Raw genomic sequence first — 72,089 nt, forward strand, 5'->3', positions numbered from 1 at the left:
GGACACGCTGAAACCACCTCCCGGACAGACTGGAAGCACCTGGCGCCCACGCCTGAACCACCTGCCGAGCATGCCAGAACCACCTGCTGGATATGCCAAAATCACCTGTGGGCTACTCCAGAACCACTTAGAGGACTCTCCGGTATCCCCTGCAGGGCATGCCGGTACCACCTCTTAGATGTGGCTGAACCACGTAGCGGACAGTCCAGAATCACCTGCCGGGCATGCAGGAACCACCTCTCAGACGTAACAGAACCACATGCCGGACACGCTGGAACCACGTCCTGGACAGACAGGAACCACATTCCGGACAAGCCTGGACCACCTGCCCAGCACGCCGGAACCACCTGCTCGAGTCGCTGCAACCACATGACGGACATGGCAAAATCACCTGCCGGCTATGCCAGAGCCACTTGGCGGAAACTCCGGAGTCACCTGCCGGGCATGCCAGCACAACCTCTCAGAAGTGCCAGAAGCACATGCCGGACAGGCCGGAACCATCTCCCGGACAGAGCAGAACCACAGGAAACACTCGCCGGAACAACCAGCTTGACTCACCGGTCCCACCTGCCGGACACGCCAATATCACCTGCCCGCTACGCCAGAACCACTTGGGGGACAAGCCGGAATCACGTGAGGGGCATGCCGGCACAGCCTCTTAGACATGCCAGAACCTCGTGCCGGAAACCCCAGAACCACCTGCCGGACAGACCGGAAAAACCTGCCGGACACGCCAGAACCACCGGCTCGACCCGCCGGAACCACCGCCGGACATGTAAAATCACCTGCCGGCTATGCCAGAACCACTTGGCAAACACTCCGGAATCACCTGCCGGGCATGCCGTAACCACCTCTCAGACATGCCAGAACCACGTGGCAATGACCCCGGAGGCACCTGCCGAGCACGCTGGAACCACCTGCTCGACTCGCCAGAACCACCTGCCGGACACGCAAAAATCATCTGCCGGCTATGCCACAACCAGTTGGTGAACACTTTGGAATCACCTGCCGGGCTTGCTAGAACCACCTGCCGGTCATGCCAAAATCACCTGCCTACTATGCCAGAACCGCTTGGCGGACACTGCGGAAACACCTGTCAGGCTGGCTGCAACCATATCTCAGACGTGCCAGAACCATGTGCATGAGATGCCGGAACCACACCCCGAACAGACGGAAACCACCTGCCAGACACGCCTGAACAACCTGCAGAGCACGCCGGAACCACCTGCTCGGCTCGCCGGAAACACCTACCTGACACGCCAAAATCACCTGCCGGGTATGCCAGAACCACTTGGTGGACACTGCGGAATCATCTACCGGACATGCCGGAGCCAGCTCTCAGACACACCAGAACCACGTTCCGGAGACGCCGAGCACCTGCCGAGCATGCCGGAGCCACTAGCTTGACTTGCCAGAAACACCTGCCGGATATGCCAGAACCCCCTGGCGGACACTCCGGAATCACCTGCCGCGCATGCCGGAACCACCTCTCAGACGTGTCAGAAGCACGTGCCGGACACCCCAGAAACACCTACTGGACAGAGCGGAACCACCTGCCGAGCATGCCGGAGCCTCCTGCTCGACTCGCCGGAACCACCTGCCGGACAGTCCAAAATCAACAGCTGGCTATGCGGGAACCACCTGGCGGACGGTCCGGAATCACCTGCCGGGCATGCAGGAACCACCTCTCAGATGTAACAGAACCACGTGCCAGACACGCTGGAACCACGTCCTGGAAAGACTGGAACCACCTGCCGGAAACGCCTGGACCACCTGCCGAGCACGCCGGAACCACCTGCTCGACTCGCAGGACCCACGTACCGGACACGCCAAAATGAACTGCCGGCTACACCAGAGACACTTACCCGACACTCCGGAATAAGATGCCTGGCATGCCAGAGCCACCTCTCAGACGTGCCAGAAGCACATGCCGGAAATGCCGGAAAGACCTATCGGACAGACCAGAACCACATGCCTGACATGCCGGAACCACCTGCCAAGCACGCCGGAGCCACCTGCTCGACTCGCCGGAACCACCTGCCGGACAGGCCAAAATCAACAGCTGGCTGTGCGGGAACCACCTGGCGGACAGTCCGGAATCACCTGCCTGGCATGCCAGAACCACTTCTCAAACGTGCCAGAAGCCCGTGCCGGACATGCCGGAATGACCTATCGGACAGAACAGAGCCACCTGCCAGACTCGCCGGAACCACCTGCCGGACAGGCAAATATCAACTGCTGGCTATGCCAGAACCACCTGGGGGAAAGTCCAGAATCACCTGCCAGCCATGGCGGAACCACCTCTCAGACGTACCAGAACCACGTGCCGGACAAGCTGGAAACACGTACTGGACAGACTGGAACCACCTGCTGGCCACGCCTGAACCACCTGCCGAGCACGACGGAACCACCTGCCGGACACGCCAAAATCGCCTGTGGGCTACGCCAGAACCACTTGGAGGACTCTCCGGGATGACCTGCCGGGCATGCTGGAACCACCTCTGAGACGTGCCAGAACCACGTGCCGTGCACGCCGGAACCACCTACCGGACAGACCGGAATCAGCTTTTGGGCATGCCGGAACCACCTGTCAGATGTGCCAGAAACACGTGACAGAGACGCTGGAAGCACTTGCTGAGCTCGCCGGAACCACCTGCCGGACAAGCTAGAATCACCTGTCGGCTATGCCAGAAACACTTGGTGGACAATCTGGAATCAGCTGTTGGGCATGCCGGAGCCACCTCTCAGACGTGCCAGAAGCATAGGTCGGACACAAAAGATCCACGTCCTTAACACACTGGAACCACCTGCCAAGCACGCCGTAAACACCTGCTCAACTCCCAGGACCCACCTGCTGGACACGCCAAAATCACCTGCCGGCTAGGCCGAACAACTTGCCGGACATTCTGGAATCACAGGCTGGGCATGCTGGAACCACCTCTCAGATGTGTCAGAACCATGTGCTGGACACGCCGGAACCACCTGCCGAGTGTGCCGGAACCACCTGATCCACTCCCCAGAACCACCCACCGGAGACGCCAAAATCCCCTGCGGGCTAAGCCAGAACCACTTGGCAGACACTCCAGAATCACCTGCTGGGCATGCCGGAACCACCTCTCAGACGTGCCATAACCAGGTGCTGGACACGCCGGAACGACCTGCCGAGTATGCCGGAACCACCTGATCCACTCCCCAGAACCACCTGCTGGACACGCCAAAATCACCTGCTGGCTATGCCAGAACCACTTGCTGGACACTCTGGAATCACCTGCTGGGCATGCCAGAACCACCTCTCAAACCAGACAGAACCACTTGCTGGAGATGACGGAAACACCTGCCGAGCAAGCCGGAACGACCAGCTCGACATGCCGGAACCACCTCCGGACATGCCAAAATCACCTGCCGGCTATGCCAGAATCACTTGGAGGACTCTCCGGAATCACCTGCCGGTAATGCCAGAACCCCCCTCAGAAGTGCTGGAACCATGTGGGGGACAGTCCGGAATCACCTGCCAGGCATCCCGGAACAACCTCTGAGACGTACCAGAACCACTTGCTGGACATGGCAGAACCACGTCCTGGACAGTCTGGAACCACCTGCCGGACACGCCTGAACCAACCACCGAGCATGCAGGAACCACCTGCTCGACACGCAGGAACCTCTTATCGGACATGCCAAAATCACATGCTGGCTGCGCCAGAACCAGTTGTCGGAAACTCCAGAATCACCTGCCAGGCATGCCGGAACCACCTCTCAGACCTGCCAGAACCACGTGGCTGACAGTCCAGAATCCCCTGCCGTGCATGCGGGATCCACCTCTCAGAAGTACCAAACCACGTGCCGGACATGCCGGAACCCCCTACCGGAAAGTCCGGAACCACCTGCCAGACACACCAGAACCACCTGCCGAGCACGCCGGACCCACCTGCTCGACTCACAGGAACTACCTTCCAGACACGCCAAAATCACCTGCCAGACACGCCAAAATCACATGCCGCCTATGCCAGAACAACTTGCTGGACACTGCAGAATCACCTGTCAGGCATGCCAGAACCAGCTGTCAGACGTGCCAGTAGCACATGCCGGAGACGTCGGAGGCACCTGCCGAGCACACCGGAACCACCTGCTCAACTCGCTGGAACCAGCAGCCGGACATGCCAAAATCACCTGCTGGCTACGCCACAACCACTTGGCGTACTCTCTGGAATCACCTGCCAGGCATGATAGAACCACCTCTCAGACGTGCCGGAACCACGTGCCAAAGACACCGGAAGCACCTGCCGAGCACGCGGACCCACCTGCTCAACTCGCCTGAACCACCTGTTGGACACGAAAAAATCATCTGCCGGCTACGCCACAACCAGTTGGTAAACACTTCGGAATCACCTGCCGGGCTTGCTGACCACCTGCCCGTCATGCCAAAATCACCTGCCAACTACACCAGAACCGCTTGGCGGACACTGCGGAAACACCTGTCGGGCCTGCCGCAACCACATCTCAGATATGCCAGAACCATGTGCATGAGATGCCGGAACCACACCCCGAACAGACGGAAACCACCTGCCAGACCCGCCTGAACCACCTGCGAGCACGCCGGAACCACCTGCTCGACTCGCCGGAACCACCTACCTCACACGCCAAAATCACCTGCTGGGTACGCCAGAACCACCTGGCGGACACTCCAGAATCACCTGCCGCGAATGCCGGAACCACCTCTCAGACGTGCCGGAAGCATGTGCCAGACACGCCGGAAACACCTACCAGACAGACCGGAACCAGCTGCCGCGCACGACGCAGAAACCTGCTCGACTCGCCGGAACCACCTGCTGGACAGGCCAAAATCAACAGCTGGCTATGCGGGAACCACCTGGCGGACAGTCCGGAATCACCTGCCGGGCATGCAGGAACCACCTCTCAGACGTAACAGAACCAGGTGCCGGACACGCTGGAACCACGTCCTGGACAGACTGGAACCACCTGCCGGACACACCTGGACCACCTGCCAACCACGCCGGAACCACCTGCTCGACTCGCCAGAAACACCTGTCGGACAAGCCAAAATCACCTACCGGGTACGCCAGAACCACCTGGCGGACACTCCAGAATCACCTGCCGTGCATGCCGGAACCACCTCTCAGACGTGCCGGAAGCACGTTCCGGACACGCCGGAAACACCTACCAGACAGACCGGAACCAGCTGCCGCGCAGGCCGCAGCCACCTGCTTGACTCACCGGAAACACCTGCCGGACAGGCCAATATCAACTGCTGGCTATGCCACAACCAGTTGGTGAACACTTCGGATCACCTGCCGGGCTTCCTGGAAGCACCTGCCGGTCATGCCAAAATCACCTACCAACTACGCCAGAACCACTTGGTGGACACTGGGGAAACACCTGTCGGGCCAGTCGCAACCACATCTCAGACGTGCCAGAACCATGTGCATGCGATGCCGGAACCACACCCCGAACAGACGGAAACCACCTGCCAGACCCGCCTGAACCACCTGCCGAGCACGCCGGAACCACCTGCTCGGCTCGCCGGAAACACCTGCCTGACACGCCAAAATCACCTGCCAGGTATGCCAGAACCACTTGGCGGACACTGCGGAATCATCTGCCGGACATGCCGGAACCAGCTCTCAGACACACCAGAACCACGTGCCGGAGACGCCGGGAGCACCTGCCAAGCATGCCGGAGCCACCTGCTCGACTCGCCAGAAACACCTGTCGGACACGCCAAAATCACCTACCGGGTACGCCAGAACCACCTGGCGGACACTCCAGAATCACCTGCCGCGCATGCCGGAACCACCTCTCAGACGTGCCGGAAGCACGTGCCGGACACGCCGGAAACACCTACCAGACAGACCGGAACCAGCTGCCGAGCACGCCGCAGCCACCTGCTCGACTCGCCGGAACCACCTGCCGGACAGGCCAAAATCAACAGCTGGCTATGCGGGAACCACCTGGCGGACAGTCCAGAATCACCTGCCGGGCATGCAGGAACCACCTCTCAGACATAACAGAACCATGTGCCGGACATGCTGGAACCACGTCCTGGACAGTCTGGAACCATCTGCCGGAGACGCCTGGATCACCTGCCGAGCACGCCGGAACCACCTGCTGGACTCGCGGGACCCATGTGCCGGACAAGCCAAAATGAACTGCCGGCTACACCTGAACCACTTACCCGACACTCCGGAATCACCTGCCAGACATGCTGGGAACATCTGCCGAGCACGCCGGAACCACCTTCTCGACTCGTGGGACCCATGTGCCGGACACGCCAAAATGAACTGCCGGCTACACCAGAACCACTTACCCGACACTCAGGAATCACCTGCCTGGCATGCCAGAACCACCTCACAGACGTGCCAGAAGCACGTGCTTTACATGCCGGAACGACCTACAGGACAGACCAGAACCACCTGCCAGAGATGGCGGAACCACCTGCCGAGCATGCCGGAGCCACCTGCTCGACTCGCCAGAACCACCTGCTGGACAGGCCAAAATCAACAGATGGCTATGCGGGAACCAACTGGCAGACAGTCCGGAATCACCTGCCAGGCATGCCAGAACCACTTCTAAGACATGCCAGAAGCTCGTGCTGGACATGCCGGAACGACCTATCGGACAGAACGGAAACACCTGCCAGACACGCCGGAACCACCTGCCGGACAGGCCAATATCAACTGCTGGCTATGCCAGAACCACCTGGGGGACAGTCCGGAATCACCTGCCAGGCATGGCGGAACCACCTCTCAGACGTACCAGAACCACGTGCCGGACACGCTGGAAACACGTTCTGGACAAACTGGAACCACCTGCTGGCCATGCCTGAACCACCTTCCGAGCACGATGGAACCACCTGCCGGACACGCCAAAATCACCTGCGGGCTACGCCAGAACCACTTGGAGGACTCTCCGGGATGACCTGCCGCGCATGCTGGAACCACCTCTCAGAGGTGCCAGGACCACGTGGTGGACAGTCCGGAATCACCTGTTGGGCATGGGCAACCACCTCTGAGACGTTCCAGAACCATGTGCCGTGCACGCCGGAACCACCTACCGGACAGACCGGAATCACCTTTCGGGCATGCCGGAAGCACCTGTCAGATGTGCCAGAATCACGTCCCGGAAGCACCTGCCGAGCACGTCGGAACTACCTGCTCGACTCGCCTGAACCACCTGCCGGACACGACAAAATCACCTGCCGGCTATGCCAAAACCACTTGGTGGACTCTCTGGAATCACCTGCCGGGCATGATAGAACCACCTCTCAGACGTGCCGGAACCACGTGCTGGACACGCCGGAACCAACGCCCGGACAGTCCGGAACCACCTGCCAGACCTGCCTGAACCAACTGTCGAGCACGCCGGAACCACATGCTCGACTCGCTGCTACCACATGCCGGACATGGCAAAATCACCTGCCGCCTATGCCAGAACCACTTGGCGGACACTCCAGAATCACCTGCCGGGCATGCCAGCACAACCTCTCAGAAGTGCCAGAAGCATGTGCTGGACACACCGGACCCACCTCCACGACAGACCGCAACCAAATGCCAAACTCGCCGGAACCACCTGCTCGACTCGCCGGACCCACCTGCCGGATACACCAAAATCACCTGTCGGCTATGCCAGAACCACTTGCCGGACACTCGGAATCACCTGCCGGGCATGCCGGAACCACCTCTTAGACGTACCACAACCACGTGCTGGACACGCTGGAACCACGTCCTGGAGAAACTGGAACCACCTGCTGGCCCCACCTGAACGACATGCTGAGCACGCTGGAAACCCCTGCTCGACTCGCAGTACCAACTGCCGGACATGCCAAAATCACCTGCCCGCTACGCCAGAACCACTTGCCAGACACTCCGGAATCACCTGCCGGGCATGCCAGAACCACCTGGCGGACAGTCCGGAAACACCTGCCGGGCATACCGGAACCACGTCTCAGATGTTCCAGAACCGCATGCCTAGACGCCAGAATCATCTGCCGAGCAGGCCGCAGACGCCTGCTCGACTCGCCAGAACCACCTGCCGGACACGGCAAAATCACCTGCCGTCTACACCAGAACCACTTACTGGAGACTCTGGAATCACCTGCCGGGCATGACAGCACAACCTCTCAGACGTGCCTGAAGCACATGCATGACACGCCGGAACCATCTCCAGGACAGACCGGAACCAACTGCCAAACTCGCCGGAACCACCTGCCTGACTCGCCGGACCCACCTGCCGGACACGCCAAAATCACCTGTTGGCCACGACAGAAGCACTTGCTGGACACTCCGGAATCACCTGCCGGGCATGCCAGAACCACCTCTCAGACGTGCCAGAACCACGTGCCGGAGACTCCAGAATCACCTGCCGAGCATGCCGGAGCCTCCCGCTCGACTCTCCGGAACCACCTGCTGGACACAGCAAAATCACCTGCCGGCTACACCAGAACCAATAGCCGGATACTCCAGAATCACCTGAGGGCATGCCAGAACAACGTCTCAGACGTGCCAGAAGCAAGTGCCGGACATGCCACCACCACCTCCAGGACACACCGGAACCTACCGCCAAACTCGACGTAACCACCTGCTTGAATCTCCGGACCCACCTGTTAGACACGCCAAAATCACCTGCTGACTACACCAGAACCACTTGGTGGACAAGCCGGAATCACGTGCCGGGCATGCCAGCACAACCTATCAGACGTGCAAGAACCACGTGCCGGACACGCAGGAACCACCTCCCAGACACACCAGAACCACCTGGCAGACATGCCGGAACCACCTGTTCGACTCGCCGGAACCACCGCTGGACATGCAAAATCACCTGCCGGCTATGCCAGAACCACTCGGCGGACACTCCGGAATCACCTGCCACGCATGCCGGAACCACCTCTCAGATGTGCTGGAAACATGTGCCGGACACGTCAGAAACACATACCGGACAGACCGGAACCACCTGCCAGAAACGCCGGAACCACCTGCCAAGCACGCCGGAGCCACCTGCTCGACTCGCCGGAACCACCTGCCAGACACACCAAAATCAACGGCTGGCTACGCCAGAACCACCAGGCGGACACTCCGGAATCACCTGCCGGACATGCAGGAACCACCTCTCAGACGTACCAGAGCCACGTACCGGACACGCTGGAACCACATCCTGGACAGACTGGAACCACCTGCCGGACCCGCCTGGACCACCTGCCGAAGACGCCGGAACCACCTGCTTGACTCGCAGGACCCACATGCTGGACACAGCAAAATGAACTGCCGGCTACACCAGAACCACTTACCGGACACTCCGGAATCACCTGCCTGGCATGCCAGTACCACCTCTCAGACGTGCCAGAAGCACGTGCCGGACATGCCGGAACAACCTACCGGACAGAACGGAACCACCTGCCAGACACGCCGGAACCACCTGCCGGACAGGCCAAAATCAACTGCTGGCTATGCCAGAACCACCTGGGGGACAGTCCGGAATCACCTGCAAGCCATGCCGGAACCACCTCTCAGACGTACCACAACCATGTGCCGGACGAGCTGGAAACACGTACTGGACAGACTGGAACCACCTGCCGGCCACGCCTGAACCACCTGCCGAGCACGACGGAACCACCCGCCGGACACGCCAAAATCACCTGCCGGCTACGCCAGAACCACTTGGAGAACTCTCCGGGATGACCTGCTGGGCATGCCGGAACCACCTCTCAGACGTGCCAGAACCACGGAGCGGACAATCTGGAATCACCTGTTGGGCATGCGCAACCACCTTGAGACGTATCAGAACCACGTGCCGTACACGCCAGAACCACCTACCGGAAAGACCGGAACCACCTGCCGGACACACTGGAACCATCTGTCGAGCACACCGGAACCACCTGCTCGACTCACCGTAACCAGATCCCTGACATGCCAAAATCACCTGCTGGGTGTGCCAGAAGCACGTGGCTGACAGTCCAGGTTCAAATACCGGGCATGCCATAACCACCTGATCCACTCGCCAGAACCACCTGCCAGACACGCCCAAATCACCTGCTGGCTGCGCCAGAACCACGTGGCAGACACTCCGGAATCACATGCCGGTCAAGCCGGAACCACCTCTCAAATGTGGAAGAACCACATATAGGAGATGCCGGAAGTACTTGTCGAGCATGCCAGAACCACCTGTGCCACTTCACAGAACCACCTGCCGAAAACACCAAAATCACCTGCCGGCCATGCTAGAACCACTTGGCGGACACTCGGGAATCACCTGCTGGGCATGCCGGAATCACCTCTCAGACGTGCCAGCACCACGTGCCGGACACGCAGGAACCACCTACTGGAGAGAAGGGAACCACCTGCTGGACACGCTGGGACCAACCGGCCGAGCACGCCAGAGCCACCTGCTCGACTAGCCAGAAACACCTGTCGGAAACGCCAAAATCACCTGCCGGCCATGCTAGAACCACTTGGCGGACACTCGGGAATCACCTGCTGGGCATGCCGGAATCACCTCTCAGAGGTGTCAGAACGACGTGCCGTACACGCTGGACCCACCTACCGGACAGACCGGAACCACCTGCCAGACTCGCCGGAAGCACCTGCCAGCTACGTCAGAACAACTTTGTGTACAAGCTGGAATAACGTTTCGGGCATCGCGGCACAACCTTTTAGATGTGTCAGAAGCACATGCTGGACACGTGGGAACCACCTCCAGGACACACTGGAACCACCTGCCGGACACGCCGGGACCACCTGCGTAACTTTCCAGAACCACCTGCCAGACACGCCAAAATCACCAGCCGGCTACACCAGAACCACTTGTCAGACACTCCGGAATCACCTGCCGGGCATGCTGAAACCACCTCTCAGAGGTGCCACAACCACATGCCGGATACCGCGGAAGCACCTGTCGAGAATGCCGGAAGTTCCTGATCCACTCCACAGAACCACCTGGCAGACACGCCAAAATCACCTGCCGGCTACGCCAGAACAACTTGGCGGACACTACAGAATCACCTTCCGGCCATGCCAGAACCACCTCTCACACGTGCAAGAACCACGTGCCGGAGACAGCGGAACCAACTACTGGACAGAAAGGAACCACCTGCTGGACGCGCCAAAATCAAATGCCAGCTATGACAGAGCCACTGGGCGGACTCTCTGGAATCACCTGCCAGCTATGCTGGAACCAGCTTTCAGATGTGCCGGAACGATGTGCCAGACATGCTAGAACCACCTCCCGGACAGACCGGAACCACCTGCCAGAACTGCCTGAAGAAACTGCCGAGCACGCCGGAACCACATGCTCGACTCGCCAGAACCACATGCCGGACACGGCAAAGTCACCTGCTGGCTACACCAGAACCACTTGACGGACACTCCAGAATCACCTGCTGGGCATGCCAGCACAACCTCTCAGAAGTGCCAGAAGCACGTGCCGGACAGGCCGGAACCATCTGCCAGACAGAGTGGAACCACAGGAAATACTCGCCGGAACCACCTGCGTGACTCACCAGTCCCACCTGTCGGACACACCAAAATCACCTGCCCGCTACACCAGAACCACTTGGCGGACACTCGGAATCACCTGCCGGGCATGCAGGAACCACCTCTCAGACGTGCCAGAACCACGTGCCGGAAACGCCAGAAGCACCTGCCGAGCTCGCCGGAACCACCTTCTCAACTCCCAGGACCCACCTGCCAGACACGCCAAAATCATCTGCTGGCTATGCCAGAACCACTGGCCAGACATTCCGGAATCACCAGCTGGGCATGCTGGAACCAACTCTCAGATGTGCAACAACCATGAGCCGGAGACGCCAGAAGCACCTGCTGAGAATCCCGGAAGTACCTGATGCACTCCACATAACCACCTGCCAGACACGTCAAAATCACCTGCCAGCTACGCCAGAACCACTTGTCGGACACTCCGGAATCACCTGCCGGATATGCCTGAACCACTTCTCAGACGTGCCAGAACCACGTGCCGGACACACCGGTACCTCCTCCCAGACAGACCAGAACCACCTTCTGGACCCGCCTGAACCAAGTGCCGAGCATGCTGGAACCAAATGCCAGACATGCCAAAATCAGCTGACGGCTACACCAGAAGCACTAGGAGGACTCTCTGGGATGACCTGCCAGACATGCTGGAACCACCTTTCAGACGTGCCAGAACCACGTGGCGGACAATCTGGAATCACCAGCCGGGCATGCCGGAACCGCCTCTCAGATGTGACAGAACTACATGTCGGACACTCCGGAATCACCTGCCGGGCATGCCGGAACCACCTCTCAGATGTGCCAGAAGCACATGCCAGAGACGCCGGGAGCACCTGCTGAGCACACCGGAACCACCGCCGGACATGCAGTCACCTGCCGGCTACGCCAGAACCACTTGGCGGACACCCCGGAATCACCTGCCAGGCATGCCAGAACCAGCTCTCAGACATGCCAGCACCACATGCCAAAGATACCGGGAGCACCTGCACAGCACGCCAGAGCCACATGCTCGACTTGCTGGAAGCAGCTGCCGGACACGTCCAAATCACATGCCGGCTACGCCAGAACCACTTGGCGGACTCTCTGGAATCACCTGCAGGGCATGCTAGAACCACCTCTCAGACGTGCCAGAACCATGTGCCAGACATGCCGGAACCACCTCCCGGACAGACCAGAACCACCTGCCGGACCCGCCTGAACCACCTGCCGAGCACGGCAGAACCACCTGCTCAACCCGCCAGAACCACCTACCTGACATGCCAAAATCACCTGCCAGACATGCCAACATCACCTGCCGGCTACGCCAGAACCACTTGCCGGACACTCCGGAATCACTTGTCGGGAATGCCGGAACCACCTCTCAGACGTGCCAGAACCATGTGCTGGACATGCCGGAACCACCTCCGGGATAACCAGAACCACCTGCCGGACCCACCTGAACCACCTGCCGAGCAGCCGGAACAACATGCTGGACACGGCAAAATCACGTGCTGGCTACGCCAGAACCACTTGCTGGACATGGCAAAATCACCTGCTGGCTACATCAGAACCACTTACTGGACAATCCGGAATCACCTGCAGGGCATGCCAGCACAACCTCTCTGACGTGCCTGAAGCACATGCCGAACACGCCGGAACCACTTCCAGGACAGACCGGAACCAACTGCCAAACTCGCCGGAACCACCTGCCTGACTCGCCAGACCCACCTGCCGGACACGCCAAAATCACCTGTCGGCTATGACAGAACCACTTGCCGGACACTCAGGAATCACCTGCCGGGCATGCCGGAACCACCTCTCAGACGTGCGAGAACCACGTGCTGGAGACTCCGGAAGCACCTGCCGAGCACACTGGAATCACCTCCCGAGAATGCCAGAACAACCTGAACAGCTCGCCAGAAACACCTGCCGGACACGTCAAAATCACCTGACGGACACACCAAAATCACCTGCTGGCTACGCCAGAACCACATGCCGGACACTCTGGAATCATCTGTTGGGCATGCCAGAACCACCTCTCAGACGTGCCAGAACCACATGCTGGACATGCCGGAACCACCTCCAGGACAGAGCAGAACCACCTGCCACACCCACCTGAACCACCTGCTGAGCACGCTGGAACCACCTGCTCGAGTCTCCGGAACCAAATGGCAGACACGGCAAAATCACCTGCCGGCTATGCCAGAACCACTTTGTGGAGACTCTGGAAGCACCTGCCAGGCATGCTGGAACCAGCTCTCATACGTGCCAGACACATGTGTCAGACACGCCAGAACCACCTGCTGAGTATGCTGGAACCACCTGATCCACTCCCCAGAACCACCTGCTGGACACGCCAAAATCACCTGCCGGCTACATCAGAACCACTCGGCAGACACTCCGGAATCACCTGCCAGGCATGGCGGAACCACCTCTCAGACATGCCAGAACCATGTGCTGGACACGCCGGAATCACCTACAGGACACAACGGAACCACGTGCCGGACACGCCTGAAACACCTGCCAAGCACGCTGGAACCACCTGCTGGACACGCCAAAATCACCTGTTGGCTATGCAAGAACCACTTGGTGGACAATCCGGAATCACGCACCGGGCATGCCGTAACCACCTCTCAGACGTGCCAGAAGCACGTGACGGACACGCCGGAACCACCGGCTGGACACACCAAAATCACCTGCCCGATATGCCAGAACCACGTGGTGGACAGTCCTGAATCACCTGCCGGGCATGCCGGAACCACCTCTCAGACGTGCCAGAAGCACGTGTCGGACACGCCGGAACCACCTGCTGGAGACGCCAAAATCACCTGCCGGCTATGCCAGAACCACGTGGCAGACAGTCCTGAATCACCTGCCGAGCATACCGTAACCACCTGCTCGACTCCCAGGACCCACCTGTCGGAAACGGCAAAATCACATTCCGGCTACATCAGAACGACTTGCCGGACACTCCAGAATCACCTGCTGGGCATGCCGGAACCACTTCTGAGATGTGCCAGAACCACGTGCCGGAGACTCCGGAAGCACCTGCTGAGCACGCTGTAGCCTCCTGCTCGACTCTCCGGAACCACCTGCCGGACACAGCAAAATCACCTGCCGGCTACACCAGAACTACTTGCCGGATACTCCAGAATCACCTGCCGGGCATGCCAGCACAACCTCTCAGACGTGCCTGAAGCACGTGCCGGACACGCCGGAACCACCTTCAGGACACACAGGAACCAACTGCCAAACTCGCTGGAACCACCTGCTTGACTCGCCGGACCCACCTGCCGGACATGCCAAAATCACCTGTCGGCTACGCCAGAACCACTTGGCGGACACTCGGAAGCACCAGCCGGGCATGTCGGAACCACCTCTTAGACGTACCACAACCACGTGCTGGACACGCTGTAACCACGTCCTGGAGAGACTGGAACCACCTGCCCACCCTGCCTGAACCACCTGCTAAGCACGCCGGAACCACCTGCTTGACTCACAGGACCAACTGCCGGACACGCCAAAATCACCTGCAGGCTATGCCAGAAGCACTTGCTGGACACTCCGGAATCACCTGCCGTGCATGCCAGAACCACCTGGCGGACAGTCCGGAAACACCTGCCGGGCATGGGGGAACCACCTCTCAGACGTGCCAGAACCACGTGCTCCAGACTCCGGAAGCACCTGCCGAGCACGCCGGAGCCTCCTGTTCGACTCTCCGGAATCACCTGCCGGACACAGCAAAATCACCTGCCGGCTACACCAGAACCATTTGCCGGACACTCTGGAATCACCTGCCGAGCATACCAGCGCAACCTCTCAGATGTGCCAAAAGCACATGCCGGACATGCCGGAACCTCCTCCAGCACACACCGGAACCAGCTACTAAACTCGCCGGAACCGCCTGCTTGACCCCCTGGACCCACCTGCTGGACACGCCAAAATCATCTGCCGGCTTCACCAGAACCACTTGGTGGACAAGCCGGAATCACGTGCCGGGCATGCCGGCACAACCTATCAGACGTGCAAGAACCACATGCCGGAATCGCCGGACCAACTCCCGGACACACCGGAACCACCTGGAAGACACGCCGGAACTACCAGTTTGACTCGCCGGAACCACCGACGGACAGGCAACATCACATGCTGGCTATGCTAGAACCACTTGCCGGACACTGCGAAATCATCTGCCAGACATGCCGGAACCAGCTGTCAGACACACCAGAAGCACGTGCTGGAGACGCCGGAAGCACCTGCCGAGCACGGCAGAACCACCTGCTCAACTCACCTGAACCACCTGCCGGACACGCCAAAATCACCTGCCGGCTATGCCAAAACCACTTGGTGGACTCTCTGGAATCACCTGCCGGGCATGATAGAACCACCTCTCAGATGTACCGGAACCATGTACCGGACACGCTGGAACCACCTCCAGGACAGACTGGAGCCACCTGCTGGACCTGCCTGAACCAACTGCCGAGCACGTCGGAACCCAATGTCGGACATGCCAAAATCACCTGACGGCTACGCCAGAACCACTTGGAGGACTCTCCGGGATGACCTGCCGGGCATGCCGGAACCACCTCTCAGCCATCCTTGAAGCACGTGCTGCAGACGCCGGAACAACCTAATGGACAAAACGGAACCACCTGCCAGACGTGCCTGAACCACCTGCCGAGCATGGCAGAACCACGTGCTCGACTCACAGGACTCACCTGCCTGACTTGCCAAAATCACCTACTGGCTACATCAGAACCACTTAGTGGACAATCGGGAATGACGTGTCTGGCATGCCACAACCACCTCTCAGACGTGCCAGACACATGTGCCGGACAAGCTGGAACCACCTGCCGAGTATGCCGGAACCACCTGATCCACTCCGCAAAACCACCTGCTGGACACGCCAAAATCACCTGCCGGCTACGCCAGAACCACTTGGTGGACAATCCGGAATCACCTGCTGGACATGCCCGAACCACCTGTCAGACGTGCCGGAACCACGTGCTGGACATGCCGGAACCACCTGCAGGACTGACCAGAACCACCTGCCAGACCCACCTGAACCACCTGCCAAGCACGCTGGAACCACATGCTCGAGTCGCCGGAACTACATGCTGGACATGGCAAAATCACCTGCCAGCTACGCCAGAACCACTTGGCGGACACTCCGGAACCACCTGCCAGGCATGCTGGAACCAACTCTCAGACGTGCCAGAACCACGTGCCAGAGACACCGGATGCACCTGCCGAGCACGCCGGAACCTCCTGCTCGACTTGCCGGAACCACCTGCCAGAGACGCCAAAATCACCTGCCGGCTAGGGCAGAACCACGTTGCGGACTCTATGTAATCACCCGCGGGGCATGCCGGAACCAACTCTGAGACGTGCCAGAACCACGTGCAGCACACGCCGGAACCCACTACTGGACAGACTGGAACCACATGCCGGACATGCCGGAATCACCTGCCGAGAACGCCGGAAGCACCTGAACAACTTGCCAGAAACACCTGCCGGACACGTCAAAATCACCTGCTGGACATGCCAAAATCACCTGCCAGACACCCCAGAACCACTTGCCGAACACTCCAGAATCACCTGTCGGGCATGCCGGAAACACCTCTCAGACGTGCCAGAACCATGTGCTGGACATGCCGGAACCACCTGCAGGACTGACCAGAACCACCTGCCGGACCCACCTGAACCACCTGCCGAGCACGCTGGAACCACATGCTCGAGTCGCCGGAACCACATGCTGGACACGGCAAAATCACCTGCCAGCTATGCCAGAACCACTTGGCGGACACTCCGGAACCACCTGCCAGGCATGCTGGAACCAACTCTCAGATGTGCCAGAACCACGTGCCAGAGACACCGGATGCACCTGCCGAGCACGCCGGAACCTCCTGCTCGACTCGCTGGAACCACCTGCTGGAGACGCCAAAATCACCTGCCGGCTAGGGCAGAACCACATTGCGGACTCTATGTAATCACCCGCGGGGCATGACGGGAGCACCTCTCAGACGTGCCGGAAGCACATGCCGGACACGCCGGAACCACCTACTGGACAGACCGGAAACACCTTCCGGACCCGCCTGCACCACCTGCTGAGCATGCCAGAACAACCTGCTTGACTCGCCGGACCCACCTGCCGGACACACCAAAATCACCTGCCGGCTACGCCAGAACCAATTGGCATACAAGCCGGAATAACGTTCAGGGCATGCCGGCACAAACTCTCAGACGTGCCAGTAGCACGTGCTGGACTTGCCAGAACCACCTCCAGGACAGAGCGGAACCACCTGCTGAGCACACCGAAGCCACCTGCTCGACTGGCCGGAACCAGCTACAGGACATGCCAAAATCAACTGCTGGCTATGCGAGAACCACCTGGCAGACACGCCAGAACCACCTGCCGTACACACCAGAACCACCTGCTCCACTCGCAGGACCCACCTGCCGGACATTCCAAAATGACCTGCCAGCTATGCCAGAACCACTTGCCGGACACTCCAGAATCACCTGCCGAGCATGTCGGAACCACCTCTCAGACGAGCCAGAACGACGTGCCGGACACGCCTGAACCACTTGGTGGACACTCCGGAATCACCTGCCGGACACTCCGAAACCACCTACAGGACAGACCGCAACCAGCTGCTGAGCACACCGAAGCCACCTTCTCGATTCGCCGGAACCACCTGCTGGACACGCCAAAATCACCAGCCGGCTATGCCAGAACCACGTGGAAGACAGTCCGGAATCACCAGCCGGGCATGCCGGAACCACCTCTCAGATGTACCAGAACCATATGCCGGACACGCCGGAACCACGTCCTGGATGGACGGGAACCACCTGCCGGACAGGCATGAACCACCTGCCGAGCATGCCAGAACCACCGGCTCGAATCACAGCACCCCCCTGCCGGACACACCAAAATGACCTGCCAGCGATGCCAGAACCACTTGCCGGACACTCCGGAATCACCTGCCGGGTATGCCAGAACCACCTCTCAGATGTACTGAAACCACGTGCCAGACACGACGGAACCACGTATCAGACCGACAGGAACCACCTGCCGGAAATGCCTGAACCACCTGCTGAGCAAGCCGAAACCACCTGCTCGACTCCCAGGACCAACCTGCAGGACACGCCAAATTTACCTGCCGGCTATGCCAGAACCACTTGCTGGACACTGTTGAATCACTAGCCGGGCATGCAGGAAGCACCTCTCAGACGTGCCAGAAACACATGCCGGAGATGCCGGAAGCAACTGACGAGCTCGCCATAACCACCTGCTTGACTCGCCAGAACCACCTGCTGGACACGCCAAAATCATCAGACGGCAATGCCAGAACCACTTGGCGGACTCTCTGTAATCACCTGCTGGGCATGCAGGAATCACCTCTCAGACGTGCCGGAACCACGTGCCGGACACGCCGGAACCACCTCCCGGACAGACCTGAACCACCAGCCAGACATGCGTGAACCACCTGCCGAACACGCCAAAATCACCTGTGGACTACGCCAGAACCACTTGACAGACAAACCGGAATGACGTGCCAGGCATGCCGGCACAACCTCTCAGATGTGCCAGAACCACGTGCTGGAGAAGCCGGAAGCACCTGCTGAGCTCTCCGGAACCACCATCTCGTCTTGCCAGAATCACCTGCCGGACATGCCAAAATCACCTGCCGGCTACGCCAGAACCACTTGGCAGACACCCCGGAATCACCTGCCAGGCATGCCGGAACCACCTCTCAGACATGCCAGCACCACATGCCAAAGATACCGGGAGCACCTGCACAGCACGCCAGAGCCACATGCTCGACTTGCTGGAAGCAGCTGCCAGACACGTCCAAATCACATGCCGGCTGCGCCAGAACCACTTGGCGGACTCTCTGGAATCACCTGCAGGGCATGCTAGAACCACCTCTCAGACGTGCCGGAACCATGTGCCAGACGTGCCGGAACCAACTCCCGGACAGACCGGAACCACCTGCCGGACCCGCCTGAACAACCTGCCGAGCACGGCAGAACCACCTGCTCGACCCGCCAGAACCACCTACCTTACATGCCAAAATCACCTGCCGGCTACGCCAGAACCACTTGGCGGACTCTCTGGAATCACCCGCAGGGCATGCTAGAACCACCTCTCAGACGTGCTGGAACCATGTGCCGGACACGGAGGAACCACCTCCCAGACAGACTGGAACCAACTGCCAAACTCGCTGGAAACACCTGCCTGACTCGCCGGACCCACCTGCCGGACACGCCAAAATCACCTGCCGGCTACCCCAGAACCACTTGGCGGACAAGCTGGAATCACATGCCGGGCATGCCGGAACCACCTCTCAGACGTACCGGACTCACTTGCCGGACATGCCAGAAACACCTACTGGACAGACCGGAACCACCTGCCAGACATGGCGGAACCACCTGCCGAGCACGCCATAACCACCTGCCGGCAAAGCCAGAACCACTTGCCGGACATTCCAGGATCACAGGCTGGGCATGCTGGAACCACCTCACCGACATGCCAGAAACACGTGCCCGAGACACTGAAAGCACCTGCCGAGCTCGCCAAAACCACCAGCTCGTCTCGCTGGAACCACATGCCACACACGCCAAAATCACCTTCCGTCTACACCAGAACCACTTGCTGGATAATCTGGAATCAACTGCCGGTCACGCTGGAACCACCTCTCAGAGGTGCCAGAACCACGTGCCGTACCCGCCGGAAGCACCTCCCGGACAAACCAGAACCACCTGCCAGACCTGCCTGAACCACCAGCCGAGCACGCTGGAACCACCTGCTCGACTCGCAGGACCCACTTACCGGACATGCCAAAATCACATGCTGGCTGTGCCACAACCACTTGTCGGACACTCCGGAATCACCTGCTGGGCATCCCGGCACCACCTCTCAGACGTGCCAGAAACACATGCTGGAGTCTCTGGAAGCACCTGCCGAGAACGCCAAAATCACCTGCCGGCTATGGAAGAACCACTTCATGGACAACCAGAATCACGTGCTGTGAATGCCAGAACCACCTCTCAGACGTGCCAGAAGCACATGCCAGACACGCCAGAACCACCTCCCGGACAGACCGGAACCACCTGCCAGACTCGTCGTAACCAACTGCTTGACTTGCTGGACCCACCTGCCAGACACACCAAAATCACCTGCCGGCTACGCCAAAACCACTTGGCATACAAGCCGGAATAACGTTCCGGACATGCCGGCACAAACTCTCAGACATGCCAGGAGCACGTGCCGGACACGCCGGAACCACCTCCAGGACAGACTGGAACCACCTGCCGGACATTCCGAAACCACCTGCCGGACACGCCGGAACCACCTGCTCAACTCGCCGGAACCACCGCCGGACATGCAAAATCACATGCCGGCTACGCCAGAACCACTTGGTGGACAATCAGGAATCACCCGCGGGGCATGCCGGAACCACCTCACAGACATGCCAGAAGCACGTGCCGGACACGCCGGAAGCACCTGCTGTACACGCCAAAATCACCAGCCGGCTATGCCAGAACCACGTGGCGGACAGTCCTGAATCACCTGCCGGGCATGCCGGACCCACCTCTCAGACATACCAGAAGCATGTGCCGGACACGCAAGATCCACAACCTTAACACACTGGAGCCACCTGCCGAGCACGCCATAACCACCACCTCAACTCCCAGGACCACCTGCCGGACACGCCAAAATCACCTGCCGGCTAAGCCAGAACCATTTGCAGGACATTCCGGAATCACAGGCTGGGCATGCCAGAACCACCTCTCAGACGTGCCAGAACCACGTGCCCAAGATGCCGGAAGCACCTGCCGAGCTCACCAAAACCACCAGCTCCTCTCGCCGGAACCACCTGCCGGACATACCAAAATCACCTGTCGGCTACGCCACAACCACTTGCCGGAGACTCCGGAATCCCCTGCTGGGCATGCCGGAACCACCTCTCAGAAGTTCCAGAACTGCATGCCTAGACGCCGGAAGCACCTGCCGAGCACGCCGCAGCCGCCTGCTTGACTCGCCGGAACCACCTGCTGGACATGGCAAAATCACCTGCCGGCTACACCAGAACCACTTACTGGAGACTCCGTAAACACCTGCCGGGCATGCCACCACAACCTCTCAGACATGCCTGAAGCACGTGCCGGACACACAGGAACCACCTCCAGGACAGACCAGAACCACCTGCCGGACCCACCTGAACCACCTGCCGAGCACGCTGGAACCACTGGCTCGACTCGCCGGAACCACATGCCGAACACGAAAAATCACCTGCCGGCTACGCCAGAATAACTTGGCGGACACTCCGGAATCACCTGCCAGGCATGCTGGAACCACCTATCAGACATTCCAGAACCACGTGCCAAAGACACCGGATGCACCTGCTGAGCACACCGGAACCACCTGCTCGACTCGCCGGAACCACCTGCCTGACACTCCAAAATCACGCGCCAGCTATGCCAAAACCACTTAGTGGACACTCCGGAATAAGATGCCTGGCATGCCGGCACAACCTCTCAGACGTGCCAAACCACGTGCCGGAGACGCCAGAAGCACCTGCCGAGCATGCCAGAACCACCTGATCGAGTCGCCAGAACCACCTGCCAGGCATGCCAAAATCACATGCCGGCTACACCAGAACGACTTGCCGGACAAGCCTGAATCACATGCCGGGCATGCCGACACAACATCTCGGACGTGCCAGAACCACCTGCTCGACTCGCCGGAACCACCTGCTGGACACGCCAAAATTACCTGCCAACTACGCCAGAACCACGGGGCAGTCTCTATGGAATCACCCACCTGGCATGCCGGAACCACCTCTCAGAAGTGCCAGAACCACATGCCAGAGACTCCGGAAGCACCTGCCGAGCATGCCAGAACCACCTGATCCACTCCCCAGAATCACCTGCCAGACACGCCAAAATCACCTGCCGGCTATGCCAGAACCACTTGCCAGACACTATGGAATCACCTCCGGGCAGAACAGAACGTTCTGCCAGACACGCCAGAACCGCCTGCCGGACAGAGCAAAATCACCTCCTGGCTACACCAGAACCACTTGCAGGACACTCCGGAATCACCTCTGGGGCAGAACAGAACCACCTGCCAGACACGCCAGAACCGCCTGCTTGACTCAGCGGACACACCTGCCAGACCCACCTGAGCCACCTGCCGGCTACGTCAGAACCACTTGGCCGACACTCCGGAATAACCTGCCGTTCATGCCGGAACCGCCCCTCAGATGTGCCAGAACCACATGCTGGACGCCCCGGGCGACTTCCGTGAAAGACCGGATCCACCTGCCGAGCATGCCGGAAACACCTGCTCGACTCCCGGGAACCGCTTCCGGGGAAACTGTCATAGAAATGCAGGTCAAACGGCCTTTTTTGCCAGCCCTTAACTCGCCACTTTAGAGCTTCTGCTTCTGCCACAATTGCACCCTGCCAACCCGGCTCAGCTGAAATGCCTACATCTTACCCTGAAGCAACTGGGCTGAGTCCCAAATGATTGAGCGTCCACGTGCATAGGAGGCGATAGACTGCACGCCTTTTTCCAACCACCATTGTGCACTCTGGAGAGAGTGTCAGAAAGCAGCTATGTCAGAAAGACCCCTTTGCTCTCAGCCGTGCCCTCCATTGCTCTAGACGTGGAATGCACAATGCACTTGCTCCACCCCTCAAGGGGCGACAAGCCACAGACCACCTTGCTTCCATCTCTTTCGGAAGCTGAGAAGGAACTCGCTTTCAACAGTGATCTTACAGCATCCAGGGAACATCTCATACAAAGGCAGCTGAAAGGCCGTTTCTTTTCAGCCTTTAACTTGCTGATTTGGAACTTCTGTTTCTGCCACATTTCCACCTTGCCAACCGGGCTCCGACGAAATGCCTACATCTTCCCCTTCAGCAACGGGGACGAGGCCCATATGACTGTGCTTCCGCATGCTTAAGAGGAGAGAGACAATAGGCTTTTTACACATCACGATTGTGCACTGGTGGAGAGAGTCTCAGAAAGCACCTATGTCAGAAAGGTCCCTTTGATCTCAGCCGTGCCCTGATTTGCTCTAGAGGAGGAAGGCACAATGCACTGGCTCTGGCTCTACCCCTCAATGGCAGACGAACCACAAACCTTCTTGCGTCCAGCTCTTTAGGACGCTGAGAAAGAGCTCGCACTCCATAGTGCTCTTAGAGCATCCAGGGAACGTCTCATACAAAGACAGCTGAACGCCGTTTCTTCCAGCAATTCACTCGCCGATCTGGAACATCTGCATGTGCCACATTTCCACCTTGTCAACCCGGCTCAGACGAAATGCCTACAACTTCCCCTTAAGCAATGGGGACGAGGCCAGAATGATTGTGGTTCCACCTGCTTAGTAGGAGAGAGACAATAGGCTTTTAACCAACCGCCATTGAGCAATGGTTGGGGGAGTGTCAGAAAGCACCAATGGCAGAAAGGGCCCTTTGATCTCAGCCGTGCCCTCCAGTGCTCTACAGGTGGAAGGCACAAAGCACTGCCTCCGTCCTTCAATTGGTGACAAGCCATAAACTGTCCTGCTTCCAGCTCTTTAGCAAGCTGGGAAAGCACTCGCATTCCACAGTGCTCTTACAGCGTCCTGGGAACATCTCATGCAAAGGAGGCTGAACGCCATTTTTTTTCAGCACTTCACTCGTCGGTCTGGGACATCTGCATCCAGCACATTTCCACCTTGCCAACTCGGCTCAGACGAAATGCCTACATGTTCCCCTCAAGCAATGGGGATGAGGCCCGGATGATTGTGCTTCCACATGCTGAGGATGAGAGAGACAATAGGCTTTTAACTAACCACCAAGTGCAATGATTGAGAGAGTGTCAGAAATCACCAATGGCACAAAGACCCCTTTACTCTCAGCCGCGCCCTCCATTGCTTTAGAGGTGGAAGGCACAAAGCACTGCCTCCATCCTTCAATGGGAGACAAGCCATAAACTGTCTTGCCTCCAGCTCTTTAGGAAGCTGAGAAAGAGCTCGCTTTCCACAGTGCTGTTACAGGATACGAGGAAACTCTCATACAGAGGCAGCTCAAATGCCATTTCTTCCCAGTGCTTAACTGGCCGCTTTAGGACTTCTGCTTCTGCCACAGTTCCACCTTGCCAACCCAGCTCATACGAAATGCCTACATCTTCCCCTTAAGCAACGGGAGCGAAGCCCACATGATTGTGCTTCCACATGCTTAGCAGGAGCAGACAATAGGCTTTTTACAAACCGCCATTGTGCACTGGGTCAGAGAGTGTCACAATGCACCTATGTCAGAAAGACCCCTTTGCTCTCAGCCGTGCCCTCCATTGCTCTAGAGGTGGAAGGCACAAAGCACTGCCTCCATCCTTCAATGGGAGACAAGCCATAAACTGTCTTGCCTCCAGCTCTTTAGGAAGTGGGCAAACAACTCGCTTTCCACAGTCCTGTTACAGCATACCAGGATCTTCTCATACAAAGGCAGCTCAAATTGCATTTCTTCCCAGCCCTTAACTCGCCGCTTTAGAACTTCTGCTTCTGCCGCAATTCCACCTTGCTCACCAGTCTCAGACAAAATGCCTACATCTTCCCCTTAAGCAACTGGGCTGAGTCCCAAATGATTGTGCAACCATGTGCTTAGCAGGAGATAGACAATACGCTTTTCACCATCCACAGTTGAGCACTGGTGGAGAGAGTGTCGGAAAGCAGCTATGTCAGAAAGGTCTCTTTCCTCTCAGTCTTGCCCTCCATTGCTCTATACGTGGAATGCACAATGCATTGGCTCCACCCCTCAAGGGGCCACAAGCCACAGACCATCTTTCTTCCATCTCTTTAGGAAGTTGAGAACAAACTCACTTGACGTATAAAAAGTAATCATGCCTCTTAGATGCCAGAAAACCCCGGAAGACATGCCAAAAACACCCTCCGCACACTCTCAAAGAACCACACATTCATGCCAGAACGACCCAACAGGCACACCAGAAGCACCCACATTGCATGCCAGAACCACCTGTAACCACCTGCCGGACACAGTCTACCAACGATTCTCACACTGCAGAACTATCTCTTCAACATGCCAGCCGCACACAACAGACACGACGTAACCAGATTCCAAAGACAGCACAATGACATGCCAGACACATTGGAAACACCTGATTTATATGCCGCAAACAGGTGCCAGAAACACTGAAACCACCTGCGGAGTATGTCAGAACCGGGGGCCAGAAATGCCACCAACACCTGTCTTACAAGCCAGAGCCGCAAGCCCAAAAAGCAGGAAAGACCTGCCGGATATTCCAAAATAACCTGCCAGTGATGCCAGAACCACTTGGTGGACACCCAGGAATCACCTGCCGGGCATGTCCCAAGCACCTCTCAGACGTGCCAGAACCATGTGCCGGACATGCCGGAACCACCTGCTCAACTTGGCGGAACCACCTGCCGGACATGCCAAAATCACCTGCCTTCTATGCCAGAGCCACATGGCGGACACTTTAGAATCACCTGCAGGCATGCAGAAACCAACTCTCAAACGTGTCACAACCACATGCCTGACATGCTGGAACCACCTCCCGAACACACTGGAAGCACATGCTGGGTACGCCGGAATAACCTGCTCTACTCGGTGGAACCATGTGCTGGACACACCACAATCACACACCGGCTATGCCAGAACAACATGGCGGACACTCCGGAATCTCCTGCAGGGAATGCTGGAACAACGTCTTAGACATGCCAGAACCACATGTCGGACATGCTGGCACCACCTCCCAGACAGACCGGAACCACCTGCCAAGCACTCCGGAACCACCTGCTCGACTCGCTGGAACCACCTGCTGGACAAGCCAAAATCACCTGTCGACTATGCCAGAACTACTTGTCGGACACGCCGGAACCACCTGCAGAGCATGCCGGAGCCACCTGCTCGACTAACAGGAACCACCTGCCAGACACGCCAAAATCACCTGCCAGACACGCCAAAATCACCTGCCCCCTTGCCAGAACAACTTGCTGGACACTGCACAATCACCTGTCGGGCATGCCAGAACCAAATGTCAGACGTGCCAGAAACACGTGCCAGAGACGCCGGAAGCACCTGCCAAGCACGCCGGAAACACCTGCTCAACTCGCCAGAACCAGCAGCTGGATTCGCCAAAATCACCTGCCGGCTACGCCACAACCACTTGGCAGACTCTCTGAAATCACCTGCCGGGCATGATAGAACCACCTCTCAGACGTGCCGGAACCACATGCCAGACACGCCGGAGCCACCTCCCGGACAGACCGGAACCACCTGCCAGACCTGCATGAACCACCTGCCAAGCATGCTGGAACCACCTGCTGCACACTCCAAAATCACATGATGGCTACGCCAGAACCACTTGGAGGACTGTCTGAGAAGACCTGCCAGGCATGCCGGAACCACCTCTCAGATGTGCCAGTACCACGTGGCGGACAGTACAGAATCACCTACCAGGAATGCCGGAACCACCTCTCAGATGTGCTAGGAGCACGTGCCGGAGACGCTGGACGCACCTGCTGAGCACGCCACAACCACCTCCCGGAGACACAGGAACCACCTGCCGGACCCGCCGGAAACATCTCCCGGGCAGACAGGAACAACCTGCCAGACACGCCTGAACGACCAGCAGAGCTCGCCGGAACCACCTGCTCAAATCACCGGAACCACCTGCTGGACACGCTAAAGTTACCTGCCAGCTACTCCAGAACCACGTTTGGGACAGTCTGGTATCATCTGTCGGGCACGGCGAAACCCACTCTCAGACATGCCAGAACCATGTGTGGGACATGCCGAAAGCACCTATAGGACGGACTAGAACCACCTGCCGGAAACTCCTGAACCACCTGCTGAGCCCGCTGGAACCACCAGCCCGCCATGCCCAAATCACCAGCCGGCTATGCCAGAACCACTTGTTGGACACACTGGAATCACCTACCGGGCATGCCGGAACCACGTCTCGGACGTGCCAGAAGCACATGCCGGAGACGCCGGAAGCACCTGCCGAGCATGCCTGAACCACCCGATCCACTCCCCAGAACCAAATGACGGACATGCCAAAATCACCTACCAACTATGCCAGAACAACTTGGCAGACACTCCGGAATCACCTGCCGGGCATGCAGAACCCACATCTCAGACTTACCAGAACCGTGTGCCGGACATGCCGGAACCAGGTCCTGGACCGACGGGAGCCACATGCCAGACAGGCATGAACCACCTGCCGAGCATGCCAGAACCACCTGCTCGACTCACAAGACCCACCTGCCAGACATGCCAAAATCACCTGCCGGCGATGCCAGAACCACTTCCCGGACACTCTGGAATCACCTGCCAGGCATGCCAGAACCACCTCTCAGATGTACTGGAACCACATGCCAGACACATCGGAACCATGTCCTGGACGAACTGGAACCACCTGTCGGACATGCCTGAACCACCTGCCGAGCAAGCCGGAACCACCTGCTTGACTCCCAGGACCAACCTGCCGGACATGCCAAAATCACCTGCCAGCTACACCAGAACCACTTACTGGAGACTCCGGAATCACCTGCCAGACATGCCGGCACAACCTCTCAGACGTGCCTGAAGCACATGCCGGACACGCCGGTACCACCTCCAGGACAGACCAGAACAAACTGCCAAGCTTGCCGGAACCACCAGTTCGACTCCCCGGACCCACCTGCCGGACACGCCAAAATCACATGTTGGCTACGCCAGAACCACTTGGCGGACACTCGGACTCAACTGCCGGGCATGCCGGAACCACCTCTTAGATGTACCACAACCACGTGCTGGACACGCTGGAACCACGTCCTGGAGAGACTGGAACCATCTGCCAGCCCTGCCTGAACCACCTGCTGAGCACGCCGGAACCACCTGCTCGACTCACAGGACCAACTGCCGGACACGCCAAAATCACCTGACGGCTACACCAGAACCACTTGCCGAACACTCTGGAATCACCTGCCAGGCATGCCAGAACCACCTGGCGGACAGTCAGGAAACACCAGCTGGGCATGCTGGAACCACCTCTCAGACACTCCAGAACCGCATGCCTAGATGCCGGAAGCACCTGCCGAGCACACCGCAGCTGCCTGCTTGACTCACTGGAACCACCTGCCGGACACGGCAAAATCACCTGCCGGCTACACCAGAGCCACTTGGCAGACAAGCCGGAATCACGGGCCGGGCATGCCAGCACAACCTATTAGACATGCAAGAACCACGTGCCGGACACACCGGAACCACCTGCTGGACAGAATGCAACCACCTGGCAGACATGCCGGAACCACCTGTTCGACTCGCCGGAACCACCACCGGACACGCAAAATCACCAGCCGGCTATGCCAGAACCACTTGACGGACACTCCGTAATCATATGCCAGACATGCCGGAACCAGCTATCAGACACACCAGAACCACGTGCCAGGGACTCCGGAAGCACCTGCCGAGCATGCCGGAGACACAAGCTCGACTTGCCAGAAAAACCAGCTGGACATGCCAAAATCACCTGCCAGGTACGTCATAACCACTTGGCGGACACTCCGGAATTACCTGCTGCGCATGCCGGAACCACCTCTCAGATGTAACGGAAGCACGTGCTGGACACGCTGGAAACACCTACTGTACAGACCAGAACAACCTGCCAGACATTATGGAACCACCTGCCGAGCACGCCGGAGCCATCTGCTCGACTCGCCGGAACCACATGCCGGACACACCAAAATCAACTGCTGGCTATGTGAGAACCACCTGGCAGACAGTCTGGAATCACCTGCTGGGCATGCAGGTACCACCTCTCAGACGTACCAGAACCATGTGCCGGACATGCTGTAACCACGTCCTGGACAGCCTGGAACCACCTGCCGGACACGCGTGGACCACCTGCCGAGGACGCCGTAACCACCTGCTCGACTTGCAGGACCCACCTGCCGGACACGCCAAAATGAACTGCCGGCTACACCAGAACCGCTTGCCGGACACTCCAGAATCACCTGCCTGCCATGCCAGAACCACCTCTCAGACGTGCCAGAAGCACGTGCCGGACACGCCAGAACCACCTACTGGACAGAACGGAACCACCTGGCAGACACGCTGGAACCACCTGCTGAACACGCCAGAGCCACCTGCTTGAGTCGCCGGAACCACCTGCCGGACAGGCCAATATCAATGGCCTGCTATGCCAGAACCACCTGGGGAACAGTCCAGAATCACCTGCCGTGCATGCCGGAACCACCTCTCAGATGTGCCAGAACCACATGCCAGAGACACCGGAAGCACCTGCGGAGCACGCCGGAACCACCTGATCCATTCCCCAGAACCACCTGCAGGACATGTCAAAATCACCTGTCGGCTATGGCAGAACCACTTGGCGGAGAGTCCGGAATCACCTGCCGGGCATGCGGGTACCACCTCTCAGACGTACCAGAACCACGTGCCGGACAAGCTGGAACCACGTACTGGAAAGTTTGGAACCACCTGTCGGCCACGCGTGAACCACCTGCCAAGCACGCCGGAACCACCTTCTCCACTCGCAGGACCCACTTGCCGGACATGCCAAAATCACCTGCCGGCTACACCAGGAGAACTTGCCGGACACTCAGGAATCACCTGCCGGGCATGCTGGAACCACCTATCAGACGTGCCAGAACCACGTGCCGGACATGCCAGAACCACCACCTGGACAGACCGGAACCACTTGCTGGACATGCCTGAACCACTTGGTGGACACTCCTGAATCACCTGCCGGACACTCCGAAACCACCTACAGGACAGACCAGAACCACCTGCCTAGCACGCCGAAGCCACCTTCTCGACTCGCCGTAACCACCTGCTGGACACGCCAAAATCACCAGCCGGCTATGCCAGAACCACGTGGCAGACAGTCCGGAATCACATGCCGGGCATGCCGGAACCACCTCTCAGATGTACCAGAACCATGTGCCGGACACGCCAGAACCACGTCCTGGACGGACGGGAACCACCTGCCGGACAGGCATGAACCACCTGCCGAGCATGCCAGAACCACCTGCTTGACTCACATGACCCACCTGCCGGATACGCAAAAATCACCTGCTAGCGATGCCAGAACCACTTGCCGGACACTCCGGAATCACCTGCCGGGCATGCCAGAACCACCTCTCAGATGTACTGAAACCACGTGCCGGACATGACGGAACCACGTTCTGGACCGACTGGAACCACGTGCCGGACATGCCTGAACCACCTGCCGAGCAACCCGGAACCACCTGCTCCACTCCCAGGACCAACCTGCAGGACATGCCAAATTCACCTTCCGGCCATGCCAGAACCACTTGCCGGACACTGTTGAATCACAAGCCAGGCATGCAGGAACCACCTCTCAGATGTGCCAGAACCACATGCTGGAGACACCAAAAGCAACTGCCGAGCTCGCCGGAACCACCTGCTTGACTTGCCAGAACCACCTGCTGGACATGCCAAAATCATCAGATGGCTATGCCAGAACCACTTGGCGGACTCTCTGGAATCACCTGCCAGGCATGCGGGAACCACCTCTCAGACGTGCCAGAACCACATGCCGGACACGCTGGAACCACCTCCCAGACAGACTGGAACCGCCTGCCAGACATTCCTGAACCAACTGCCGAGCACGCCGGAACCACATGCTCGCCTCGCTGGAACAACATGCCAGACACGGCAAAATCAGCTGCCGGCTATGACAGAACCATTTGGTGGACACTCCGGAATCACTTGCCGGGCATGACAGCAAAACCTCTCAGATGTGCCAGAAGCACATGCCGGAAAGGCCGGAACCATCTCCTGGACAGACCAGAACCACAGGAAAGACTTGTCGGAAACACCTCCTTGATTCACCGGTCCCACCAGCCGGACACGCCAAAATCACCTGCCCGCTACACCAGAACCACTTGGCGGACAAGCCAGCATCCCGTGAAGGGCATGCCGGCACAACCTCTCAGACCTGCCAGAACTTCGTCCTGGACACCGCAGAACCACCTGCCTGACAGACCGGAACCACCTGCCAAGCACTCTGGAGCCACCTGGTCGAATCGCCGGAACCACCTGTCAGACAGACCAACATCACCTGCCAGCTACTCCAGAAGCACTTGGGGGACTCCCTGGAATCATCTGCTGGGCATGCCAGAACCACCTCTCAGATGTTCTGGAACCATGTGCCGTACACACCGCAACAACCTCCCAGCCAAACCGGAACCACCTGCCAAACCTGCCAAAACCTCCTGCTGAGCCTGCCGGAGCCACCTGCTCGAATCACCAGAACCACCAGCTGGACATGCCAAAATCACCTGCCGGCTATGCCAGAACCACTTGCAGGACACTCCGGAATCACCTGTCAGGCATGCCGGCACAACCTCTCACATGTGCCATAAACACGTGCTGGAGACCCCGGAAACACCTGCCGAGCACGCCAGAACCACCTGCTCAACTAGCCGGAACCACCTGCCAGACACGCCAAGATCACGTGCGGGCTACACCAGAACCACTTGGAGGACTCTCCGGGATCACCCGCTGGGCATGCCGGAACCACCTCTCAGGCGTGCCAGAACCACATGCCAGAAACACCGGAACCACCTGCCAAGTATGCCGGAACCACCTGATCCGCTCCCCAGAGCCAACTGAGGAACATGCCAGATCACCAGCCGGCTACGCCAGAACAACTTGACAGATGCTCTGGAATTACCTGCCAGGCATGCCGGAACCACCTCTCAGACGTGCCAGAACCACGTGCCGGACACGTCGGAACCATCTATTGGACACAAAGGAACCACATGCCTGACACGCCTGAACCACCTGCTGAGCATACAGGAACCACCTGCTCGACACGCAAGACCTACCTGTCGGACATGCCAAAATCACCTGCCGGCTATTCCAGAACCACTTGATGGACACTCCGGAATCACCTGCCGGGCATGATAGAACCACCTCTCACACGTGCCAGAAGCAAGTGCCGGACATGCTGGAACCACCTCCCGGACAGACCGGAACCACCTGCCTTACCTGCCTGAACCACCTGCCGAGCATGCCGGGACCACCTGCCGGACATGCCAAATCACCTGCCGGCAACGCCAGAATCACTTGGAGGACTCTCTGGGATGACCTGCTGGGCATGCCGGAACCAACTCTCAGACGTGCTAGAACCACGTGGGGGACAGTCCGGAATCACCTGCCAGGCATGCCAGAACCACCTCTCAGATGTGATAGAATCACGTGGGGGACAGTCCGGAATCACCTGCCGGGCATGCCGGAACCACCTCTCAGACATGCCAGAACCACGTGCCAAAGACACTGGAAGCACCTGCCAAGCACGCCGGAAACAGGTGCTCAACTTGCCAGAACCACCTGTTGGACATGGCAAAATCACCTGCCGGCTACGCCAAAACCACTTGCTGCACTCTGCGGAATCACCTGCCAGGCAAGCCAGAACCACGTCTCATACATGCCGGAACCAGGTGCCTTACATGTCGGAACCACCTCCTGGACAGACCAGAACCACCTGCCCAACCTGCCTGAACCACCTGCCGAGCACGCCGGAACCACCTGCCGGACAAGCCAAGATCACCTGTGGGTGAGGCCAGAACTTGGCAGACACTCCGGAATTACCTGCCAGGCATGCCGGAACCACCTCTCAGACGAGCCATAACCAAGTGCTGGACACGCTGGAACCACCTACTGGACACAACGGAACCACCTGCCTCACATGCCTGAACCACCTGCCGAGCATGCAGGAACCACCTGCTCGACTCGCAAGACCTACCTGCTGGAGACACCAAAATCACCTGCTGGCTACGCCAGAATCACTTGGAGGACTCTCCGCGATCGCCTGCCGGGCATGCCAGAAACACCTCTCAGATCTGCTAGAACCACGGGGGCGCCAGTCCGGAATCACCTGCCAGGCATGCCGGAACCTGCTCTGAGATGTACCAGAACCACGTACCGGACATGCCGAAACCACGTCCTGGACAGACTGGAACCACCTGCAGGACACTCCTGAACCACCTGCCGAGCATGCCGGAATCACCTGCTCGACTCGCAGGAACCACTTACCGGACATGCCAAAATCACACGCTGGCTGCGCCAGAACCACTTGTCAGACACTCTGGAATCACCTGCCAGTCATCCTGGAACCACATCTCAGACATGCCACAACCACGTGCCAGATCCTCTGGAAGCACCAGCTGAGTACACTGGAACCACATTCTCGACTCGCTGGAACCACCTGCCGGACACGCCAAAATCACCAGCCGGCTATGCCAGAACCACTTGGTGGACTGTCTGGAATCACCTGCCGGGCAAGCCAGAACCTCCTGTCAAACGTACCAGAACCATGTGCCGGACACTCCGGAACCATGTCCTGGACAGACTGGAACCACCTGCTGGACACGTCTGAACCACCTGCCGAGCACGCCGGAACCACCTGCCGAGCACGCAGGAACCACCTGCTCGACTCGCAGGACCCTCCTACCAGACAAGCCAAAATCACCTGCCGGCTGCGCCAGAACCACTCATCGGACACTCCCGAATCACCTGCCAGGCATGCCGGAACCACCTCTCAGATGTGCCGGAACCACGTGCCGGACACCCTGGAACCACCTCCGGGACACACCAGAACCACCTGATGGACCCGCCTGAACCACCTGCAGAGCACACTGGAACCACCTGCTAGAATTGCCAGAACCACCTGCCGGACACGCCAAATTCACCTGCCAGCTACACCACAACCACTTGGAGGAATCTCCGGGATCACCTGCCGGGCTTGCCGGAACTACCTCTCAGGCGTGGCAGAGCCATGTGCAGGACACGCTGGAACCATCTCCCAGACAGACTGGAGCCACCTGCCGGACCCGCCTGAATCAGCTGCCGAGCACACCGGAACCACCTGCTCGACTCGCTGGAACCCTCTGTCGGACACGCCAAAATTACCAGCCGGCTACACCAGACCACTTGTCGGACACTCCAGAACCACGTGCCGGGCATGCTGGAACCACCGCTGAGACGTGCCAGAAGCACATGCCGGAGACGCCGGAAGAATCTGCCGAGCATGCCAGAAAGACCTGATCCACTCCCCAGAACCACCGGACGGACACACTAAAATCACTTGCCAGCTACGCCAGAACAACTTGTCGGACACTCCGGAATCACCTGCCGGGCATGCCAGAACCACGTCTCAGATGTGCCAGAACCACATTCCAGAGACGCCGGAAGCACCTGCAGAGCTCCCTGGAACCAACTGCTCGACTCGCCGCAACCAGCTGCTGAACACGCCAAAATCACCTGCTGGCTATGCCAGAACCACTTGGTGGACAATGTGGAATCACCTGCCGGGCATGCCGGAACCACCTCTCATATGAGTCATAGTCACATGCCAGAGACGCCGCAACCACCTCCCGGACAGACCTTCACCATCTGGCGGACACGCCTGAACCAGCTGCCAAGCATGCTAGATCCCCCTGCTTGACTTGCCACAACCACCTGCCAGACACACCAAAATCACCTGCCGGCAACCTCAGAACCACTTGGCGGACACTCCGGAATCAATTTCCGGGAATGCCAGAACCACCTCTCAGACGTGTCAGAACCACCTGCTGGAAACGCCGGAAACACCACCCGGACAGACCGCAACCACCTCCCGGACACGCCTGAACCACCTACCGGCTACACCAGAACCACTTGGCAGACACTCCGAATCACCTGCCGGGCATGCTGGAACCATCTCTCAAACGTGCTGGAACCACGTGCCAGAGACGCCGGAAGCACAGGCCCAGCACCCCAGAACCACCTGCTCGACTCGCTGGAGGCACCTGCCGGACACACCCTAATCACATGCTGGCTACGCCAGAACCACTTGGCGGACACTCCAGAATCACCTGCAGGGATTGCCGGAACCACCTCTCAGACGTGCCAGAACCACATGCCGGATACGCCAGAACCACCTACAGGACAGACCGGAACGACCTGATCCACTGGCTAGAACCACCTGCCGGACATGCCAAAATCACCTGCCAGCTACGCCAGAACCACTTGGAGGACTCTCCGGGATGACCTTCCGGGCATGCAGGTACCACCTCTGAGACGTGCCAGAACCATGTGCTGGACACGCCGGAACCACCTAATGGACACAACGGAACCACCTGCCGGACATGCCTGAACCACCTGCCGAGCATGCAGGAACCACCTGCTCGAATCGCAGGACCCACCATCCTGACACACCAAAATCACATGCCGGCTATGCCAGAACCACTTGCCAGACTCTCCGGAATCACCTGACGGGAATGCCGGAACCACCTCTCAAATGTGCAAAAATCAAGTGCCAAAGACGCCGGAAGCACCTGCCGAGCTCACTGGAAGCACGTGCTCGAATGGTCGGAACCACCTGTGGGACACGCCAAAATCACCTGCCGGCTATGCCAGAACCACATGCTGGACACTCCGGAATCACCTGCCGGGCGCGTCAGAACCACATCTAAGACATGCCAGAACCATGTGCCAGACACGCAGGAAACACCTCCCGGACAGACCGGAGCCACCTGCCGAGCATGCTGGAACCACCTGAACGATTTGCCGGAACCACCTGCCAGACACGCCTGAACCACCTGCTGAGCACGCCAGAACCACCTCCTCGACTCGCTGGAACCACCTGCCGGACACGCCAACATCACCTGCCAGCTAGGACAGAACCACTTGTCGGACACTCCGGAATCACCTGCAGGGAATGCTGGAACTACTTCTCAGAAGTGCCAGAACCACCTGCGGGACACGCCTGAACCACCTGCTGAGCATACCTGAACCACATGCAGGCTATGTCAGAACCACTTGGCGGACACTCTCGAATCACCTGCTGGCCACACCAGAACCACTTGGGAGACACTCTGGAATCACCTGATGGGCATGCCAGAACCACCACTGAGACGTACCAGAACCACATGCCGGACACGCAGGAACCACATCCTGGACAGACTGGAACCACCTGCTGGACACGCCTGAATCACCTGCCGAGAATGCCGGAACCACCTGCTTGACTCACAGGACCCACTTACCGGACATGCCAAAATCACATGCCCCTGTGCCAGAACCACTTGCCGGACATTCCGGAATCAGCAGCCGGTCATGCTGGAACCACCTCTCAGACGTGCCAGAACCATCAGCCGGACACCCCAAAATCACCTGCCGGCTATGTCAGAACCACTTGGCGGACACTCCGGAATCACCTTTCAGGTATGCCGGAACCACCTCTTAGATGTGTCAGAACCATGTGCCGGACACGCCGAAAGCACCTGCCGATCTTGCTCAAACCACATGCTCGACTCGCCGGAGCCACCTGCCAGAGATGCCAAAGTGACCTGTCGGCTACACCAGAACCACTTGGTGGACAATCCGGAATCACCTGGTGGGAATGCCAGAAACACCTCTCAGACATGCCGGAACCAAGTGCCGGACACGCCAGAACCACCTCCCGGACAGACCGGAACCACTGGCCGGACCTGCCTGAACCACCTGCAGATCATGCCATGACCTCCTACCGGACACACCAAAATTACCTGCCGGCTATGCCAGAATCACTTAGAGGAGTCTCCTGGATCACCTGCTGGACATGCCGGCACCACCTGCTCGACTCGCCGGAACCACCGCTGGACACGCAAAATAACCTGCTGGCTACACCAGAACCACTTGCCGGACACACCAGAATAACCTGCCCGGCATGCCGGAACCACCTGTAAGACATGCCAGAACCACATGCCAAAGACACCGGGAGCACCAGCCAAGCACTCCAGAACCGCATGCTCGGTACGCCGGAACCACCTACAGGACAGACCGGAACCATATGCCGAGCATGCCGGAACCACCTGCCAGACACATCAAGATCACCCGTCGGCACGCCAGAACCACTTGGCAGCCATGCCGGAATCACTTTCCTGGCATGCCGGAACCACCTCTCAGACGTGACAGGACCACGTGCTGGACACGCTGGAGCCACCTCCCGGACACTCTGGAACCACTTGCCGGACCCGCCTGGACCACCTACAGAGCACGCCGGAACCACCTTCTCGACTACCAGGACCCAACTGCTGGACACGCCAAAATCACCTGCCGGCTATGCCAGAACCACTTGCTGGACACACCGGAATCACGGGCTGGGCATGCTGGAACCACCTCTCAGACGTGCCAGAAACACGTGCTGGAGTCGCTGGAAGCACCTGCAGAGCATGCCGGAACCACCTTCTCGACTCCCAGGACTCACCTGCCGGACACGCCAAAATCACCTGCCAGCTACGCCAGAACCACTTGCAGGACATTCCAGAATCACCTGCTGGGCATGCCAGAACCACCCCTCAGACGTGCGAGAACCTTGAACAGGAGACGCCAGAAGCACCTGCTGAGAATGCCAGAAGTACCTGATGTACTCCACAGAACCACCTGCCGGACACCCCAAAATCACCTGCCGGCTACACCAGAACCACTTGGCAGACACTCCGGTATCACCTGCCGGGCATGCGGGAACCACCTCTCAGACGTGCCAGAACCACGAGCCGGACACGCCGGAACCACCTACCGGACAGAACGGAACCACCTGATGGATGCGCTTGAACCACCTGCCGAGCATGCCGGAACGACCTGCTCGACACGCAGGACTCACCTGCCTTACACACCAAAATACCTTTCTGCTATGCCAGAACCACTTGCTGGACACTCCGGCATAACCTGCCTGGCATGCTGCAGCCACCTCTAAGACATGCCAGAACCACGTGCCAGAGACACCGGATGCACCTGCCGAACATGCTGGAACCACCTGCTTGACTCGCCAGAACCGCGGGCCAGACAGAACGGAACCACCTGACAGACGCGCCTGAACCACCTGCCGAGCATGCTGGACCCACCTGCTTGAGTAGCAGGACCCACCTGATGGACACGCCAAACACACCTGTCGGCTATGCCAGAACTACTTGTCGGACTCTCCGGGATCACCTGCCATGCATGCCAGAACCACATCTCAGACGTGCCAGAACCATGTGCCGGACACACGGGGTCAACCTGCTGAGTATGCTGGAACCGCCTGATCCACGCCACAACCATCTGCTGGACACGCCCAAATCACCTGCCGGCTATGCCAGAACCACTTGGGGGACACTCCGGATTCACCTGCAGGGCATGCTGGAACCACCTCTCAGATGTGCCAGAACCACGTGCCAGACATGACGGAACCACCTGCTGGCTATGCCAGAACCACTTGTCGGACTCTCCGCTATCACCTGACAGGCATGCTGGAACCACGTCTCAGACGTGCCGGAACCAAGTGCCGGACACGCCAGAACCACCTACCAGAAAGACCAGAACCACCTGCTGGACCAGCCTGAACCACCTGCCGAGCACGCCAGGACCACCTGCTTGTCACGGAAAAATCTCCTGCCGGCTATGCCAGAATCACTTGGAGGACTCTCCGGGATCACCTGCCGGGCATGCTGGAACCACCTCTCAGACATTCTAGAACCACGTGGGGGACATTCCGGAACCACCTGCCGGACCTGCCTGCACAACCTGCAGAGCACACCGGAACCACCTGCCGGACACTCCTAAATCACCTGCCGGATTCACCACAACCAGTTGCTGGACACTCCGGAATCACCTGCAGGGCATGCCAGCACAACCTCTCAGACGTGCCAGAAGCACGTGCCAGTCACGCCGAAACCACCTCCAGGACAGACCGGAACCACCTGCCGGACACACCGTAACCACCTGCTCGACTCGCCGGAGCCACTTTGTGGACAATCAGGAATCACCTGCCGTGCATGCCAGAACCACCTCTCAGACGTGCCGGAAACACATGCCAGAGACACCGGAAGCACCTGGAGAGCAGGCCGGAAGCACCGGCTCAACTAGCCGGAACCACCTGCCAGACATGCCAAAATCACCTGCCGGTTACGCCAGAACCACTTGGTGGACACTCTGGAATCACCTGCCAGTCGTGTCGGAACCACATCTAAGACATGCCAGAACCATGTGCCAGACACACAGGAACCACGTCCCAGAGAGTCCGGAACCACCTGCCGAGCACTCCAGAACCACCTGCTCGACTTGCCGGATCCATCTGCTGGACACGCCTGAATCACCTGCCTAGCACGCCGTAACCACCTCCTCGACTCTCCAGAACCACCTGCCGGACACGCCAAAATCACTGGCCGGCTATGCCAGAACCACTTGGAGGACACTCTGGAATCAACTGCTGCGAATGCCAGAACTACATCTCTGAAATTCCAGAACCACCTGCCGGACATGCCTGAACCACCTGCTAAGCACGGCGGAACCACAGGCAGGCTATGTCAGAACCACTTGACGGACACTGTCGAATCACCTGCCAGCCACGCCAGAACCACTTGGCAGAAATTCCAGAATCACCTGTTGGGCATGCCGGAAACCCCTTTAGATGTGCCAGAACCATGTGCCGGACATGCCGGAACCACCTTCCATACAGACCGGAACCACTTGTTGGACACGTCTGAACCAACTGCTGAGCACTCCAGAACCGCCTGCTCGACTTGCCGGAACAATCTGCCGGACACCCCAAAATCACCAGCCGGCTAAGCCAGAACCACTCGGTGAACACTCCAGAATCACCTCCCAGGCATGCTGGAACCACCTCTCAGACGCAGCAGAAACGTGTGCTGGACACCCTGGAAGCACCTCCCAGACATACTGCAACCACCTACCAGACACATCTGAACCACCTGCCGAGCACACCGGAACCACCTGCTCGGCTCGCTGGAACCACCTGCTGGACACGTCAAAATCACCTGCCGGCTACGCCAGAACCACGTGGTGGACATTCAGGAATCACCTGCCGGGCATGCCAGAACCACTTCTCAGAAGTGCCAGAAACACGTGCCAGACACTCCGGAACCACCTCCCGGACAGACCGGAACCACCTGCCCGACACGACTGAACCACATGCTGAGCACGCCGGAACCACCTGCGGGCTATGTCAGAACCACTTGGTGGACACTCTGGAATCACCTGCCAGGCATGCCAGCACAAGCTCTCAGGCGTGCCAGAAGCACGTGCCGGACATGCCGGAACAACCTCCCGGACAGACCAGAACCACCTGCCAGACTCACCGGAACCACCTGCTTGACTCACCAGACCCACCTGCCAGTCACACAAAAATCACCAGTCGGCTACGCCAGAACCACTTGGCAGACAAGCCGGAATAACATTCTGGGCATCCTGGCACAACCTCTCAGACGTGCGAGCTGCATGTGCCAGACACGCTGGAACCACTTCCTGGACAGACCAGAACCACCTGCTAGACTCACCAGAACCATCTGCTTGACTCGCTGGACCCACCTGCTGGACACGCCAAAATCACCTGCCGGCTACGCAAGAACCACTTGGTGAACAAAAAGGAATAACATTTCGGGCATGCCGGCACAACCTCTTAGATGTGCCAAAAGCACATGCCGGACACGCCATAACCACCTCCAGGACAGACCGGAAACACCTGCCGGACACGCCAAAATCACCTGCCGGCTATGCCAGAGCCACGTGGCGGACAGTCCGGAATCACCTGCCGGGCATGCCGGAACTACGTCATGGACAGACTGCAAACACCTGCCAGACCTGCCTGAACCACCTGCCTAGCACGCAAAAATCACATGCCAGCTATGCCAGAACCACTTGGCGGACGCTACGGAATCACCTGCCTGGCATGCCAGAACCATGTCTCAGACGTGCCAGAACCATGTGCTGGACATGCCGGAACCACCTCCCGTGCAGACAGGAACCACCAACAGGACAAGCCTGAACCATCTGCCGAGAATGCAAGAACCACCTCCTCCACTCGCAGGAACCACCTGCCATACATGCCAAAATAACCAGTCAGAACCACTTGTCAGAAATTCTGGAATCACCTGCCAGGCAAGCGGGAACCACCTCTCAGATGTGCCAGAATGACGTGCCGGAGATGCCGGAAGCACCTTCTGAGTTCTCCGGAACCACCTGCTCGACTCGCCTGAACCAACTGCCTGACACGCCAAAATCACATGCCGGCTATGTCAAAACCACTTGGTGGACACTCTGGAATCAGCTGCCTGGCATGCCGGCACAACCGCTTAGACGTGCCAAACCATGTGCCGGAGATGCCAGAAGCACCTGCCGAGCATGCCGGAACCACCTGATCGACTCGCCAGAGCCACCTGCCAGACACGCCAAAATCACATGCCGGCTACACCAGAACGACTTGCCTGACAAGCCTGAATCACGTGCAGGGCATGCCGACACAACACCACGGACGTGCCAGAACCACGTGCTGCACATGCCGGGACCACCTCCCGGACAGACCGGAACCACCTGCCGGACCCGCCTGAACCACCTACCTGACACGCCAAAATCACCTGCCGGCTATGCCAGAACCACTTGTTGGACTCTCCGGGATCACCTGGCGGGCATGCCCGAACCACCTCTCAGACGTGCTGGAACCATGTGCCTGACACGCCGGAACCACATGCTGGAGAGACCGGAACGACCTGCCGGACCCACCTGAACGACCTGCCGAGCACGCCGAAACCACATGCTTGACTCACCAGAACCACATAATGGACACACAAAAATGAACAGCCGGCTATGCCAGAACCACTTGGACACTCCGGAATCACCAGCAGGGCTTGCTGGAACCACCTCTCAGACGTGCCAGAACCACGTGCCAGACACGCCGGAACCACCTACCAGACAGAACGGAACCACATGACGGACAAGCCAGAACCACATGCCGAGCAAGCCGGAAATACCTGCTTGACTCACAGGACCCGCCTGCCGGACATGCCAAAATCAGCTGCCGGCTATGCCAGAACCACTTGCCGGACACTCCGGAATCACCTGCCTGGCATGCCGGAACCACCTCTCAAATGTACCAGAACCACGTGCAGGAGACGCCGCAAGCACCTGCTGAGCATGCCGGAACCACCTGATCCACTCCCCAGAACCACCTGCTGGACCCACCTGAACCACCTGCCGCCTACGCCAGAACCACTTGGCCGACAATCTGGAATAACCTGCCACTCATGCCGGAACCGCCCCTCAGATGTGCCAGAAACACATGCTGGACGCCCGGGGCCACTTCCGTGAAAGACCGGAACCACCTGCTGAGCATGCCGGAAACACCTGCTCGACTCCCGGGAACTGCCTCCGGGGAACTGTCATAGAAATGCAGGTCAAACGGCCTTTCTTGCCAGCCCTTAACTCGCCACTTTAGAACTTCTGCTTCTGCCACAATTGCACCTTGCCAACCCGGCTCAGATGAAATGCCTACATCTTCCCCTGAAGCAACTGGGCTGAGTCCCAAATGATTGAGCGTCCACGTGCTTCGGAGGCAATAGACTGCAGGCCTTTTTCCAACCACCATTGTGCACTGCTGGAGAGAGTGTTGGAAAGCAGCTATGTCAGAAAGACCCCTGTGTTCTCATCCATGCCCTCCATTGCTCTAGACGTGGAATGCACAATGCACTGCCTCCACCCCTCAAGGGGCAACAAGCCACAGACCATCTTCCTTCCAGCTCTTTAGGAAGTTGAGAAAGAACTCGCTTTCAACAGTGCTCTTTCTGTGTCCTGGCAACATCTCATACAAAGGCAGCTCATATGCCTTTTCTTTTCAGCACTTAACTCGCCGATTTGGAACTTCTGCTTCTGCCAGATTTCCACTGTGCCAACCCGGCTCAGACAAAATGCCTACATCTTCCCCTTCAGCAATGGGGATGAGGCCCAGATGATTGTGCTTACACATGCTTAGCAGGAGCAGACAATAGGTGTTTTACAAACCGCCATTGTGCACTGGGTCAGAGAGTGTCAGAATGCACCTATGTCAGAAAGGGCCCTTTGCTCTCAGCCGTGCCCTCCGTTGCTCTAGAGGTGGAAGGCACAAAGCACTGCCTCCATCCTTCAATGGGAGACAAGCCATAAACTGTCTTGCCTCCAGCTCTTTAGGAAGCTGACACACAACTTGCTTTCCACAGTCCTGTTACAGCATACCAGGAACCCCTCATACAAAGGCAGCTCAAACGGCATTTCTTCCAAGCCCTTAACTCGCAGCTTTAGGACTTCTGCTTCTGCCGCAATTCCACCTTGCCAACCCGGCTCAGACGAAATGCCTACATCTTCCCCTTAAGCAACTGGGCTGAGTCCCAAATGATTGTGCGACCATGTGCTTAGCTGGAGATAGACAATGCGCTTTTCACCAACCACAGTTGAGCACTGGGGAAGCGAGTCTCAGGAAGCACCTATGTCAGAAAGTCCCCTTTCCTCTCTGCCTTGCCCTCCGTTGCTCTAGACATAGAATGCGCAATGCATTGGCTCCAGCCCTCAAGGGGCGACAAGCCACAGATCATCTTTCTTCCATCTCTTTAGGAAGCTGAGAAAAAACTCACCTGACGTATAGAAAGGAATCATGCCCCTTAGATGCCAGAAAACCGATTGGAGACATGCCAAAAACACCCTCTGCACACTCTCAAAGAGCCACACATTCATGCCAGAATGACCCAACAGGCACACCAGAAGCACCAACGTTTCACACCAGAACCACCTGTAACCACCTGCCAGACACAGTGGAACAACGATTCTGACGCAGCAGAACCATCTCTTCAACATGCCAGCTGCACAAAACAGACATGACGGAACCAGATTCCAAACGTAGCACAACGACATGCCAGACACATTGGAAACACCTGATGGTTATGCCGCAAACTGGTGCCAGAATCATTGAAACCACCTGCAGAGTATGTCAGAACCTGGGGCCAGAAATGCCACCAACACTTGTCTTACAAGCCAGAGCCATGAGCCCAAAAAGCAGGAAAGACCTGCCGGACACACCAAAATAAACTGCCGGTGATGCCAGAACCACTTGGCGGACACCCAGGAATCACCTGCTGGGCATGCACAAAGCATCCTCTCAGACGTGCCAGAACCACGTGCTGGACATGCCAGAACCACCTCCCGGACAGACCAGAACCACCTGCCGGACACGCCGGAACCACCTGCGCAAGTCGGTGGAACCACCTGCCGGACATGCCAAAATCACCTGCCGGCTGTGCCAGAACCAATTGGCGGACAAGCTGGAATAACCTTCCAGCATGCCGGCACAACCTCTCAGACATGACAGAAGCACGTGCCAGACATGCCGGAACCACCTCCTGGACAGACCGGAACGACCTGCCGAACACGCCGGAACCACCTGCTCGACTCGCCGGAACCACCGCAGGACACACCAAAATCACCTGCGGGATATGCCAGAACCACTTGGAGGACTCTCCGGGATCACCTGCAGGGCATGCCGGAACCACCTATCAGACGCGCCAGAACCACATGCCGGAGATGCCAGAAGCACCTGCCGAGCATGCCGGAACGACCTGATCCACTCCCCAGAACCACCTCCCGGACAGGCCAAAATGACCTGCCAGCTACGCCAGAACCACTTGGCGGACACTCCGGAATCACCTGCCGGGCATGCAGAAGCCACCTCTCAGATGTGCCAGAACCACGTGCTAGAAACGCCGGAAGCACCTACCGGACAGGCCAGAACCACCAACTGGACACTCCGGAACCACCTGCTGAGCATGTCGGAGCCACCTGCTCGACTCGCCAGAACCACATGCTGGATATGCCAAAATCACCCGCCAGCCACGCCAGAAGCACTTGGCATACACTCTGGAATCACTTGTCAAGCATGACGGAACCACCTCTCAGACGTGTCACAACCACATGCCAGAGACGCCGGAAGCACATGCCGAGCACACCGGCACCAGCTTCTTGACTTGCTGGAACCACCTGCCGGACACGAAAAAATTACCTGCCGGCTACGCCAGAACCACTTGTTGGTCACTCTGGAATCACCTGCCAGGCATGCTGGAAACACGTTTCAGACGTGCCGGAACCACGTGCCAAAGACACCGGAAGCACCTGCTGACCACGCTGGAGCCACATGCTCAACTCACCGGAACCAGCTGTTTGACACGCCAAAATCAACTGCCGGCTATGCCAGAACCACTTGGTAGACTCTCTGGAATCAGCTGCCAGGCATGCCAGAACCACCTCTCATACGTGCTGGAAACATGTGCCTTACACGCCAGAACAACCTCCAGGACAGACCGGAACTACCTGCCGGACCTGCCTGAACCACCTGTCGAGCACACCGGAACCACCTGTCGGACATGCCAAAATCACCTGCGGGCTATGCCAGAACCACTAGGAGGACTCTCCAGGATCACCTGCCGGGCATGCTGGAACCACCTATCAGACGTTCCAGAGCCATGTGCCGGACACACCAGAACGACCTGCCTTGTATGCCAGAACCACCTGATCCACTCCCCAGAACCACCTGCCGGACACGCCAAAATCACCTGCCAGCAACGCCAGAATGACTTGGCAGAGACTCCAGAATCACCAGCCGGGCATGCCGGAACCACCTCTCAGACATGCCACAACCACATGCCAGACATGCCAGAATCACGCCCTGGACAGACTGGAACCACCTGCCGGACACGCCTGAACCACCTGCCGAGCATGCAGCAACCACCTGCTTGACTCGCAGGAGCCACCTGCTGGAAACGGCAAAATCACCAGCCGGCTAAGCCAGAACCACATGTCGGACACTCTGGAATCACCTGCCGGGCACGCCAGAACCACCTCTCAGACGTGCCAGGACCACGTGCCAGTCACGCTGGAACCACCTCCTGGACAGACTGGAACCACCTGCCGGACTCACCTGAACCACCTGCCGAGACCACCGGAACCACCTGCTTGCCTCGTCGGAGCCACCTGCCGGACATGCCAAAATCACCAGCCGGCTACGCCAGAACCACTTGTCAGACACTCCAGAATCACCTGCCGGGCATGCCAAAATCACCTGCCGGCTACACCAGAACCACTTGGCGGACGCTACGGAATCACCTGGCTGGCATGCCCGAACCACATCTCAGACGTGCCAGAACCATGTGCTGGACACGCCAGAACCACCTCCCGTGCAGACCGGAACCACCTGCCGGACAAGCCTGAACCATCTGCCAAGCACGCCAGAACCACCTGCTCCACTTGCACCAACCACCTGCCATACACACCAAAATAACCAGCCGGCTACGCTAGAACCACTTGCTGGACACTCCGGAATCACCTGCCGGGCAGGCCGGAACCAACTCTCGGACGTGCTAGAAGCACGTGCCGCAGACGCCGGTAGCACCTGTCAAGCACACCGGAACTACCTCCCGGACAGACAGGTACCACGTGCTGGACAAGACGGAACCACCTCCCGGACAGACCAGAACAAACTTCCATACAAGCCTGAACCACCAACCCAGAATGCCAGAACCACCTGCTCAACCAGCAGGAACCACCTGTCTGACTTGCCAAAATCACTAGCCTGCTATGACAGAGCCACTTGTTGGACACTCTGGAATCACGTGCCGAGAATGCTGGAACCACCAGATCGACTGCCAGGACCATCTGCTGGACACGCCAAAATCACGTGCCAGCTACCCCAGAACCACTTGCAGGACAAGCTGGAATCACGTGTCGGGCATGCCGACACAACATCTCAGACGTGCCATTACCATGTGTGGGCATGCCGGAACTACCTCCCGGACAGACTAGAACCACCTGCCGGACCAGACTGAACCACCTGCCGAGCATGCCGGAACCACCTGCTTGAATCGCCGGGACCATGTGCCAGACACAGCAAAATCACCTGCAGGCTACACCAGAACCACTTGCTGGACACTCCGGAATCACCTGCCAGGCATGCTGGAACCACCTGCTCCACTCCCCAGAACCACCTACCGGGCATGCCAAAATCACGTTCCGGCTATGCCAGAACCACTTGGCGGACACTCCGGAATCACCTGCTGGGCATGCTGGAACCAACTCTCAGACGTGCCAGAACCACGTGCCAGACACACTAGAACCACCTACTGGACAGAACGGAACCACCTGCCAGACATGCCGGAACCACCTGCCGAGCACGCCAGAGCCAACTGCTCGACTCGCCGGAACCACCTCCCGGACATGCCAAAATCAACTGCTGGCTATGAGAGAATCACCTGGAGGACAGTCCGGAATAACCTGCTGGGCATGCGGGAACCACATCTCAGACGTACCAGAACCACATGCCGGATATGCTGGAACCACGTCCCGGACAGACTGTAACCACCTGCCGGACACTCCTGGACCACAGGCCGAGCACGCCGGAACCACCTGCTCGAATCGCAGGACCCACCTGCCGGACACGCCAAAATGAACTGCCAGCTACGCCAGAACCACTTGCCACACATGCCGGAGTCACCAGCCGGCCAGGCCAGAACCACCCCTCAGACATGCCAGAAGCACGTGCTGGACATGCTGGAACCACCTACCAGACAGAATGGAACCACCTGCAAGACATGCTGGAACCACCTGCCGAACACGCTGGAACCACCTGCTTGACATGACGCAACCACCTGCTGGAGAGGCCAAAATCAACTGCAGGCTATGCCAGAACCACCGGGGGACAGTCCGGAATCACCTCCCAGCCATGCCGGAACCACCTCTCAGACGTACCAGAACCACGTGCCGCACAAGCTGGAACCACTTACTGGACAGACTGGAACCACCTGCCGGCCATGCCTGAACCACCTGCCGAGCACACCGGAACCACCTGCTCCACTCGCAGGACCCACCTGCCAGACACGCCAAAATCACCTGTCGGCGATGGCAGACCCACTTGGCGGACAGTCCGGAATCATCTGCCAGGCATGTGGGTACCACCTCTCAGACGTACCAGAACCACGTGCCAGACATGCTGGAACCACGTCCTGGACAGACTGGAACCACCTGCCGGACACGCCTGAACCACCTGATGAGCATGCCAGAACCACCTGCTCAACTCGCAGGACCCACCTGCCAGACTCGCCAAAATAAAGTGCTGGCTACACCATAACCACTTGCCGGACACTCCGGAATCACCTGCTGGGCATGCCAGATCCACCTCTCAGACGTGCCAGAACCACATGTCGGAGACACCTGAAGCACCTGCCGAGCACGCCGGAGCCACCTGCTTGACTCGCCAGAACCACCTACCGGACACGCCAAAATCACCCGTCGACTATGCCAGAATCCTATGGCAGACACTCCGGAATCACCTGCTGGGCATGCCAGAACCAACTCTCAGACGTGCCAGAAACACGTGCCGGACACGCCGGAACCACCTACAGAACAGAATGGAACCACCTGGCAGACACGCTGGAACCACCTGCTTAGCACGCCGGAGCCAACTGCTCGACTCACTGGAACCACCAGCCGGACTGGCCAAAATCAACTGCCGGCTACACCACAACCACTTGCCAGACAGTCTGGAAGAACCTGCCGGGTATCCCAGCACAACCTCTCAGACGTGCCAGAAGCATATGCCAGACACGCCGGAACCACCTGCCGGACAGACCAGAACCACCTGCCAGAGTTGCCGGAACCACCTGCTTGACTCGCCGGACCCACCTGCCGGACACGCCAAAATCACCTGCCAGCTATGCCAGAACCCATTGGCGGACAAGCCGGAATAACGTTTCGGGCATGCCGGCACAACCTCTCACACGTGCCAGAAGCACATGCCGGACACGCTGGAACCATCTCCAAGACAGACCGGAACCACCTGCCTGCTATGCCAGAACCACTTGATGCACTCTCTGTAAACACCTGCCGGGCATGCCAGAACCACCTCTCATACGTATCAGAACCACGTGCCTTACAAGCCACAACCACCTCCAGAACAGACCAGAACTACCTGCCGGACGTGCCTGAACCACCTGCCGAGCACGCTGGAACCACCTGCCGGACACGCCAAAATCACCTGCCAGCTATGCCAGAACCACGTGCCGGACAGTCCGGATTCATCTGTAGGGCATGCCTGAACCACCTCTCAGATGTACCAGAACAACGTGCCGGACACGCCAAAACCACCTACAAGACAGACCGGAACCATATGCCGAGCATGCCGGAACCACCTGCTCGACTCTCCGGAACCACCTGCTGGACACGCCAGGATCACCCGCAGGCACGCCAGAACCACTTGGCGGACATTACGGAATCACTTGCTAGGCATTCCAGAACCTCCTCTCAGACGTGCCACAACCACATGCCAGAGACACCAGAAGCACATGCCGAGCACGCCGGAACCACTTCCATGACAGACCGGAACCACCTGCAGGACAGAGTGGAACCACCTGCCGGACATGCAGGAACCACCTGCTCGACTCGCTGGAACCACTTGGTGGACAATCTGGAATCACCTGCCGTGCATGCCAGAACCACCTCTCAGACGTGCCAGAAACACATTCCGGAGACGCCGGAAGCACCTGCCGAGCATGCCGGAACCACCTGCTCGACTCGCCAGAACCACCTGCCGGACATGCCAAAATCACCTGCTGGCTACACCAGAACCACCTGGTGGACACTCCGGAATCAATTGCAGGGCGTGTGAGAACCACATCTAAGACGTGACAGAACCATGTGCCAGACACGCAGAAACCACCTGCCGGACAGACCAGAACCACCTGCGGGACCTGTCTGAACCACCTGCCGAGCACGCCAGAACCAGCTGCTCGACTCGCCAGAACCACCTGCCGTACGTGCCGGAACCACCTGCTTGACCCGCAGGACCCACCAGCCGGACATGCCAAAATCACCTGACGGCTATGCCACAACAACTTGCTGGACACTCCGGAATCACATGCCGGGCATGCTGGAACCACTCTTCAAACGTGCCAGAACCACGTGCCGGACACGCCAGAACCACCTACCGGACAGACAGGAACCACCAGTCGGACACTCCTGAACCATCTGCCGACCACGCTGGAAGCACCTGCTCAACTCGCCAGAACCACCTGCTGGACATGCCAAAATCACCTGACGGCTACGTCAGAACCACTTGGCACACAGTCCAGAATCACCTGCAGGGCATGCCGGAACCACCTCTCAGATGCGCCAGAACCACATGCTGAAGACATCGGAAGCACCTGCCGAGCATGTCGGAACGACCTGATACAACCCCAGAAGCACCTGCCAGACAGGTGGAAATCACCTGCCGGCTATGCCAGAACCACTTAGCGGACACTCCGGAATTACCTGCTGGGCATGCAGGAACCACCTCTCAGACGTACAAGAACCACGTGCCTGAAACGCTGGAATCACCTACCGGACAGGCCGGAACCACCAACCGGACACGCCGTAACCACCTGCTGAGCATGCCGGAGCCACCTGCTCAACTCGCCAGAACCACGTGCCGGACATGCCAAAATCACCTGCCGGCTATGGCAGAACCACGTGGCGGACAGTGTGGAAAGACATGCGGGCATGCCACAACCACCTCTCAGACTTGCCAAAACCACATTCCGGAGATGCCTGAACCAGCTGCCGAGCACGTTGGAGCCACCTGCTCGACTCGCCGGAACCACCTGCTGGATACGCCAAAACCACCTGCTGACTAGGCCAGAACCACTTGGTGGACACTCTGGAATCACATGCTGAGCACTCCAGAACCACCTTCTAGACTCACCGGAACCACATGCCGGACACGTCAAAATCGCCTGCCGGGTACGCCACAACCACTTGCGGACACTCCGGAATCACCAGCCGGGCATGCCAGAACCACCTCTCTGACGTGCCAGAAACACGGGCCGCACATGCCAGAAGCACCTCCCGGACTGACCGTAACCAACTGACGGACACGCCTGAAGCATCTGCTGAGCACGCCGGAACCACCTGCCAGACTCGCCTCAGCCACCAGCCGGCTATGTCAGAACTACTTGGCAGACACTCAGGAATCACCAGCCGAGCATCCCAGAACGACCTCTCTGACATGCTGGAACCACTCCGGAACCGTCTGCTGAGCATGTCGGACCCACCTGCTCAAATCGCCGGAACCACCTGCCGAACACATCAAAATCGCTTGTTGACTATGCCAGAACCACGTGACGGACTGTGTGGAAAGACATGCCAGGCATGCCAGAACCACCTCTCAGACGTGCCAAATCATATTCCGGACACGCCTGAACCATCTGCCGAGCACGCCGGATCCACCTGCTCGACTCGCCGGAACCAACTGCCGGACATGCCAAAATCACGTGCTGGCTACACCAGAACCACCTAGCGGACTCTCCGGAATGACCTGCTGGGCATGCCAGAGCCACCTCTCAGACGTGCCAGAACCACGTGCTGGACAGGTCAGAACGACCTCCAGGAGTGACTGGAACCACCTGCAGGACACGCCTTATCCCCCTGCTGAGCATGCCGGACCCACCTGCTCGCCTCGCAACAACCACCTGCTAGACCTGCCAAAATCACCTGCCGGCTAGGCAAGAACCTCTTGGCGGACACTCAGGATTCACCTGCTGGGCATGCCAGAACCACCTCTCAGACGTGCCAGAACCACGTGCCGGACATGTCAGAACCACCTCCCGTACTGACCGGAACCACCTGCGGGACATGCCTGAACCACCTGCCGAGCACGCCGGAACCACCTGCTCAACTTGCCGGAACCACCTGCTGGACTCGCCTCAACCACCTGCCGGCTACGCCAGAACTATTTGGCGGACACTCAGGAATCACCTGCCGAGCATCCCGGAACCACCTCTCAGATGTGCCTGAACCACATGCTGGTCACGCCGGAACCGCCTGCTGAGCACGCTAGACCCAGCTGCTCAACTCGCCGGAACCACCTGCCAGAGCAGCAAAAATCACATGCCAGCTATCCAGGAACCAAATGTCGGACACTCTGGAATGACCTGCCGGGCATGCCGGTACCACCTCTCAGACGTGCCAGAAACACGTGCAGTACACACTGGAACCAGCTGCCGGACAGACCGGAACCACATGCCGGACACGCCAGAACCACCTGCCGAGCACCTCAGAACCACCTGCTCCACTCGCCGGAAACACCTGCCGAACATGTCAAAATCACCTGCCGGCTATGCCAGAACCACGTGGCAGACAGTCTGGAAAGACATGCCGGGCATGCCGGAACCACCTGTCAGACGTGCCAGAACCACATGCCAGACACGGCGGAAGCACCTGCCAAGCACGCCAGAACCACCGGCTTGACTCGCCGGAAGCACCTGCCAGAAACACCAAAATCACCTGCCGGCTACGGCAGAACCACTTGGTGGACACTCCGGAATCACCTGCCAGGCGTATCGGACCCACATCTAAGACGTGCCAGAATCATGTGCCAGACACGCAGGAACCACCTCCCGGACAGACCGGAACCAACTGCCAAGCTTGCCAGAACCACCTGCTCGACTCGCCAGAACCACCTGCCGGAAACGTCTGAACCACCTGCAGGTAATGCTGGAACCACCTCTCAGACATGCCAGAAACATGTGCCGGAGATGCCGGAAGCACCTGTCGGGCATCCCGGATTCACCTTTCAGACTTTCCAGAAACACGTACTGGAGACGCCGGAAGCACCTGCCAAGCATGCCAGAACCACCTGCTCGACTCGCCGGAACCACCTGGCGGACATGTCAAAATCACCTGCCGGCTGCACCAGCACCACATGTCAGACACTCTGGAATCAACTGTCGGGCATGTCGCATCCACATCTCAAACGTGCCACAACCACATGCCGGAGACTCCAGAAGCACCTGCCGAGCTCACAGAAACCACCTTCTTGACTCGCAGGAACCAGCAGATGGACACACCAAAATCACCTGCCAGCTATGCCAGAACCACTTGCCGGACACTCTGGAATCACCTGGCAGGCATGCTGTAACCACCTCTCACACGTGCTAGAATCAGGTGGGGGTCAGTCCGGAATCACCTGCCAGGCATGCTGGAACCACCTCTGAGATGAAACAGAACCATGTGCCGGACACGCTGGAACCACATCCTGGACAGACCAGAACGACCTGCCGGACCTGCGTTAACGACCTAGCGAGCACGCTGGAACCACCTGCTTGACTTGCCAGAACCACCTGCCGAACACGCCAAAATCACCTGCCGGCTATGCCAGAACCACTTTTCGGACACTCCAGAATCACCTGCCGGGCATGCTGGAACCACCTCTCAGATGTGCCAGAACCACAAGCCAGAGACACCAGAAGCACCTGCCGAGAATGCCAGAAGTACCTGATCCACTCAACAGAACCACCTGCCGGACACACCAAAATCACCTGCCGCCTACACCAGAACCACTTAGTGGACAATCCAGAATCACGTGCCAGGCATGCCTGAACCACCTCTCAGACGTACCAGAATCACGTGCCAGAGACGCTGGAAGCACCTGTCGAGCTCGTCCAAACCACCTGCTCAACTCGCCGGCACCACCTGCCAGACATGGCAAAATCACCTGCCAGCTACACCACAACCACTTGGTGGACAATCCGGAATCACCTGCCTGGCATGCCGGAACCACCTCTCAGACGTGCCAGAAGCAAGTGCCAGATATGCCGGAACCCCTCCCAGACCGACCGAAACCACCTGCCGTACACGCCGGAACGACCTTCTCAACTCGCCAGAACCACCTACCGGACACGCCAAAATCAACTGCCAGCTACACCAGAACCACTTGTTGGTCTCTCCGGGATCACCTGGCAGGCATGCTGGAACCACCTCTCACACGTGCTAGAACCACGTGGGGGACAGTCCGGAATCACCTGCCGGGCATGCCAGAACCACCTCTGAGACGTACCGGAACCACGTCCTGGACAGACTGGAACCACCTGCCGGACATGCCTAACCCACTTGCCGAGCATGCCGGAACCACCTGCTCGAGTTGCAGGACCCACTTACTGGACATGCCAAAATCACATGCTGGCTGCGCCAGCACCACTTGGCGAACACTCCGGAATCACCTGCCAGGCATACCAGAACCACATCTCAACATGCCACAACCACGTGCCGGAGACTCCAGAAGCACCTGCCGAGCTCACCGGAACCACCTTCTAGACTTGCCGGAACCACCTACCGGACACACCAAAATCACCTGCCGGCTACACCAGAACCACTTGCCGGACACTCCGGAATCACCTGCCTGGAATGCGGGAACCACCTCTGAGACGTGCCAGAAACATGTGCTGGAGTCGCTGGAAGCACCTGCCGAGCACGCAGGAAGCACTTTGTCGACTCCCAGGACCCACAGGCTGGACACGCCAAAATCACCTACCTGCTATGCCAGAACCACTTGCCGGACACTGCGGAATGACCTGTCGGTCATACCAGAGCCACCTCTCAGACGTGCTAGATCCACGTGCCAGACACGCCGGAACCACCTACCAGACAGAACGGAACGACCTGCTGGATGCTCCTGAACCACCTGCTGAGCATGCCGGAACCACCTGCTCGACTCGCTGGACCCACCTGCCAGAGACGCCAAAATCAACAGCCAGCTATGCCAGAACCACTGGCCGGACACTCCCGAAACACCTGCCGGGCATGCCGGATCCACCTCTCAAACATGCCAGAACCACGTGTCGGACACCCCAGAACCACCTGCCGGACACGCCGGAACCACCTGCTTGACTCCCCGGAACAACCGCCGGACATGCAAAATCACCTGCCAGCTACGCCAGAACCACTTGGCAAACACTCCAGGATCACCTGCAGGGCTTGCTGGAACCAGCTCTCAGACATGCCAGAACCACGTGCCAACGACACCGGAAGCACCTGCTGAACATGCCAGAACCACCTGCTCGACTTGCTGGAACCACCTGCCGGACATGCCAAAATCACCTGCCGGCTACGCCAGAACCACTTGGCGGACTCTCTGGAATCACCTGATGGCGTGGCTGGAACCACCTCCCCGACGTGCCGGAACCACGTGCCGGACACGCCGGAACCACCTACCAGACAGACCGGAACCACCTGCCGTACCTGACTGAACCACCTGCTGAGCACGCCAGAAACACCTGCTCGATTCGCCGGAACCACGTGCCAGACATGCCAAAATCACCTGCCAGCTACACCAGAACCACTTGGCGGACTCTCTGGAATCACCTGCCGGACATGCTGGAACCACCTCCCAGACATGCCGGAACCATGTGCCGGACACCCCGGAACCACCTCCCCGACAGGCCAGAACCACCTGCCAGACTGGACTGAACCACCTGCCAAGCACCATGGAACCACCTGCTCGACTCGCCAGACCCACCTGTCAGACAGGGCAAAATCAGCTTCCGGCTACGCCAGAACCACTTGGAGGACTCTCCGAGGTCACCTGCCGGGCATGCTGGAACCACCTCTCAGACGTGCCTGATCCATGTGCGGGACACGCCAAAACCACCTACAGAACAGACTGGAACCACCTGCACGAAACGCCTGAACCACTTGCTGAGCACGCTGGAAGCACCTGCTTGACTCGCCACAACCACCTGTCGGACATGCCAAAATCACCATCCGGCTACACCAGAACCACTTGTCGGACACTCCGGAATCACATGCCGGGCATGCCGGAACCATCTCTCGAACGTGCCTGAAACACATTCCGGACTGACCGGAACCACGTGCTGGACATGCCTGAGCCACCTGCCGAGCACGCTGGAGCCACCTGCTCAACTCGCTGGAACCACCTGCCAGACACATCAAAATCGCCTGCCGGCTACGCCAGAACCATGAGGCGGACAGTGTGGAAAGACATGCCAGGCATGCCAGAACCACCTCTCAGACATGCCAAAACCACATTCCAGACATCCCAGAACCAGCTGCTGAGGACGCCGGAACAACTCTCGACTCTCCGGAACCACCTGCTGGACACGCCAAAATCACCTGTCGGCTACAGCAGAACCACTTGGCGGACTCTCCGGAATCACCTGCTCGGCATGCTGGAACCATATCTCAGACGTGCTAGTACCACATGCTGGAGACTCTGGAAGCACCTGCCGAGCATGCCGCAACCACCTGATCCACTTCCCAGAACCACCTGCCAGACACGCCAAAATCAACTGATGGCTATGCCAGAAGCACTTGGCGGAGACTCCGGAATCACCTGCCGGGCATGCCCGTACCACCTCTCAGACATACCAGAACCACGTGCCAAAGACACTGGAAGCACCTGCCGAGCATGCCGGAACCACCTGCTCGACTCGCCGGAACAACCGCTGGACACACAAAATCACCTGTCGGCTACGCCAGAACCACTTGTTGGACACTCCGGCATCGCCTGCTGGGCATGCCGGCACAGCCTCTCAGACATGCCGGAAGCACGTGCCGGATACGCAGGAATCACCTCCCGCATAAACGGGAACCACCTTCTGGACATGCCTCAACCACCTGCCGAGCACGCTGGAACCACCTGTTCGATTCGCCAGACTCACCTGCCTAACACATAAAAATCACCTGCCAGCTATGCCAGAACCACTTGACGGATGCTACAGAATCACCTGTCGGGCATGCCAGAACCACGTCTCAGAAGTGCCAGAACCATGTGCTGGAGACGCCGGAACCACCTCCCATGCAGACCAGAACCACCTGACGGACAAGCCTGAACCATCTGCCGAGCACGCCAGAACCACCTGCTCCACTCGCAGGAACCACCTGCCATACACACCAAAATAACCTGCTGGCTACGCCAGAACCACTTGCCAGATACTCCGGAATCACCTGCCATCATGCCGGAACCACCTCTCAGATGTACCAGAACCATGTGCCAGAGAGGCCGGAAGGACCTGCCGAGCTCACCGGAACCACCTGCTCGACTTGCCGGAACCACCTGCCTGACAAGCCAAAATGACGTGCCGGATATGCCAGAACAACTTGGCGGACACTCCGGAATCACCTGCCGGGCATGCCGAAACCACCTCTCAGACATGACAAACCACGTAATGGAGAAGCCGGAAGCACCTGCCGAGCATGCCGGAACCACCCGATCGACTCTCCAGAACCACCTGCCTGACACGCCAAAATCAGATGCCGGCTACACCAGAACCACTTGCCGGACAAGCTGCAATCATGTTCCTGGCATGCCGGAAAAACCTCTCAGACGTGCCAGGACCACATGCCGGACATGCTGGAACTACCTCTCAGACAGACTGGAACCACCTGCCAGACACACCTGAACCACCTGCCGAGCACGTGGGAACCAACTGCTCGACTAGCGGGAAGCACGTGCCGGACACGCCAAAATCACCTGCCGGCTACACAAGAACCACCTGCGGGACACTGTGGAATCACCCGCCGGGCATGCTGGAACCACCTCTTGGATGTGTTAGAAGCACGTGCCAGAGACGCCGGAAGCACCTGCCAAGCACGCCTGAACCACCTCCCGGACAGACAGGAACCAACTGCTGGACAAACGGGAACCATCTCCCGGACAGACCAGAACAACCTGCCAGACACACATGAACCACCAGCCCAGCATGCCAAAACCACATGCTCGACTCGCCGGAACCACCTGTCGGACACGCCAAAATCACCAGCTGGCTACACCAGAACCACTTGTCAGACACTCAGGAACCACCTGCCGGACACGCCAAAATCACCTGCCGGCTATGACAGAACCACTTGGCGGAAACCCCGGAATCACCTCCCGGGCATGCCGGACCCACCTCTCAGACGTACCAGAACCACATGCCGGACACTCAAGAACCATGTCATGGTTAGACTGGAACCACCTGCCAGACACACCTGAACCACCTGCCAAGCACACCGGAACCACCTGCTCGACTCGCTGGAAGCACCTGCCAGACATGGGAAAATCACCAGCCTGCTATGCCAGAACCACTTGGTGGACAATCCGGAATCACCTGCTGTGCATGCCGGAACCACCTCTCAGACGTGCCAGAAACACGTGCCGGAGACACCGGAAGCAACTGCCGAGCATGCCGGAACCACCTGCACGACTCGCTGGAACCACCTGCCAGACATGCCAAAATCACCTGCCGGCTACACCAGAACCTCTTGGCGGACACTCCGGAATCACCTGCCGGGCACGGCGGAACCACATGTAACACATGCCAGAACCATGTTCCAGACACGCAGGAAACACCTCCCGGACAGACCGGAACCATCTGCTTGACTCGCCGGAACCATCTGCCAGACATGCCTGAACCACCTGCTGAGCACGCCGGAACCACCTTCTCGACTCGCCAGAACCACCTGCAGGACATTCCAAAATCACCTGCCAGCTAGGCCAGAACCACTTGGTGGACATTCCAGAATCACCTGCGGGGAATGCCGGAGCCACTTCTCAGAAGTGCCAGAACCAGCAGCAGGACACGCCTGAATCACCTGCTGAGCACGCCGGAACCACATGCAGGCTATGTCAGATCCACTTGGTGGACACTCTCAAATCACCTGTCGGGCCTGCCGGAAACCTCTTTAGATGTGCCAGCAACATGTGCCGGACATGCCGGAGCCACATCCTGGATAGACCAGAACCACCTGTCGGACACGTCTGAACCACATGCCGAGCACTCCAAACCGCCTGCTGGACTCGCCAGAACCACCTACAGGACAGACCAGAACCATATGCCGAGCATGCCGGAACCACCTCCTGGACAGTCCGGAACCACATGCTGGACACGCCAGAATCACCTCCTTGACTCGCTGGAACCACCTGCTGGACACACCAAAATCACCTGCCAGCTACGCCAGAACCACTTGCCGGACACTCCAGAATCACCTGCCAGGCATGCCGGACCCACCTCTCAGACGTACCAGAACCACGTCCTGGATAGGGTGGAACCACCTGCTGGACACAAGTGAACCACCTGCCGAGCACGCCGGAACCACCTGCTCGACTCGCTGGAAGCACCTGCCAGACACACCAAAAACACCTACTGGCTACGCCAGAACCATTTGGTGGACAATCCAGAATCACCTGCCGAGCATGCCGGAACCACCTCTCAGACGTGCCAGAAGCACATGCCGGACACGCCGGAACCACCTCCCGGACAGCCCGAAACCACCTGCCGGACACGCCGGCACCACCTGCTCGACTCGCCGAAAGCACCGCTGGACACTCAAAATCACCTGCCGGCTACGCCAGAACCCCTTGCTGGACACACCGGAATCACCTGCCGGGCATGCCGGAATCACCTCTCAGACGTGCCAGGACCACGTGCCAAAGACACCAAGAGCAGCAGCCGAGCATGCCGTAACCACCTGCTCGACTCGCTGGAAGCACCTGCCGGACACGCCCATATCACATGCCGGCTATGCCAGTACCACTTGGCTGAATCTCTGGAATCACCTTCCGGGCATGCCAGAACCAAATCTCAGACGTGCCGCAACCACGTGCCGGAAACGCCTGAACCACCTCCCGGATACACTGGAACCCCCTGCCGGACCCGCCTGAACCACCAGCCGAGCACGCCGGAACCACCTGCTCGACTCACCAGAACCACCTACTGGAAACACCAAAATCACCTGCCGGCTATGCCAGAACCACTTGTCGGACTCTCCGGGATCACCTGGCGGGCACGCTGGAACCACTTGCTCGACTCGCTGGAAGCACCTGCTGGACACACCCAAATCACATGCTGGCTATGCCAGTACCACTTGGCGGACTCTCCGGGATCACCTGGTGGGCATGCCGGAACCACCTCTCAGATGTGCCGCAACCAAGTGCCGGACACGCTGGAGCCACCTCCCAGACAGACCGGAACCACATGCCGGACCTGCCAGAACCACTTGCCGAGAACCCCGGGACCACCTGCCGGACACGCCAAAATCACCTGCCGGCTATGCCAGAATCACTTGGAGGACTCTCTAGGATCAGCTACTGGGCATGCCGGAACCACCTCTCAGACGTGCTAGAACCACATGAGGGACATTCCGGAATAACCTGCCGGGCATGCCGGAACCACCTCTGAGATGTACCAGAACCACGTGCCGGACACGCCAGAAACACGTCCTGGAAAGACTGGAACCACCTGCCAGAGACGCCTGAACCACCTGCCGAGCACGCAGGAACCACCTGCTCGAATTGCAGGACCCACTTACCAGACATGCCAAAATCACATGCCAGCTGCACAAGAACCACTTGTCAGACACTCCGGAATCACCTGCCAGGCATGATGGAACCACATTTCAGACGTGCTACAACCACGTGCCGGAGACTCTGGAAGCACCTGCCGAGCTCACTGGAACCACCTTCTCGACCTGGCGGAACCACCTCTCAGACGTGCCAGAAACACGTACTGGAGTTGCTGGAAACACCTGCTGTGCATGCCACAACCACCTGCTCGAGTCCCAGGGCACACCTGCCGAACATGCCAAAATCACCTGCCGGCTACACCAGAACCACTTGCCGGACATTCTGGAATCACCTGACGGGCATGCCGGAACCACCTCTCAGACGTGCCAGAACCATGAGCCAGAGACGCCGGAAGCACCTGCCGAGAATGCCGGAAGTATCTGACTCACTCCACAGAACCACCTGCCGGACACGCAAAAATCACCTGCCGGCTACGCCAGAACCACTTGCTGGACACTACGGAATCACCTGCCCGGCATGCCGGAAGCACCTCTGAGATGTGCCATAAGCAAGTTCCGGACATGCCAGAACCACCTAGCAGACAGAACAGAACCACCTGCTGGACACGCCTGAACCACCTGACGAGCAAGCCGGAACCACCTGCTCGACTCACAGGACCCACCTGTCGGACACGTCAAAATCACCTGCCGGCTACGCCAGAACCACTTAGTGGACAATCCAGAATCACGTGCCAGGCATGTCAGAACCACCTCTCAGAAGTGGCATAACCACGTGCCGGAGACACCAGAAGCACCTGCCGAGCTCGCTCAAACCACATGCTCAAGTCACCAGAGCCACCTGCCGGACACGCCAAAGTGACCTGCCGGCTACACCAGAACCACTTGGTGGACAATCCGGAATCACCTGGCGGGCATGCTGGAACCACCTCTCAGACGTGCTGGAACCAAGTGCTGGACACGCCGGAACCACCTCCCGGACAGACCAGAACCACCTGCCGGACCTGCCTGAATCACCTGCAGAGCAGGCCGTGACCTCATACTGGACATGCCAAAATTACCTGCCGGCTACGCCGGAATCACTTAGAGTAGTCTCCTGGATCACCTGCTGGGCATACCGGAACCACATCTGAGACTTACCAGAACTATGTGCCAGACACCCCTGAACTACGTCCTGGACAGACTGGAACCACCTGCCGAGCACGCAGGAACCACCTGCTCAACTCGCAGGACCACTTCCCGGACATGCCAAAATCACATGCCGGCTGTGCCAAAACCACTTGCCGGACACTCCAGAATCACCTGCCGGGCAAGCCGGAACCACCTCTCACACGTGCTAGAAACACGTGCTGGAGTCGCTGGAAGCACCTGCCGAGCATGCCGGAACCACCTTCTCGACTCACAGGACCCACCTGCCGGACACGCCAAAATCACCTGCCGGCTATGCCAGAACCACTTGCTGGAAATTCCGGAATCACCTGCTGGGCATGCCGGAACCAACTCTCAGATGTGCGAGAACCATGAGTCAGAGACGCCGGAAGCACCTGCCGAGAATGCCTGAAGTACCTGATGCACTCCACAGAACCATCTGCCAGAAACCCCAAAATCACCTGCCGGCTACGCCAGAACCACTTGGCGGACACTCCGGAATCACCTGTCAGGCATGCCGGAACCAGCTCTCAGACATGCCAGAACCACGTGCTGGACATGCTGGAACCACCAACCGCACAGAACGGAACCACCTGCCGGACATGCCTGAACCAACTGCTGAGCATGCCAAGAACACCTGCTCGACTCGCAGGACCCACCTGCCTTACACGCCAAAACACCTGCCGGCTACGCCAGAACCACTTAGTGGACAATCCGGAATCACGTGCCGGGCATGCCAGAACCACCTCTCACACGTGCCAGAACCACGTGCCGGAGACGCCGGAAGCACCTGCCGAGCTCACCCAAACAACATGCTCGACTCGCCGGAGCCACCTGCCGGACATGCCAAAATCACCTGCCGACTATGCCAAAACTACTTGGCAGACACTCCAGAATCACCTGCCAGGCATGCAAGAACCACCTCTCAGACGTTCCAGAACCACATGTCGGACACTCCGGAATCACCTGCTGAGCATGCCAGAACCACCTGATCCACTCCCCAGAACTACCTGCTGGACATGCCAAAATCACCTGCTGGCTACGCCAGAACCACTTGCTGGACACTCCGGTATCACCTGCCTGGCATGCTGGAACCACCTCTAAGACATGCCAGAACAACGTGCCAGAGACACCGGATGCACTGGCCGAACACGCCGGAAACACCTGCAGAGCAAGCCGTGACCTCGTAAAGGACATGCCAAAATTACCTGCCGGCTACACCAGAATCACTTAGAGGAGTCTCCTGGATCACCTGCTGGGCATGCGGGAACCACCTCTGAGAGGTACCAGAACCACGTGCCAGACTCGCCGGAACTACGTCCTGGACAGACTCAAACCACCTGCTGGACACGTCTGAACCACCTGCCGAGCACGCCGGAACCACCTGCTCGACTCCCAAGGCCCACCTGCCGGACATGTCAAAATCACATGCCAGCTGCGCCAGAACCACTTGTTGGACACTCCGGAACCACCTGCTTGACTCGCCGGAACCACCTGCCGGACACGCCAAAATCACCTGCCGGCTACACCAGAACCACTTGGCAGACACTCTGGAGTTCCCTGCCGGACATGCCAGAACACCCTTCACATGTCCCAGAACCACGTGAGGGACACGCCAGAACCACCTCCTGGACAGATCGGAACCACCTGCCGGACACGCCAAAATCAACCGCTGGCTACGCCAGAACCACTTGGCGGACAGTCCGGAATCGCCTGCCGGGCATGCAGGAACCATGTCACAGATGTGCCAGAATCATGTGCCAGACACACCGGAACCACCTCCCGGACAGACCGGAACCACCTGAGGGACCAGCCTGAACCACCTGCCAGGCACGCCGGAAGCACCTGGTCGACTCTCCAGAAACACCTGCCTGATATGACAAAATCACCTGACAGCTATGCAAGAACCACATGCCGGACAAACTGGAACCACCTGCTGAGGATGCCGGAATCATGTGCTCAACTTGCAGGAACCACCTGCCAAACACGCCAAAATAACCTGCTGGCTACGCCACAACGATGTGGCAGACAGTCTGGAATCACCTGAAGGGCATGCCAGAACTACCTTTCAGATGTCTCAGAATGACGTGCCAGGCACGCCAGAACCACCTCCCGGACAGACTGGAACCACCAGCCGGGCACACCTGGACCACCAGCCAAGCACTGTCGAACCACCTGCTCGACTCACCGGAACCACCTGCCGGACATGCCTGAACCACTTGGCGGTCACTCCAGAATCACCTGCCGGGCATGCCAGCACCACCTGTCAGATGTGCCAGAACCACGTGCCAAAGATACCGGGAGCACCTGCCCAGCATGCCGGAGCCACTTGCTCGACTCGCTGGAAGCAGCTGCTGGACACGTCCAAATCACATGCTGGCTACGCCAGAACCACTTGAGGGACTCTCTGGAATCACCTGCCGGACAGGCTGGAACTACCTCTCAGACGTGTCAGAACCACATGCCAGACACGCCGGAACCACCTCCTGGGCAGACTGGAACCACCTGCTGGACCCACCTGAACCACCTACCTGACAAGCTAAAATCACCTGCTGGCTACGCCAGAACCACTTGTCGGACTCTCCTGGATCACCTGCCGGGCATGCTGGAACCACCTCTCAAACCTGCCAGAACCATGTGCCAGAGACGCCAGAAGCACCTGCCGCGCTCGCCTGAACCACCTGCTCGACATGCCGGAACCACCTGCTGGACACGTCAAAATCACCTGCCGGCTATGCCAGAACCACTTAGTGGACAATCCAGAATCACCTGCCAGGCATGCCACAACCACCTCTCAGACGTGCCAGAACTACGTGGCGGAGAGTCCGGAATCACCTGCTGGGCATGCCGGAAACACCTCTCTGATGTACCAGAACCACGTGCCGGAGACACAGGAACCACGTCTTGGAAAGACTGGAACCACCTGCTGGACACGACAGTACCACCTGCCGAGCATGCTGGAACCACCTGCTCAACTCGCAGGACCCACCTACCGGATACGCCAATATGACCTGCCGGCTGTACCAGAACCACTTGTCAGACAGTCCAGAATCACCTGCCGGGCATGACAGAACTCCCTTCAGATGTGTCAGAACCACGTGAAGTACACGCCAGAACCACCTCACGGACTGAACTGAACAACATGAGGGACACGCTAAAATCACCTGAAGGCCACACTAGAACCACTTGGCGGAATCTCCGGAATCACCTGTCGGGCATGCCAAACCCACCTCTCAGACGTGCCAGAAACATGTGCAGGACACGCCGGAACCACCTGCCGAGTATACCGGAACCACCTGATCCACTCCCCAGAACCACCTGCTGGACACGCCAGAATCACCTGCCGGCTACACCAGAACCACTTGGCAGACACTCCGGAATGACTTGCCAGGCATGCTGGAACCACCTCTCAGATGTGCCAGAACCACGTAGCAGACATGCCGGAACCACCTACCGGACAGACCGGAACCACCTGCTGGACACGCCAGAACCACCTGCCAAGCACGCCGAAGCCACCTGCTCGACTCTCCGGAACCACCTGCCGGACACGTCAAAATCACCTGCTGGCTATGCCAGAACCATGTGGCGGACAGTCTGGAATCACCTGCTGGGCATGCTGGAACCACATCCTGGACAGACTGGAAACACCTGCCGGACATGCTTGAACCACCTGCCGGGCACGCCAGAACCACCCCTCAGATGTCCCAGAATCACATGTCGGAGACACCGGAAGCACCTGCCCAGCATGCTGGAAGTACCTGATCCACTCCCCAGAACCACCTACTGGAAACGCCAAAAACACCTGCCGGCTACGCCAGAACCACGTGCCAGAGACGCTGGAATCACCTGCCGAGCTCGCCGGAACCACCTGCTCGACATGCCGGAACCACCTGCCAGACACACCAAAATCACCTGCCGGCTACGCCAGAACCACTTGGCGGACACTCCGGAATCACCTGTCGGGCATGCCAGAACCACCTCTCAGACGTGCCTGAGAAAAATGCTGGACACGCCGGAACCACCTCCCAGACAGACTGGAACCACATTCCCAACACGCCTGAACCACCTTACTAGCACGCCGGAACCACCTGCTTGACTCGCTGGAACCACCTGCTGGATATGCCAAAATCACCTGCCGGCTACGCCAGAACCACTTGGCCGACACTCCAGAATATCCTGCCGGGCATGCCGGAACCACCTCTCGGATGTGCCAGAACAACGTGCTGGACGCCCCGGACCACTTCCGTGAAAGACCAGAACCACCTGATGGACGCGCCTTCTGCACCTGCCAAGAATGCCAGAAACACCTGCTCGACTCCCGGGAACCACCTACAGGGAAACTGTCATAGAAATGCAGGTCAAACGCCATTTCTTGCCAGTCCTTAACTCGCCACTTTAGAACTTCTGCTTCTGCCACAATTCCACCTTGCCAACCCGGCTCAGACGAAATGCCTACATCTTCCCCTGAAGAAACTGGGCTGAGTCACAAAGGACTGAGCGTCCACCTGCTTAGGAGGAGATAGACAATAGGCTTTTTACAAGCCACCGTTGTGCACTGGTGGAGAGAGTGTGGGAAAGCAGCTATGTCAGAAAGGCCCCTTTGCTCTCAGCCGTGCCCTCCATTGCTCAAGAGGTGGAAGGCACAAGGCACTGGCTCTTGATCCACCCCTCAATGGGAGACAAACCACATCTTGTCCTGCTTCCAGGTCTTTGGGAAGCTGAGAAAAAACTCCTTTTCCACAGTGCTCTTAGAGCGTCCTGGGAACATCTCATACAAAGGAGGCTGAACACCGTTTCTTTTCAGCACTTCACTCGTCGGTCTGGAACATCTGCATCCTGAACATTTCCACCTTGCCAACCCAGGTCAGATGAAATGCCTACATCTTCCCCTTGAGCAATGGGGATGAGGCCCGGATGATTGTGGTTCCACATGCTGAGGAGGAGACAGACAATAGGCTTTTAACTAACCACCAAGTGCAATGGTTGGGAGAGTGTCAGAAAGCACCAATGGCAGAAAGCCCCCTTTGCTCTCAGCCGTGCCCTCCATTGCTCTGCAGGTGGAAGGCACAAAGCACTGCCTCCATCCTTCAATGGGAGACAAGCCATTAACTGTCTTGCCTCCAGCTCTTTAGGAAGCTGACAAACAACTCGCCTTCCACAGTCCTGTTACAGCATACCAGGAACCTCTCATACAAAGGCAGCTCAAAAGCCATTTTTTCCCAGCCCTTAACTCACAACTTTAGGACTTCTGCTTCTGCCGCAATTCCACCTTGCCAACCTGGCTCAGACGAAATGCCTACATATTCCCCTGAAGCAACTGGGCTGAGTCCCAAATGATTGAGCGTACACGTGCTTAGGAGGCGATAGACTGCACGCCTATTTCCAACCACCATTGTGCACTGCTGGAGAGAGTGTCAGAAAGCAGCTATATCAGAAAGGCCCCTTTGCTCTCAGCCGTACCCTCCATTGCTCAAGAGGTGGAAGGCACAAGGCACTGGCTCTGGATCCACCCCTCAATGGGAGACAAACCACATCTTGTCCTGCTTCCAGCTCTTTAGGAAGCTGAGAAAAAACTCCCTTTCCACAGTGCTCTTACAGCGTCCTGGGAACATCTCATACAAACGCAGCTGAACGCCGTGTCCTTTCAGCCCTTAACTCGCCAATCTGCAACATCCGCTTCTGCCGCATTTCCACCTTGCCATCCCGGCTCAGACGAAATGCCTACATCTTCCCCTTGAGCAATGGGGACGAGGCCCGGATGATTGTGGTTCCACATGCTGAGGAGGAGACAGACAATAGGCTTTCAACCAACCGCCCTTGAGCAATGGTTGGGGGAGTGTCAGAAAGCACCAATGTCAGAAAGGCCCTTTACTCTCGGCCGTGCCCTCCATTCCTCTAGAGGTAGGAGGCACAAGGCACTGGCACCACCGCTGAAGGGGATCAGAAAGCACCTATGGCAGAAAGCCCCCTTTGCTCTCAGCCATGCCCTCCATTGTTCTGCAGGTGGAAGTCACAAAGCACTGCCTCCATCCTTCAATGTGGCGGATGCAAGATCCACGTGTTTGTCACTCATGCCTCACACACGGCTGAGGTGGGGCTCATGCATGGCTGTGGTGCTGCTTAGGCGCGGATCACACTTGATTGTGGCATGGTTGGCACATTGTTCAGGCGTGGCAGGCAGGTGGCTCCAGCGTGGCTGACACGTGCTTCAAGTGAGGCGGGCGTGTGGTTAAATGGGGACTGGCACGTGGTTCAGTTGTGGCTGGCATGTGACTTCGGCATGGCTGAGATGAGACTCTGGCGTGGCTTACACGTTTTTCAGGCATGGCTGTTCATGACTCAAGTGAGGCAGCCACGGGACACAGGCGTGATGTGACATCACGCAGGTGTGGCTCGCACCTGGTTCATGCCTGGCCTTCACGTGGCTCAGGGCTGGCTGGTGGGTGCTTCACGCAGGAGTGCCAGGTGTTTCAGGTTTGGCTGACACATGATGCAGGCCTGGCTGACACGTGACTCAGGCCTTCATCGCACATTATCCATGCCTGGCAGACATGTGTTTCATGCATGGGTTACATGTCATTCTTTTGTGGCACACACGTGACTCACTCCCTACTGACACATGGCTCCCACCTACTCAGACATGGCAGGCACGTGGGTCACGCATGGACCAGCCATGATTCATGAGTGGCTCCCTTGTGGTTCACACCTTGAACATGTGTGATTCACAGTTGTTTCCCGTGTGGTACAGGTGTGTCACATGTGGTTCAGTCATGGTTCAGGTGTGGCTCCCAAACTGTTCAGGTGTAACCCAGGTGTCGCTCACACATGACTCATGTGCGTGTCACCTATGGTTGAGGAGTGTTTCACCTGTGATTCAGGCGTGGCTCACACGTGCTGCAGGCATGGCTCAGCCATGGCTCACATGGAGTTCAGGTGAGCCTCAGATGGGGGCCAGGTGTGGCTGACACATGATTCAGGAGTTTGTCACACATGGCTAACATTTGTCTCAGGTGAGACTAACGACTGGCTGGGGCATGGCTCTGGCATGGTTGGCTCGTGGCTCAGGCATGTCTGACATGAGACTCAGGCGTTGCTGACATGTGTTTCAGGCAAGTGATTCAGGTGTTTCAGACACGGGTTCCAGTGGTGTGTGAGGCTTCGTTCAGGCCACAGTGACACGTGCTTGCTGTGTGGCTGACACTTGGTGTGTCACAGTTGACACATGGCTCAGGCATGCCTGACGTGGTTCAGATGTGGGTGACAGGTGATTCAGGTGTGGCTGGCACTTTTCTGATGCGGGACAGACACATGATGCAGACATGGCTCAGATGTTACTCAGGCATTCATCGCACTTTATCCATGTGTGGCAGGAATGTGGTCACACGGGGGACATGTCATACAGGTATGGCTCCCACGGTGCTGAAATGCGGCGCCCACATACTCAGTCATGGCTGGCACGTGGCTCATGCAGGCCTCAGCTGTGTTTCATGTGTGGCTCCCCTGAGGTTCATGTGCGGTTCAAGCATTGAACATGAGTGCTTCTCATGCAGTTCAGATGTGGTTCAAGGGTGCCTCACATGTCGTTCAGGCATGGTTCAGTTGTGGCACACACACGGTTCTGATGTAATTCAGACATGGCTCACACATGACTTGTGTGCGTCACAAATGCTGCAGGAGACTTTCACACATGATTTATGCATGGCTCACACATTGTGCAAGTGCAGCTCAGCCAAGCTCACACGTGATGCAGGCATGCCACAGAACTGGGTCACATGTGGCTGATGCAAGATTCAGGCATTTGTCATGCATGGCTCGCACACGGCTGAGGTGTGGCTCATGCATGGCTGTGGCGCTGCTCTGGTGTGGCTCACATTGGATTGTGGCATGGTTGGCACGGGGTCCAGGCATGGCAGGCAGGTGGCTCCAGCGTGGCTGACACGTGCTTCAAGTGAGGCGGGCATGTGGTTTAATTGGGACTGACACATGGTTCAGTCGTGGCTGGCACGTGACTTCAGCATGGCTGAGATGAGACTCAGGCGTGGCTCACACGTTTTTCAGGCATGGTTGACACAACTCAGGTGAGGCAGCCATGTGACACAGGCGTGACTGTCACATCACGCAGGTGTGGCTCGCACCTGGTTCATGCATGGCCTTCATGTGGCTCAGGGCTGGCTGGTGCATGGTTCACGCTGGGGTGCCAGGTGTTTCAGGTGTGGCTGACACATGATGCAGGCATGGCTGACACATGACTCAGGCATTCATCGCACATTATCCATGCCTGGCAGACATGTGTTTCATGCATGGGTTACATGTCGTTCTTGTGTGGCACACACGGGACTCACTCCCTGCTGACACATCTCCCACCTACTCAGACGTGGCTGGCATGTGGCTCATGCATAGACCAGCCATGATTCATGAGTGGCTCCCTTGTGGTTCACGTGTGGTTCAAACCTTCAACATGTGTGCTTGACACGTGTTTCCAATGTGGTTCAAGTGTGTCTCATGTGGTTCAGTCATGGTTCAAGTGTGGCTCCCAAATTGTTCAGGTGTAACGCAGGTGTGGCTAACACACGGCTCGTGTGCATGTCACCTATGGTTCAGGAGTGTTCCACCCGTGATTCAGGCGTGGCTCACACGTGGTGCAGGCATGGATCTGCCATGGCTCACATGTAGTTCAGTTGAGCCTCAGACCGGGGCCAGGTGTGGCTGACACATGATTCAGGAGTTTGTCACACATGGCTGGCACGTGGCTCAGGCATGTCTGACACGAGATTCCGGCGTTGCTGGCATGCATTTCAGCCATGGGATTAAGGCGTGTCGCACACGGGTTCCAGTGGTATGTGATGCTTCGTTCAGGCCACAGTGACACGTGATTGCTGTGTGGCTGACACTTGGTGTGTCACAGTTGACACATGGCTCAGGCGTGGCTGACATGTGGTTCTGATGTGGGTGACAGGTGATTCAGGTGTGGCTGGCAATTTTCTGATGTGGGGCTGATGCATGATGCAGGCATGGCCAACAAGTGACTCAGGCATTCATCACAAATTATCCATTCCTGGCAGACATGTGTTTCATGCATGGGTTACATGCCATTCATCTGTGACTCACTTGCTGCTGACACATGGCTCCCACCTACTCAGACATGGCAGGCAAGTGGCTCACACATGGCCAAGCCATGTTTCACGAGTGACTCCCTTGTGGGTCTCGTGTGGTTCAAACCTTCAACATATGTGCTTCACACGTGTTTCCCATGTGGTTCAAGTGTGTCTCATGTGGTTCAGTCATGGTTCAAGTGTGGCTCCCAAATGGTTCAGGTGTAACGCAGGTGTGGCTAACACACGGCTCGTGTGCGTGTCACAGATGGTTCAGGAGTGTTCCACCCGTGATTCACGCGTGGCTCACACGTGGTGCAGGCATGGCTCAGCCATGGCTCACATGGAGTTCAGGTGAGCCTCAGATGGAGTCCAGGTGTGGCTGACACATGATTCAGGAGTATGTCAAACATGGCTAACACATGTCTCAGGTGAGACTCACGCCTGGCTTGGGCGTTGATCTGGCATGGTTGGCACGTGGCTCAGGCATGTCTCACATGAGACTCAGGCGTTGCTGACATGTGTTTCAGACATGAGATTCAGGCGCATCAGACATGGTTTCCAGTGGTGTGTGAGGCTTCGTTCAGGCTGCAGTGACACGTGATTGTGGTGTGGCCGACACTTGGTGTGTCTAGGTGACGCATGGCTCAGGTTTCCCTGACGTGGTTCTGATTGGGGTGACAGGTGATTCAGGTGTGTCTGGAACTTTCCTGATGTGGGGAGGACACATGACGCAGGCATGGCTGACACGTGACTCAGGCATTCATCGCACAGTATCCATGGGTGGCAGGAATGTGGTCACATGTAGGACATGTCATACAGGCGTGGCTCCCACGTTGCTGAAACGTGACCCCCACATACTCAGTCATGGCTGCCACATGGCTCACACAAGGCTCAGCTGTGTTTCGTGTGTGGCTCCCCTGTGGTTCATGTGTGGTTCAAGCATCGAACATGTGTGTTTCAGATGTGGTTCAAGGGTGTCTCGCATGTGGTTCATGCACAGCTCACACGTGGATCGGGTGTGTTTCAGGCGTGGCTCACACATGACTAGTATGGGTCCCATATGGTAGAGGACACTTTCACACGTGGTTGCGGCCTAGCTCAGCCCTGGCTCACAAGTGATGCAGGCGTGCCACTGAAGTGGCTCACCTGTGGCTGACACATGATTCAGGCTTTTGTCATGCATGGCTCCCACATGGCTAAGGTGTGGCTCATGAATGGCTGAGGTGTTGGTGAGGCATGGCTCACATGTGTTTGTCTCATGGTGGGCACGTGGGACAGGCATGGTGGGCACATTGTGCCAGTGTGGCAACACGTGCTTCAAGTGAGGCTGACCTGTGGTTCAAGTGTGACTGGCACTTGGTTCAGGCCTGGATGGCATGTGACTTTGGCACGG

The sequence above is a fragment of the Equus caballus genome, chromosome 16, assembly GCF_041296265.1.
Source record: "Equus caballus isolate H_3958 breed thoroughbred chromosome 16, TB-T2T, whole genome shotgun sequence".
In the NCBI taxonomy this organism is placed as follows: domain Eukaryota; kingdom Metazoa; phylum Chordata; class Mammalia; order Perissodactyla; family Equidae; genus Equus; species Equus caballus.